Source organism: Caretta caretta, chromosome 9 (assembly GCF_965140235.1).
Source record: "Caretta caretta isolate rCarCar2 chromosome 9, rCarCar1.hap1, whole genome shotgun sequence".
Taxonomy (NCBI): Eukaryota; Metazoa; Chordata; order Testudines; family Cheloniidae; genus Caretta; species Caretta caretta.
This window is the reverse complement of record NC_134214.1, coordinates 89,991,427-90,052,374: the sequence shown is the minus strand read 5'-3', so window position 1 is coordinate 90,052,374 and position 60,948 is coordinate 89,991,427. Positions and strand designations below refer to the sequence as shown.

Genomic DNA, 60,948 nt, shown 5'->3' with positions numbered 1-60,948 from the left:
ATGCCAACATTTTTATGGCTGACTTAGAACAACGCTTCCTCAGCTCTCGTCCCCTAATGCCTGTACTCTATTTGCGCTACATTAATTACATCTTCATCATCTGTATCCATGGAAAAGAAGCCCTTGAGGAATTCCACCATGATTTCAACAATTTCCATCCCACCATCAACCTTAGCCTGGACCAGTCCACACAAGAGATCCACTTCCTGGACACTGTGGTGCTAATAAGCGATGGTCACATAAACACCACCCTATACCGGAAACCTACTGACCGCTATTCCTACCTACATGCCTCCAGCTTTCATCCAGACCACACCACACGATCCATTGTCTATAGCCAAGCTCTACGATACAACTGCATTTGCTCCAACCTCTCAGACAGAGACAAACATCTACAGGATCTCTATCAAGCATTCTTACAGCTACAATACCCACCTGCTGAAGTGAAGAAACAGATTGACAGAGCCAGAAGAGTACCCAGAAGTCACCTACTACAGGACAGGCCCAACAAAGAAAATAACAGAACGCCACTAGCCATCACCTTCAGCCCCCAACTAAAACCTCTCCAATGCATCATCAAGGATCTACAACCTACCCTGAAGGAAACCCATCACTCTCACAGATCTTGGGAGACAGGCCAGTCCTTGCTGACAGTCAGCCCCCCAACCTGAAGCAAATACTCACCAGCCACCACACAACAGAACCACTAACCCAGGAACCTATCCTTGCAACAAAGCCCATTGCCAACTGTGTCCACATATCTATTCAGGGGACACCATCATAGGGCCTAATCACATCAGCCACACTATCAGAGGCTCGTTCACCTGCACATCTACCAATGTGATATATGCCAGCATGTGCCAGCAATGCCCCTCTGCCATGTACATTGGTCAAACTGGACAGTCTCTAAGTAAAAAAATAAATGGACACAAATCAGACGTCAAGAATTATAACATTCAAAAACCAGTCGGAGAACACTTCAATCTCTTTCGTCACTCGATTACAGACCTAAAAGTGGCAATTCTTCAACAAAAAAACTTCAAAAACAGACTCCAAGGAGAGACTGCTGAATTAGAATTAATTTGCAAAATGGATACAGTTAACTTAGGCTTGAATAGAGACTGGGAGTGGATGGGTCATTAAAGTAAACAAAGTAAAACTATTTCCCCATGTTTATTCCCACCCTCACCCCCCACTGTTCCTCAGACGTTCTTGTCAACTGGTGGAAATGGCCCACTTTGATTATCACTACAAAAGGTCCCCGTCCCTCCCCCCTGCCTCTCTGCTGCTGGTAATAGCTCACCTTAAGTGATCACTCTCCTTACAGTAAAAAGAAAAGGTGTACTTGTGACACCTTCTGAAACCTCTTGTTACAGTGTGTATGGTAACACCCATTGTTTCATGTTCTCTGTGTATATAAATCTCCCCACTGTATTTTCCACTGCATGCATCCGATGAAGTGAGCTGTAGCTCACAAAAGCTTATGCTCAAATAAATTTGTTTCTCTCTAAGGTGCCACAAGTCCTCCTTTTCTTTTTGCGAACAATTACAGTACTATGCTAGCCTCTGAGAGACAGAATGTCAAAATGGATATGAACTGAACATGAAATGGATCAGTGTCGCTTTATTGTTCAAACTGAAATGCAGAATGATTAAAATTTAATTTAATTTTTAAAATTCGCTCAGGTTGAATAACCTCAGATATTGTTGGTGATATCCACGTATGGTCATTTAAAAAATATTACTTTTATTTCTACAGTCCCTTTATATGCATATAAGAGAAAAAAGACCAGACACATTCTCTTTAACCATATCTTCCCTACAGGGGTAGACTGAGCTGATTTGCAGTAGCTCCTTTTCTTTCTTGGTGAGAGATTCCACTGGATTGTATGAATAACTGCTCACCCACTGTTGTCACACCTGGGGCCACGCAAAGCTCTGATCAGCATTTCTCTATATCAGTGTGTATGTCCTCATTCTAATGATACTCCACTCTACATTTTCCTCACATCAGATCCAGATTTCATAATTCCTCTAATTACCCAGAGAATGAGTTTTATTGAGTTTTAGCTATATGCTTTCAGACAATCTAGACAAGACCGAATTAATGCTGGTTGGGTTAGGATTACATTTGTATGGATGGATGGGGCTGCATCTGCCCTCTCCATATTCCCCTTTCCAACTACCTTCCTCTCTGATGTGGTCTTTGACACAGTTATTCATACCTTTGGCTGAATGATTGCAGATCACATGTAACAGATTGGCAGGTGCTAGCAAGCTGCATAAAAAGGCAGAGGTTTTCTGCCAACTCTCCCTTGCAGCCAGAAGGCCTCAAGACAAAAGGGTTTCAGTTCTCTCCCTGGCAGAAGGAACTTCGGATGGGGGACAGAATGGTTGGGGGGTTTTTTTGGTTGGTTCATTGGGGTTTTTTTTGTTTTTTCATAGAAAATACCTAGGTTTTCAGGAAAGCCCCCTATTTTCAGGAAAAATCTTACGCTGAAGTTTATGTTTCTTGGTGGACAAGTTAACAAGGCAAAACCCAGGAAAGGACATATTTGAACCAGATCCAACATGTGACTATATCACAGAAATGCCTCTTGGAAGTTCAGATTCTTACAGAATGTTGCTGTCTGATTCTTACGCATTTGCAAGGAATTTACATCTGTGCTCAGAACTCTGCATGGCGTAGCCATTGCCTTCTGAGTAACATCCAGGGTTCTGGTTATGATATATAAAAAACATTATTGGAACCCAATTATTCAAGAAATAGCTTCTACTCCTATATTCTTTTTCTGTCAATTTCCAGATAATAGTCTCTAGGCCCAGCACCTAAGTTTCTTTCTGAGGAGACCCTCACATGTCGAGCTTGCATTTTCCCACAGTTCACCCAGAGTCAGTGATTGGCAGGCTTCAGCATGCTCTGTAAGGTGCCTTTTCTTATGCAGGCTAATTGAACCTTTTAAAAGGTCTTTGAAGAGAGATCATTTGGGCTAACAGTGTAGCCACTGGGCATTTGCCTACTGTATGTAGAAGGTATTGTTTAATTGTAGAGCTATGTTTGAATAAGGTAAGATGTCCAGATGCCATGGAGATGAGTGCTAAACACAGCTATGTAAGTGAATAAACCAATTTAATAACAACTTGGAGACATTGTGAGGCTTAATTAACAAATCTTTGTAAAGTGTTATATAAATGCAAATACATTAACATTACATAACATTAAATATAAGCAATAGCAGACTATGGGCAGAGTGAGTGGATAGGCAGACCCAGCCCAGTGTTCCAACCCCACTTCCCAAAGTACATGGGTAAATCTGGGGCCGTGTTGTCTGGAGCAATCCAGTCCTCAGCCTGAATCTGTCCCTAAATACAATTGTCCACAGCTTTTACAAATGATTGTTATACAGTGGCAGATTTTCTAGATTCAGAATAATCTGATTTATATAACAAACTCCTGTGTCCCTGACACATCAGATAAAGGACAAGGACGTTTTGTTTTAAAAAGGACTAATCCAGGGATTAAATAGTGATGGAAACCCAGTTTCATCTGTGCTTCCTATCACAGTCATAGCAATGGCCATGCCTGCTTCTATACTCCCTGCTATCCCATGCAAAATAAACGCAATGACAAGAAATAAGCCTAAAGAGACAGCATGAAGCAACAGCAGGAAATCATTATGCTAAGGCATAGGAGACATCCAAAGTAGTGATCTTTTGATCAGATAGAGGCAAACCTCTTAAAGCTGCAGGTTTCAGAGTAACAGCCGTGTTAGTCTGTATTCACAAAAAGAAAAGGAGTACTTGTGGCACCTTAGAGACTAACCAATTTATTTGAGCATGAGCTTTCATGAGCTACAGCTCACTTCATCGGATGCTGCAGGATAAGGCAAACCCCAGAGCCAAAACCAGAGCAGGAGAGGGGACATCTCAACTAGGCTGAGAAGAAATTGTATATACATAGCAAAGGTCACAGAAGTGGATGCCCCCTGGCTTTGCCCTACAGAGAACGCGGAGCGGAAGGAGGGATGTTTCTGCTAAAAGTAAAGGCAACGGGGCAGAGCTAAGAATAACTTCGCTACAACTACCCTCTTCCTTCATCAGTCCGGGTACCACTGCATCCTCCCCCTCCATCCGGCCTGGCCAGCATCGCCTCCTCCCCTGGCTGCAAACGAGATCCGTATCCGAGGGAGGCGGTATCTGACAGGCTGGATACATCACAAAATACAGGCCCCGCACAGAGTCCCATGAATAATGGGGACAATAAAAGGCTGGATTTGAGCAGATGGTTGGGTGAGTTCAGACGCCAGCTAACTCTCCCCTAGACTTTAAGGCCTGCCCTCAAACTCGGAGTCTCCATGGGCTTGTCTCTTCCTGGAGCTGCGTTACCCGGGCCCGCCAGGGGCCTTCCGGCCGCAGCTCCAGCCCAATGGGGAAGGTGGTTCCTGCCCACGGCGGGCTGGGACTCCCTGCGCGGGGCGGGCAGGAGCCTTGGCGCCCCTCGGTACCAATCAAGGGCAAGTGGAAGCCCCGCCCGGCAGCGGGGCGCCGCCCTCCAAGCCCGGCTGCAGCCCGGCGGCGCCGCCTCCCGGGGCGCGCACAGAGCCCGGGCCGCTCCGGCTCCCAGTCCCTGCAGGAGGCGGAGGGAGCCCGCAGCTGCCCGGCCCGGGCGCCATGCAGCCGGGGAGGCGGTAGGGGCAGCCCGGGGGCATGGCCACCTGGAAGCGGGACGGCCGGGTGACCGGCTGCCAGCGGCTGGGCTGCGCCGGGCTGGCCGGGGCGCTGAGCCTCAGCCTGACCGCCCCGCTGGAGCTGCTCACCGTGCTGGCCCAGGTGGGCACCTCCCCGCCCTGGCGGGGGCTCTGGCAGGCGGGCCGCAGCGTCTGCCAGGCCGAGGGCATCGGGGCCCTGTGGAAGGGGAACCTCACCGCCTGCCTGCGCCTCTTCCCCTACAGCGCCCTGCAGCTCGCCTCCTACCGCAGGTAAGCGCCGGGCGCTGCCAGGCTCGGCCCGCCTGCTCCTGCAAAGGCGGCTCGGGGCAATTGGGATGGGCAGTGCCAGGCTGCCCTAGCGGGGTGGGGGGTTACGGGTGCTGCCAGGATCTGCTGCCCTCCTGCAAAGGGGTTTCCCAGTTCCCAGGGTACAGGCAGCAGAAGTTGCCCTATTACGTCTCAGATTAACCATTCCGGAGTCTGAGGGCTGGAGCCTCATGCCATGTTTATTACTCGGCTGACCGAGCTGAGATCCAGATTTAAATCATCTGGAAATGCACCCATCCAGACTGGCCCGCCCTTTAGGATGCGTTTGATCATGACTATTTGTCAAAAGACACCTCATCTCTCCCAGGTCAGCAAGTAGAATGTTTCCAGTTTGACTTTAATGTGAAACCTGTTTCCTTGCGTTTTCCTACAATTTAGCATGTGCCGACCTGCCAGATCTCCTTGGGAAAGGAAATTTTCTGGTTTTAGGTTAACATCAGAGACTCATCATATTAAATCTCTCACTTCTGCTTGAAAATATGTCATCTCTCTTGTCTAAGTGCACTCAGTAACACCTAAATTTCCTGTAATTGAAAGAGATTAGGAAAAAAGACGTTACTCCACTTTATTTTATTTTTATTTATTTATTTATTTCAGTTTACTTGGTTGGACAGTGCTTGGTGTGTTGTCAGTTTCCCTGTTCCCTCTATACTCCCTCTCTGGGCCTCAATGTGGTAGTCAGTTTCCCCTGTTGGTGATTTATACATTTTTTAAAAAGGGGAAATTGTGACTGTAAAACTCAACCGAACCATAGGGCTGCTGTTTTTAACTTTTGTTTTTAATTGGCCAGAGTTCAAATTGACTGTGTCCCTTTAAGGAAGTTCAAAGTTCCTCTTTCTCCTGATAATTCTGTTCTTTCAATTATTATGTTTCAATTATTGCAGTAGCTTTAAGTGGTCTCATACAAACATGTACAAAGTCATATATCTTTCAAATTTATCACAGTTTGACAATCCTATAAATGTTCCATTCAGTATGTGATTTACTGCGATTTTTTTTAATTAAGGTCACAGTAGGTTGCAGTTAGCATCTGTTCCTTAAGTACTGTTAGTTGTATTTCTTTTTAGTTTTTCACAAATCTATTTTAAATGAGCCTATGTACAAATATGAATAAGAACATTAATTTTAATTTTACCAAACTCATAACTGAGAGCCTTCATTTTTTATTGCTGTAATGCTATCCTAATGGTGATCTCTAGTCTTTATGCTCAGATTCTTTAAAACTACTGTACCACATTACATGTTAAAACTCCCTTTTTTAAAAAGAAACAGCCACTAGAGGAAATAATGCTGCAGAGAGAGAGAGAGAGGAGTGTTTTGTCAATAGGAAGTAGTTCTGTCAACATTACTTAGCAGAAATGCATGATTTATTTGGATTTCCTTTTCTGTCAGGTAGTTTGCAGTCAGTTGTTTGTTGCAAAGCCTCCAGTGGACTCTGAAGCAGTGGGCGGGTTTGCCTGAAGGTTGTTGGGTTTTTTTTTTTGTTTGTTTGTTTTTGCCAGTTGGTTTATTGAGGTCAGCTGGGTGCAGGATGTATGCTGGATACTTCAGTATGGTTGGGAGGATGGGGTTATTCCAGTTCATTGGCTTCCCAGACTGAATGGGAGGGGAAGGAAAAGGAGTGGGCTCACCTTCCTGCTGTCCAATCAGGCGCGCCACAGGGGCCTCACGCTGATGCCATCCACTGTTTGTAATGGGCTTGTCCTTTACCTGGCAGTGAGTGAATCATCATTGCTCTCGGTGTGCAGTTCATGATGAAGTTGGGTTAGTGGAGCACCAAGATTTAGACTCAAGCAGCTTTATGTGGGCCTCCTGCTTTGTAACAATTCTATGAAGCTTAGATGGACTGACTGTTACTTTAAACTTGAAACAATGTACCCACTATTTGCTGGGTCAGCAAGCTACTCAGAGGAGAGGATGGACAGTTTTCTTTCTCTTCTCATTTGCCCGGCAGATCCCTGTCAGTTACTACAAGTGGAGAGGAACTGTTAGGCAAAAACAAGTACAAATACTCATGCACTCCCACTCTTTAATGCATTGAGCTGCTTGTGGTTTATTTGTGAGATTCCTAGGAGGGGAATACCATACACAGACACGAAACAGCAGACAGAGATCAACACTAATAATATTTAGTTAATGATAATGCAAACCTCCGAAAAGGACATGTTCTGGCTAGAAAGTTATTGACTGTTTCGAGCCAGGGACTGGTGGCTTGATGGGAAAGGATGGAATTTAATTACACGCACACCCCTACCTCCCTGCCCTTCTGAGCTGCTCCCTGGGCTCTGACTCCCCTCTGACTTCTCCTTTGCTCACTTCCTGCTGCTTGCATGATATCCATCATGCTCATTTCTAATTTGACTTGACTGTGTGCACTGGAGTAAGTCCTTAGTCTGTCCTCTGAATCACAAATGCCAGAATCACAGACTACCCTTGAAGACTCGAGGACACTATCAGTGAGTTGGGAAAAATACAAAACATGCCAATGTTGATGTTTTAATAGCAAACTCAAACCTAGACTTAATTCTTGGCGCAACGTAGTGCCTGAGCATGAGTCTTCTACCTGAGCAAGAGAAGCCCTTCTAACCCCGAGACAATGAAACAAGGAATGTTTTGCTGCTCTCAGGATTGTAATGAAGATTTCTGCATATTTTTTCTATAACTTCTACTGGAGTATCCAGTATATTGGAAACACTGGTAGAGAGCAGTAGTCACATTGCAGATCTCCTGTTGATAACTGAAACAGTGAGTCGACTCCTTTAGCATATTAAGTCTGTGCAGTAGTGTTTTGAGTTATGGTAACTTTCGTCTTGGTCAGGGGTGGGCAAACCTTTTGGCCCGAGGGCCACAGCGGTGTTGCGAAACTGTATGGAGGGCCAGGTAGGGAAGGCTGTGCCTCTCCAACCAGCCTGGCCCCCGCTCCCTATCCACCCCCTCCCACTTCCTGCCCCCTGACTGCCCCCCTCAGAACCCCTGACCCATCCAACGCTCCTCGTCCCCTAACCGCCCCTTCCCGGGACCTCCCCCCATCCAACCGTCCCTGCTCCCTGTCCCCTGACTGCTCTGACCCTTATCCACACCCCCGCTCCTAACTACCCTCCCCCCGGGACCACAGCACCCCTGGGATTCCCACACCTATCCAACGCCCCCTGTTCCCCATCCCCTGACTGGCCCCCCCCCAGAATCTCTGCCCCATCCAACCACCCCCTGACCCCCGACTGCCCCCCAGGACCCCCTGCCCTTTATCTACTTCCCCCCCACCCCCTTACCATGCTGTTCAGAGCAGCAGGAGCTCACCGCCCTGCCGGAGCCGCCTGCACTGCCCAGCAGGAGGGGCAGGCCAGAGCGCTGGCAGCGTGGCACACAGAGGCTGCGGGGGAGGGGCCAGGGGCTAGCCTCCCCGGCTGGGAACTCAGGGGCCAGGCAGGATGGTCCCGCGGGTCGGAGTTTGCCCACCTCTGGTCTTGGTAGATGTAAATGCAGAGTCCTAGGATTTAAGGCCAGAAGGGATCACCAGATTATCTAGTCCGACCTCCAGGATATCACAGGCCACTAAACACCACCCAGCACCCGCACACTAAACCCAGCCACCAAAATGAAACCACAGTATTACAGCCCACAGGAGACTAGAGTGTTACGTACCACAGGCAGAGAATAGGGAGGAGTGAGGTGCTGCTTCTCATTAGGGCTCTCATTTACTCATCTGTGTTTAAACCAAAATTCTTTTGAAAAGCAAACCGGTGGTCCTTTGAACTACTACAGTGTGGCATCCCTTAACAGTTTTCATAGTTTTTCTTGAGCTGGTGCTTCATATCCAAGAAAATGGAGAGAGTATTGGTTAGTGGTTCTATCCAGGGACTGGGAGTCAGTCACTGAATTGCTTTGTGACCAAAGGGCAAGTCATTCTGACCTCTGTGCCCATGTTTACCCCCTGTTTACAATTACTATTACCTGCTTCATGGAGGTTTTGAGGCTTGCTCAGGATTTGTAATGTGCTTGGAGATCCTGGGATGAAATGCATCCTTGAAATTCTACGTATTCTCAAATAAGCTGATGGGCAGAAGAACAATTACAACAAGAGCTATCTTTATTTTTATGCCTGATTTTTATTGAGTAATAATTAATAGTTCCTCTTTTGTCTGTCTCTTCTAGGTTCGTCATGCTCTTTATGGATGACTTGGGCCACATTTCCCAGTGGAGTGCCATCATGGCCGGAAGCCTGGCTGGCACGGTTGCAACCGTAGTGACTTACCCTACCGATGTGGTAAAAACACGACTCATAGTGCAGAACCGGTTGGAGCCATCTTATAAAGGGATTCTTCATGCTTTTTACACAATTTATCATCAAGAAGGATTCCTTGCACTTTATCGCGGTGTTTCGCTGACTGTATTAGGTAAGCTAATAATGGGAAAGAGTGGGGTGTTTTAGCTTTACTGTACGTTATATATTGAAACATCAATATGATGCCCCTGCAAGTTTTCCCAGTTCATTTTAAATGTGCAAGCAGTAAAATGACTCTCTGTAGAGGACATCTAGAGGTACAAAGCACTGTCGGTCACAACTTGTTTCACAATTTTGTTATTTCTGCGGTAGCAGAGTTGTCTCTAAATGATGAGCAAGTGCTGCCAGTTTTATCTTTAATGGGTGTGGCTAAAAGAATTTGAGAAGATACACTTGCCTAGCTTTTCTGGATTACCTGGTTGCATTTAGAGGCAGCCTATTTCTCCTTCACTTAACTTAAGAAAAATTATGCATACCCAGAGTGCACTGTGGCTGTAATACAGTCCTCCTGAAAGGTGAATCAAAGCAGTGGCGTTCCTCTTTACTTGAGGCAGGTGTGGCATTTTTATTTATTTTGTAAAATGTTTATTGACTCTCTACTCTATAGCTTGCAGAATACCACATTTTAACATACCGTAAATCTTTGCATAAATTGATTCGGACAAAAAAAATGAGCACTAACAGCTTACAAGCAAAACTTAAAATTGGTGACAGCAGAAAACAGAAATCGTATGCCAGGCAAGAGAGAAGAACGTGACTCATCAACTTGGGCTGTAGGGCAGCCCAGTTGTGTGAGGAATGGAACAAAAGATTGACCTTTCGTGAGACCAAAACAGTAAGGCACCAACACGATATACAAGCCCTTTTGTAAACGTAAATGCCTAATGACCTATTTGGACCCTGAAACCTGAGGTTTAAATAAGCAAGACATCCCCTTGATAAACTAATATCTAACAAGTAAAGGTTTTTAGATATTTAAGTCTGATCCAAGTGAGCAAAGCAGAGTTTAAACTGGCTTACAGTCCCTGGCATTTAGACAAGGCTAGGAGGAAGCATTATACTTTGTGCTCACGTGAATCTTTTCTGTCTGGTTTGCTTTATAGGTGCTATCCCATTTTCTGCTGGCTCATTCTTTGTTTACATCAATCTGAATAAAATATGGCAAGAGCCCAGCTTTCGCTTCTCTCCTCTTCAGAACTTCATAAATGGCTGCCTAGCAGCTGGGGTAGCCCAGACACTCTCCTTCCCCTTTGAGACCGTAAAGAGGAAAATGCAGGTACGGAGCATCGTTATTGTTACCATTTTGGTGGTAGTCATATTGTCAGTGTTAGTTTCAAGAGTTTGGGGCCAGGCATTAGCCAGTTGATTGTGATTCCTTTTTACCAAGAGTGAATCCTTAGAGAGGTTGAATTATTCCTGGCAGTAATGGCCGAGACTTTTTTGGCTTAGGTTTTGTTAAGACCAGTTTAAGTGGTATCATGCGATCAACAATACTTCTTGATGTTACCTTATTTTCATTAAAATGTCATCACCATCATCAGAGTACCAAAGAGTTGTCATCATTTGGTGGCTGCTTGACCTAAGTCAAATGAGCTGATATCCTGCTCTTGGTGTGCAGGTATCCACATCATAAATGCTCCCATCATAATTGGCAGCCTTGTTGACAATCTCAGCTTGGAAGTCAAACAAAAGGGATGGAGACTACTTGGGGAGGCCCCTTTGAGTCAGGGTTCAGGCCTATTGAAGTGGAAGTGTTCACTGCTTCTCTATTCAACAAGTAAACATGGGACTTCATTTCTAAGGCTCTCTAAGGGTACTTGTACATTGCAAAAAAGACCCATGGTGCTGAGGCTCGGAGCCCATGTCAGCTGAATCGGGCTCATGCTATGGGGCTAAAAATAGCACTGTAGACATTCCTGGTCGGGCTGGAGCCCAGCTTGAGACCCTATTTTTAGCCCCATAGCCCAAGCCCCATAAGCCAAGTCAGTTAACCTGCACTCTGAGACTTGCTGTGGTGCAGTTTTTTTGTAGTGTAGATGCACTCTGTGTCTGATGCCCTACCTGAGCACAAACTTTGGGACTAGGACGATGAGTAGTGGGAATATCCCTTCCTTTTAGTTCTCTCCTCAGATCTACTAAACTCATGCTTCTGCCCGATAGTGTAATAAGGAAAACTAGTTCCCCCTCAGTTCAAACTGGGATTTAAATTCCCTTATTGTTTTTAGGACAGTTATAACACAGTTCCCCAAAATAGTGTGAAATCTGATTTTCCCCCTCCGCCCGCCTACCATTCTGTCCTGAATCCAGAGCTTTGCCTTCTCCCCCCGCTCTTCATACTCATATGAAACGGTTCACTTGTTTCACCACTTGAGTTGCTTGTATTGTTCCCTGTGTTGGAGTTCCTACACACATTCCACGTAAGTTCATAGCTAGCACAGTCTATAGAGAATTAGGCAGGGACCAGGTCATAGTCTCATGCTTTTCTCGTTAGCCTTAACTACCTACATTTCAGTGCACCACTAATTTGTGCACTAAGTTTTCATAGCTAGTGAGAAGGAAAATTCACAGGCTTCCAGTCTTATGTTAAAAAGATCCATTTATAGTTTGCTCCTCTGGAGCAGTACAGTTGGGGAAGCAAAAACATCATTTCTTTTCAGCCACTAGGGTGTGCTGTTTCACCTTTTCTTTTTTTTTTTATAGATAAGTGCCAGCTGCTCTCTGTTGGGTACTTCTGTATAGAATGAAGTGAGCTGTAGCTCACGAAAGCTCATGCTCAAATAAATTGGTTAGTCTCTAAGGTGCCACAAGTCCTCCTTTTCTTTTTGTGAATACAGACTAACACAGCTGCTACTCTGAAACCTGTATAGAATGAGAAACTCTGGGTTTATTGCCCTATCTCTGTAAAGAACTGTCCTACACTTCCAGCAAATAAATGTCTTTAAAAAAAAAAAGACCAGAAAGAAGAAATTGAACAAAAATATAAATATTTTCTCTGTTCTACAGTGATTTGTTTTCACCTTTTCTGCAATTTGTATACTTGTTAAGTGCCTTACAGTCTTAACGTGATTTTTTGAGGTTAAAGACCCCCCCAACTCCCCATAATGCTTTACTAACAAGCTGTGGGGAAGGCAGGAGGATACATATAAATTCAATCAATCCTGATTTGTTATTTTTAAGTAGGAGTGGTTGAACTTGCTCAAACTGCCAAGTAAAAAGCCATTGAAAATCATAGCCTGGCTGACCCTGGGGGCTGGCTAAAGCTGGGTTGAATCGATCTACAAAGTTGTTTCTAAAAGTTAGCATAAGCATGTAGCTCAGCCTTGTGGGGGATCAGTTCCACACTGATCTCGCCTGCTGAGGGCCTGAATCTCCTCTCGCTGAAGCAAATGGAAAGGCTCCCATTGCCTTCAATAGGACGTGGACTGGACCCTGAAAGTGCTCTGAAGGAGGAATGCTCTGTCCCCAGTACAGAGGGGAGTCAGTGCGTGAGGGAGTGCAGAGTAGCCATGATGATGTCAGCACCAGAAGGGCAGTGACAACGTGGGACCTGGGAAGGAGTGGGGAAATGGAACATCCCAGAGGTACAGTGGGGAAAACAATAGGAGGAAGAAAAGAAAGGAGCTAATACCTTTTGTAACCATGAATCTGTCCCAACTGTCTCTTCTGATCCGTTTCCATCTGGTGAGCCTAATCACTGGGAAATAAAAACATGTGATGTACTGAAATGTTTAGCTACCCCAGTAGGCTAGCATGAGCACTCTGCAGTGGCACATGGGGAAACTCTGGTTCATTTCACAGACCTGGACTCTTGCTTGCTGGGTGAGGAGGAGCTGAGAGCTCTGGGGCAGACTTGTGGCCACAAGGAGTCCCTCTGATGGACTTCAGAAATAAAACTAGCAGGCTGCCAAAGGAGCGTCACCAATCTTCCTGCCCAAGGAGATCCAGTGGCTCAATATTGGTGTTGGGCAGGGGAAATTGGGGAGTCTCAAGGCTCTGTCAGATCCCCCTGTGAGAGAGGGAACTGGACAACCATCAGGAAGAAAACCTAGACCCCACTAATATAGCAGTGGTCTGGAACTGCAGCACTGATCCAAGGAGGTGAGAGTAGGACTGGATTCTAGGAACACTTGAGTTCTAATCCCAGCTCTGTAACTGACTTGGTAGACAGCCTTGGGCAAATCACTTGAACTCCATCTATTTCCATGTCTGAATAACACTTAATTCCTCAGTTATGAGTTGTATGGACAGTTCTTTGAAGATACATACCACTATTTAAGGACTAAGTACTACTAACATTTATCATAGTCACCTTCATCCATCCTTTCCAGTGTTACATATCTACAACCAGATCCTGCCCCACTGAGGTCAGCAGGAGTTTTGTCACTGACTTCAATGGAACAGGCTCAGACTCTCCATTGTTTTATATTTTGGTGGTGATTTAGTCTGTCAAACTTGTTCCTGTAACCATGGCTCTCCCCTTCCCCTCTTCACCCGCAGGGTTATAGTTAACATGTTTAGCTTTTTTTTAAAAAAAAAAGTTGCTATATTTGACGTGAAATATAGTCGAATGCTTTTTTATTTTTTTAATTAAAAACAAATTCTAATCAGTCATTTTGAATGTGTGAGCCCTCTCTCTCTATCGTGATTATCCTAATTTTATTCCTTTGTCTTCCTTTTTTCATTTTGCTCCTGTTTGGCATGTTAGAGAATTGAGAGGTACAGTATGCATGTTTTGGCATGGAACCTATGGCTTATATTGTGAATCTAGAGGATGGGGTTAGTCAGAGGGAAATTTCTCAGTAACACTTTCTGTGTTACCAACTTTTAGAAGAAATAAGTAAATTATTGCTTAGGTGAAAGAGAACCTAAGACTAGATCCTTCCCTCCAGTATGAGATGGCCTTTATCTTAGCCCATCATAGTGCACAAGGTATTCGAAGGCAGGATACAAACCTAATGATTGAAAAAGGAAATAGCTGGATAACTTTTATTCAAAGTTTAGAAGAAAAACTTAGGGGGTGTTGAGTTGACATTTTTATAATCTTTGTTTGAATCCAAGTACGTGCTGAAAACCTCACTAAAATTTTCACATTAAAATTTAATTAAATTTTGCATAGCTAATTTGTGTTCCATTGGCATTATAGGGGTCACTTTAGGTTAAAAATTGTATATGTTAAATAAATTTGTATGTTACATATAACACCATAGATATTAAACCTCCACATTATTTCTTACTTTTTCACTCACTCTTTGCATTTTGTTCAGTTTGAACAATGAAAATAGTCTAATCAGTTTCATTTTTATTTTTAGTCAATTTCTAATTAATGTCTTTATTAGGCTGTCATGCACTAGCAGGATGCAATGTTTGTTTGCAAATATTAAAAGGAAATGTAGGGGAGGAGAAGGGGTGTTGAGGTTTATTTAATTGCTTTCTTAAGACTCTCTTAATATTTCTAAGGTAATTCAATCCAAATAAAAACTGCCAGTTATAAATACTCTCATCTTCCATCCGTAGCATGAAAAATATTGAGGAGTTGTTTAAACCAACATCCAGTTTCCCAGATGAATATGTAATACTGTATCAATGGACCTTGCACCTTTATTAAAGTGAATTCAAGATTCTCTCTCTCTCTCTCTCTCTCTGCTGTTACCTTTAGCCAGTCTGTAGTAGGGGAAACCTTTCTTTATGGGGGATCCCAGGGACAAGGGAGGCACTGGTAGCACGGTTCCACTTTCTCCACCCTATTCCCATGGTTTGGGTGATTTCCATCAGATCTTTGTACACTGCACTGGCCCTCTTCCTCTGCAGGTGTTTCCACAGGAGGGGATGCTCTGAGCCTTGGATTTCACTATAGCTGTTATGTGCCATATATGGGATTATAATTAGAAGAGTACTGAACCCGTGCTATACACAATGGGACTAAAGTTGTATCAAAAGGGTTTCGTTGGGGTTTTTTTGTTTGTTTTTTGCACCATAACAAAAGTGACTTGGGTAGAGAAGAATCTCACTTTATTCCCCTCCCTCCCAAAGTTTCAAATCAGGCCACCCCATCTTTCTGGATATCCAGAGACTCCTACATCAGGTCTTCCCTTCCTCCAGCCCATGGGAGTTGAGCACGCTGAGTCGGTAGTATTTCTGGCCTCTATGGACCCAGAGACCTAAACATGGATCACACATGTGGCCAACAAAGTCAATGGGCTGGTCCAACAAAGATATTTTTAAGCTAGAATCCGTCTTGAAGTAAAGCTCAGGGACTGAGCTCCAGTAGGTAGGCTTACAGAAACAAGCAAGTTTGGGGTCCAGGCTGAAATTCCAGGCTGGCACACCGCTTTGCACAGGTGACCTGTAGCATTAAGCTTGGTTCTAAGACTCTTACAATATGAAGACACAAGTGTGTCAGCCTTCACAGCCTTAATTCTGAATTGTTTGTGTTAGTATGATAGATTCTTAGGGCAGAACTTTCACAAATGGCCCTGAAACTGGCAGACCTTTCAGTCTGTGTACATTTTTATAACCACAGAACCTTATTTGCATGCACAAACTGCAGCTGTACTTGCCAATTGGTTAGCTGGCCTCATTCAACCTTAATGTGGCACTGGTGTTTTCATTGTCCCTGAAACTATCCATCCTTGGCCTGAAACTCCCTGACAGTCCGTTGCTAAAGGAGCAACAGAGTCCAGGGCTAGGGTTGCACTAGAAGCTTTTGCCAATATAGCAATGTTGGTTTGGGGTGCATTTTTTATTTATTTATTTTGGGGGTGGGGGCATGACATTTCTATACCAGCAAAAGTCCTAGTGTAGAAGGAGCTACAGTAGCAAAAGCACTTTTAGCCAACATAAGCTGCATCTACACTAGCAGGGTTCGCCAATATAGCTAGACCAGCAAACCTTCTGTAGTGTAGACTAAGCCGAACAGAGTTCAGCTCCTTACAGCTATTGCAGGATTCAGTGTCTATATATATTTGGCATTGATTGCACACCATTCCATGTGTTATGAAGAAACCTCTCACAGGAATGTATCTGCTGGAGTGCATCATGGGAAGATGCTTCCATACCATTTTAACACCAGGTTATGCATTCAGTGGACTGTAACTGTCCTTTTTGGAGCAATCAAAAACAAATGGATATGATGTTCTTCACTTCCTGTCCTAAACAGTTGTGCAGGGTTGCTCTGGGCTGTTGTCACACCTCACCCTGGAAGTGGCTGCTTTTCAGTGGGGAATTGCATTAATATTGGGTGTAGTTTATATATCCATTCATAGGTGCTGGAACTAGGGGTGATGGGGGTGTGACAGCACCCCCTGGTTTGAAGTGGTTTCCATCATATACAGGGTTTACAGTTTGGCTCAATGGCTCTCAATGCCCCGACTATAAAAATTGTTCCAGCACCCCGTATCAGTTTGTAATGTGTTTTGGGATCCTTTGGGATAAAAGGTGCTATGCAAATGTAATTTTTTTTTATTAATAAAAAGTGATTAACTACTACGAATTTGCAGTAGTAGATTCTGAAACCTTTAGTAAGGGACATACTGCATTATAGGATTGCCTGACCATTCATTAAACCCAGTTTGGAGCCCCTGGAGCACACAGTCAATCTGAAGTCAATAAAGAGCTTGTATATAATTGTTTTTTGGTTAAAATAGCTCCATAGTTAGGGCCTTGTGTGGTAAATGTCAGCCTAACACAACTGTTAGAGGTGGGTTATAAGCAAAGCCTGGACAAGGAAATGGGATCCAATAGTCTTTTATTATAAAAAGCATTCTCCATGTGAGCCATTGAAATGAGGGTTTGTCAGATCGTTACATTCCAACACTGCCTAAGTGTGAGTAACTGTTGTACAGAGAGAGCTTAGGCAGTGGGATGTTTCCCGGTGCTTTAAGGCCAGTCTCTGAGTGCACTTGTATTATAGCATTCCTGCGATTTACAAGATTTGGTTTTCCTGCCAGCTGGGAATATGAAAGTTATTCGAGTCATGAGCCAATTTATTTAAAAAAACACCCGGGTCATGTGGTTCACATGACATCTAAAAAGCATACATGCTTTAGGACCTTTTGTACAAAAGCTGTTTGTTTAACTCCTTACATGCTGGTGCCTTGGAACCTTTTAAAGATGAAGCTATTTGAATGAGTAGAGTGGTATATTACACAGTGTAGATAATAAGGAGCAATACTGTTTTTTAAAAATCATAGATACTTTGTATAATGGGCATCCATTGTTTAAATACTCTGGGTTTTATTGTTGAAGGGACCATGTCTCTATTTGTCCTGTTAATTCAACCCCAACACTATTTGTCTAATCCACCCGCATCTGCATAGTTTAATCTGTTTACATATTTTTAATTGACATCAAAGTGTGGTTTCTGCTTCTGCATAGATGAAGAGAGAGATTCAAAAGTGCCCTGAGATCTTCCATCATCCCCTGTCACTTCCAGACAGGCAGAAAGGATCTGTGCTTAAAAGACCAAACTCACCCTGAGTGTAGATCAGATGATTTCAGTGCATCGGGAACATATTTGTCCTCTTATTTCATGAGAAAGACAATACCTCCATGCAGCATTTCTCTTCTTCCCTAGACTTGTATGTTTGCAAAGCAATGGGACTAATCAACTAATTTGCATTTTCTAACTTGTGATTCCTATCACCATCCCAAACTCCCTCTCTCCTCACGGTACTGTAGTGTTAGCATTAGGCATGAGCCCAAGTCCTGGAGTGGGACCTGAACTCATGACTAGCCTGACTAGGAGGGGAGTGTTGCCAGATGGATCGCATCAGAGTCCATTTATTTTCTATGGGCTTTTTCTTTACAATCACTTCCAGCTACTGGCCATGTCAACATTTTATTTATTTGGCAATTAACGTACTTAATACAGCTCAGTCACTGAGGTTATTAAAGAGCAAGATACGTGAGCTTTAGGAACTACAGTCCCTGGAGCACCACTGGCCAGTTGGGGCGCAATTCTTGCCTCAGTGAAATGTGAGACTTTCCTTCTGCCAAAGCTCGAGTTGGCTTTTCTCTGGCCCAACCACTTAGAGGCATTTCTCTCAGAAACCCCAAAGCAGGGGAGAGACGCCTGGAGACGGACTATCCATATGGTTGTCGTCATAAAACTGTGGTGTTAAAATTTTGTAGTAGAGTAGGTTTTGTTGTTGATGTGAGGGGGTTTTTCCTTACGTGAAAAGGCAGTACAAATAATTAGCAGTAGGACTGGTCATAGCTGACCCTTCCTCAGCCCTGTGATGCCTCCCCTGGAACTGAACAGATTTAATAGTCCTGATCTGGTTGGCAATAACTACTAGTACTTCGCTCTTCTGTCTCCTCTTTTCTCCAAGGAGGTAGGAAGCTAGGAGTAATAAATAAGGATCTCAAACTGCTTAGCGAATTAAGCTAAATAAACATCTCTCTGTGGAAGGTGAGGCATCGATAGGCCTCACCCACCAGTGAAACGCAGCCACCTCTGAGGTGTTCTGAGGCAGTTGTTTGTTGTCATTCAGCAGCACTGCTCAACGTTTTTTGGGGAAAGGAAGTGAAACTTGTTGTATCTGATTGAAACTGCAGGAGGCAGACTGAATGGAATGTATTTCCCTGTGCTGGAATTTAACCAAGAGAGAAGGTTAAGAGAGGGACTGTTTGGAAACTGAAGTAATGAAATCAGTGTTGTCCCCGTGTGTGTGGACACTGTTAAATCAATTAAGAGAGCCTTGTATCAATCATGGGTTTATCTATATACAGAGTTTCACTGCTATAACTTAATGTGTAATTTTAAACTGATAATTGTGCAAAAGGCTGTGTGGACACTCCCGGCTATTGGTTTAAACTTTCCCTTTCAGTTTAGCTCCAATCTGTTGCTAATCACCATAAACTAAACTGCAATAGGCCCCTGCCCCTCTTAAACCAAAATAATGCCCCAGTCCTGTCAAGACCTATGCAAATACTTAATTTTGCATGCAGAGAGTAGCCCAACTGAAATCAATGAAACAAGTCCCCATACGTGAAGTTAACCATGCATATTTGCAGGACTTGGGCCCAAGACTGTCTGCACAGGGGTTTGCACCAGTTTAAATAAACCAGTGCAAATTTGCATGCAGACAATGCTTTAGCTTGTGTCAATTTCTTACCACTTTGAGCTAAATCAATATAAGGCAGTCCAAAACCAAAATGAGGATTGCACTGACTCTCTAGAAAAGGCCTCCGTCCTCATTTCAAGGGTATCTTCATCATCATGAGCATAGAAGCAAAAGCAAACTTTTTTTTTTTTTTTTTTTTTGTGAAAGCTTAGGCTCAGCAGCAAGGGATGTATTCCATGGCAAAGGCAGAAGCCACAGAATACAAAAGCCCTGATCCTAACCTATTTAATGCTGTGCCAGAGGCCAAATTCTGCTTGCTTTGCTCACTGGAGCTGCCCCATTGATTTCAGCAAGAGAGGCAGGGTTTGACCTCAGATCAGGGGGGTTTTCTCTCCTCTTACCGAGAAGAGGACAAAGTGTTCCTAGAGTGCAGGCAGCTGTTCTCATCTATTGCTCTGGAGACAATTGACTGCTGGTACCTCACAGCAGATTACCTTTCCACGTGTCTGAATGGCCTGTGTGAGCCTTACTGTATGTTCTGATCCACGGTTAATCTGGCCGCAATGTTGTAGGTTGTAATTTGGTCCGTGCTGTGTAAAATTGCTCACACGTTCTTAAAACTGGTTCTTTATTTGCATTTTGAAATTGTTTGCCATCTATGGGTAGCAAAATATTCTTTGAGGCCCAAATCCTTTCATCCTCATTCAATGAAAATTTCCATTGACTTTGGTGGGAGTATTTCCTGAGTGGGGACTGCAGGATTTGGCCGTCCATTTCCTTTCAACTATGATTACACTTTGCTGCTGCAAGTGTCCCTATTAACCCAGCCTTAAAAGACTTCACCGTTCTTATTTTAGATTCTGGATTAAGTGAAATGAACTGTTGAGCTTTATGATAAATTGGTTTCCTTCACGGCTGAGTTGTTTTTTAGCTGTGATCTTTTGAATGTGTATAGAATTTGTATCCATAAAAGAGATTTACTATATTTAGTGATCAAAATCCTAAATCCCCATTACAGTACTACAAGAATATATTGTTAACTCCTCTTTCACCCTCCCTGGGTCATTTGTACCACACACCTAGAAGGTAAAAGTACCTCCAAGACAATTTCATACTTAGATAAATTTTATCCCATAGGAAAGGAAGAAGAGTCTGAACTTAGGACCAGATTTTCAAGATGGCCTCCATTTTTGTGCCTGTAGTTTGTGGGTACAAAAAATCATAGCTGCAGTGTAGGTCACTTAAATATCTAATAACACCAGCAGATCAGATACTTGGAAATCTACGTGTCCTAAATTGCTGGTTCAAAATCGTATGCCGTTATGTATGCCTGCAAAACTCTGTGTGTGTGTGTTATGCTACCCATAAAAACTATACTCAGTAGGTGTGTTCTTTTTAATAAGCAATTAACCACTCCTCCCCATTATATAAACCAGGTTAGGTTTCTGCAGAACTTGGATAATGAAACTAGTCTGAGCTGTTCAGTTAGTTTCACTTTTAGCTGTCCTGCTCTAGTGCAGTTGTAGGGATTAGTGTTGTAGGGATGTGTGAATCCTCCAGCATCAACTGATAACCAAACCAAAGTTTTAATTTAGGTTCATAGACTTTAAGGCAGGGGTAGGCCAGATCGGCCCTTCAAACGTTTTAGTCTGGCCCTCGAGCTTCCGACAGGGAGCAGGGTCAGGGGCTTGCCATGGCTCCGCGCGGCTCCTGGAGACAGCGACGTCTCACCTCCAGCTCCTACACGTAGGGGCAGCCAGGGGGCTCCACACACTGTCCCTGCCCTCCCCCTCCAGAGCCCTCACCCCCTCCTGCACCCCAGTCCCCAATTTCATGAGCATTCATGGCCTGCCATACAATTTCCATACCCAGATGTGGCCCTCAGGCCAAAAAGTTTGCCCACCCCTGCTTTAAGGCCAGAAGGACTATCATAGTCATCTAGTCTGACCTCCTTCACATCGCAGTCCACAGAACCTCATCCACCCACTCCTGTAATAGACCCATAACCTCTGGCTGAGTTACTGAAATCCTCAAACCTTAATTTAAAGACTTCAAGTTACAGAGAATCCACCATTTACACTAGTTCAAACCAGCAAGTGACCCATGCCCCATGCTGGAGAGGAACCCCCAAGGTCTCTGCCAACCTGATCTGGGAGAAAATTCCTTCTCAACCCCAAATATGCCAATCAGTTAGACCCTAAGCATCTGGGTGAGACCTATCAGCCAGACATCTGGGAAAGAATTCTGTATAGTAACTGAGCCCTCCCCATATAGTGTCCCTTCTCCATTGGAGATATTTGCTAATAGCAGTTGTGGATGGGCCATATGCCATTGTTGCCAATATCACCATATCATCACCTCCATAAACTTATCATGTTCAGGCTTGAACCAGGTTAGGTTTTTTTGCCCCCACTGCTCCCTTTGGAAGGCTGTTCCAGAACTTCACCCCTCTGATGGTTAGAAACTTTTGTCTAATTTCAAACCTAACCTTATTGTTGGCCAGTTTATATCCATTTGTTCTTGTGCCACCATTGGCCTTTAACTTAAATAACTTCTTCTCCCTGTTGTTTATCCCTCTGATGGAGGGAGGGAGAGGAGTGATCATATTTCCCCTCATCCTTCATTGCATTAGGCTAAACAAGCCAAGCTCCTTAAGTCTCCTCTTGTAAGGTAAGAGGTTCTCCATTCCTGTGATTATCCTCATAGCCCTTCTCTGCACCTGTTCCAGTTTGAATTAATCTTTTCTTAAACATGGGAGACAGAATTGCACACAATATTCCAGATGAGGTCTCGCCAGTGCCTTGTATAATTGTAGTAACACTTCCCTATCTCTCCTGGAAATACCTTGCCTAATGCATCCTAGGATTGAATTAGCCTTTTTTATGGCCGCATCACACTGATGGCTCAGAGTCATCCTGTGATCAACTAATACACCCAAGTCTGTCTTCTCCTCCTGTTACTTCTAACTGATATGTCCCCAGCTTATAGCAAAAATTCTTGTTAGTCCCTAAATGCATGACCTTGCACTTTGAACTATTAAATTTCATCCCATTTCTATTACTCCAGTTTTCAATGTCCTCCAAATCTTCTTGTATGATATTCCAGTCCTTCTGTATGTCGGCAATACCTCCCAGCTTTCTGTCATTTGCAGATTTTATTAGCATACCCCCACTTTTTATGCCGAGGATACTAATGAAAAACTTAAATAAGATTGGTCCTAAGACGGGTCACTGAGGAACTCTTTACCTTTACCTCTGTCCTTAATTACTTTCTCTTTCAAAATATGTTCTAAGACCTTGCATACAGTGAGGTCAAACTAACGGGCCAGTAGTTGCCCGGATCACTTTCTTTTCCTTTCTTAAAAACAGGTAATATATTTGCAATTCTCCAGTCATAGACTACAACCCCTGAGTTCACAGATTCTTTAAAAATAGTGTTAAATGAAATGTTTACATGTTTTTTAATAATATTTTCTAGCTTTATAAAGCTTTCTTTCCTTTTTCAAAACCTAAAATTTTAACTTGAACTACTGGATAAAATAATTTTGATTTAAATTGTGCCATTGTTTTCAGGCTGACACTTCCTTTGAGAGTCTTTTGGTTCTCAAGTACTGTGTCTACGGGCTTGTTTTTATGGCTCCAGTAAGCCAGAAAGGTGGGGGGGTATGGACCTCACGTCACAGATAAAAATCTTGATAATGGCTTTTACAATGGTGAATGTTACTATAAATAATCTCTCAATAAATCACTTTAGAGATTAGAGTCTGTAGGCAAATTAGAAATCTGGTTCTTTGAGACCTACCATTCTTTTTTAACATTCTCCAGAGTAGTTTTACTGCTGACAAAATCTTATTTAAATCTGCCATACAGCGTACCCTACATTTGTATTGTACACAAAAGTGCCACCCTTTGATATGTGCCTTTGCAGTGTACAAAATGGCTAAAGTGATTAAGCTAAACTAATGCACTTAATTCTTGCAAGTCCTCCCCTGCACATTGGAAAGGAAAGGATGCATATGCTTAGCAGCATTGTCATCTTCCTCAGGTATTTTTGCTACTTGTCCCTTTTTCACTACTTAATTGTCCACAGTTTCCTGGGCTTTTGGATCTGTTTCAAAATATCCCTGTCACTTTGGAAAGCAGAAGCATGTGTCAAATCCATCCTGGGTTTTTAGTGACCAGGGTGGGATTTTCAAAAGTGTGTGAATTGCTTGTGCTCCTAAATCTCTTGGGTGCTTTCAAAAATCCCACCCACTTACCATGCATTGATTGCACTTTGACCTAAGGAATCTTGACCCATATCCACAAAAGGGTTTAGGCATTGCAATGCTGAGTGGTCACAGTGCCTAATTTTTTAGGTGCCCAGAAAATCATAGGATCACCACCGTGATTCCCCAAAGCCAAGTTAGGTGCCCACGCTCCTGTGCAATGAATGGGGAGAGACTGGAGCCTTAGAATGGGACCCACAAAATCCAGTGCACTAGGCAGGGAGCCACCTAAGCTAGCCAAGGAAGATATCAACGACGAGGAGAGGGAGGTGCTAAACCCTGTCCCTCTCATGGAGACAGATGCCTCCCTGCATCCCAGATTTAGGCACCTATCTTGGTTAGCAAGCCACAAATGGGAATCAGCTGCCTGCCCCTAAGGCATTTCCTGTGGGAATGAGTTAGGCACCTGCCTCGCTCCACACAAAACATCTGGAGGAGGAGCTGCTGCTGCTGCCCCCACCCACCTTATAACTTTTAGCCTAATGGTTAGAACACTCGCGTGAGTTCTAGGAGACCAGAGTTTAATCCCCCTCCCTCCACCACCACCATCTGGTGGGAAGAGGGGGGGCATATTAAGGATAAAAATATGATGTTAGTCTTCAGTATGTTTCCATTTTTTACCAGCTAGACCAGGGCTGCCAAACTATTGAAATTCTAGAGCAGACACATCTAGCAAACATCAACAGGTGTCAGTTTGACAGAGAAATTTGTTATAGGCTTATCACCTTGAGGAAGCTGTGGGTTTTTCAGCCAAACTAAGAAGGAATATTACACCACTTGCTGTTATAGATCACTGGGGAAATGTAAGATAATTATATCAATATTCACCAGTAAATGAACAGTTAAACTCCCGCTAATATAAGATCACTGATGAAGTGAGCTGTAGCTCACGAAAGCTCATGCTCAAATAAATTGGTTAGTCTCTAAGGTGCCACAAGTACTCCTTTTCTTTTTGTCAGTAATATAAAATTACTGATCTTCAGTGATCAGACCTACATGTGCAATCACATGCCTGAATCTCTTGTCTGGAAGAGTCTGTCTTGCCATATATATGAACAAATCCCTGATTTGCACATGCAAAGTGGACTTACATCTGTGTCCATACAGATGGATGAGGATCAGATTATTGAAGATCAGGCCATCCTAACTGTTCTAACACAGTGAGAGATTAATGGTGAAAGGATTTTGCTACTCAGATTGACCCATTGCACTTTTGTTCCATGTGAACCAAGTGCACACTGGTCTGGTAGATTATGACATAATATCATGTATTCATGTGACTTTGCATTTTGGTAGTTTAAATCTTACTGTGTTTGGGGGTGGCTTGGATATGTTATTCAAGTTACACCATGTACAGTGCAACACAGAATTAGTAGTAGACTTCTCCTATACTCTAGATTTAAAATATCTTCCCACCCCAACTGGTTACCTTTCAATAAGACCCCAGGCAGAATTGTTAAGTCTTTGAAATATAATTGACTAAAGCATGGTAAATAGACGAAGGCCACCTGTTTCAGCATTTAAGTGTTGAACACCTATAGAAATGAAGGAATTAAACAAATCAACTCAATTAAAAATAATTAACACCTGTTGTGGTTTTCGTTTGAACAGGCTCAGAGTCTTTGCCTTCCCCATTATGGAGGGGTTGATGTCCGTTTTACTGGCATGGTTGACTGTTTTAGGCAAACTGTGAAGACCAAGAGCGTGCTCGGACTCTGGTGTGGACTCACAGCCAATCTGCTCAAGGTGCGGATTTCCTCCATTCTGATCAGTCTGTATTTAAATGCAATCTGAGACACATGACCAACTAATTGGTAGTTGGAATTGTAACACACATGATGTCCCTCTTCTCCTCTCCTTCTGAACAGTGTATTGATTAGACACTTTGTGACAGCAATGGTAGAGGTTTGCCCTTCCTCGGGTTACAATGTAGCTGTTTGAGCTTTATTGGTTTGGTGTTAATGGCCATCTGCAAGTTGCTGGCTTTCATATGACACCATCCTCATCAAAAGCGTTCGAGGAAGTGGCAGAGCCTTTTGGTGGAAGTTTATTCAAACACACCTGGGAAATAACAGAGAAACAGCAGGGAAAATGGCTAAACATAAAGAGCCAGAATTTCAGCTACTGTAAGTCAGGATAGCTTCATTGACTCTGCTTGGGACAAAAGAAAGGACGCATTTCTGCCACATACAAAATGCATCCCAAATGTTCTGTTAAAACAAATCGTAACTGTTTTAAACATTATGTTGTTTAAGTTCAGCACAAGCCCACTTCCTCACAATAATTTGCTAAATCGGGTTGTGCCTATAATAAACCAAGTCTTAACTCAGTCTGGTACCTGTAGAATGGCACAACTCATTTAGGGTCAGATTCTCAATTGGTGTAAATCCACATTGCTGATGAGGCCAAATCAACAATGAAGTGCTATAAATCCTAGCTTTGTAACTGAGTAGAGAATATTGATAGTGACTCTAAATTAATAACTGGTTTCAATCTTCTTTTTTTCCCCCACAGATTGTCCCATACTATGGTGTTATGTTTAGCACCTTTGAGTTCTGCAAGCGGGTCTGTCTCTACAGAAATGGTTATATTGAATCTCCCTTAAGCTACAAGCTAATTCCTGGAGTGGACCAGAGTTTACAACCACAAGAGTTGCAAGAATTAAAGTTCCTCCGAAGAGGAAATTTTGAGCCACCGAAGCCAACTCTTGAAAATTGACATTGGAAAGTCCATTGAACAAATGTATGTTGCAGTCATTCTCGGCCAAGTCCACAATCTGAAGAAAGCGTAGCAAAAAGGAAGACACATTGCACTCAAGGTAGCAGCACCTCCGTTTACTGTATGGCCTTCCCTGGGATTGAAACGCCCATGTCAAACATGACTAAACCTTGTAACTCATGTAGTGAATTGATACAATCAATTCAAGCTTATCTGAAGGATACAAACATTTTGAAACTACAACAATATTTGAACTTGAAATCTACTCAGTTTGGGGGTTTTCAGTGCTGAATAGCTTTTTAATGCTAAAACCACTTGCAGAAAATAAGTGATGAGAGCCATGATCAGGAATTATAATTCATTCAAAAATATTAGGGAAGTTTAAGTACATTTGTAACACTTGAGAGCACTGAACACATAGTTTCAGAATAGATATATGGTTAAAAGTAGAATAAAATATATAATGTGTACAGTACACATTTCTACTGAAATCTGTCTGTTACTGATTCAATATAGACTTGGCATTCTGGATATGCAGTATTTGTCCCCACATAATTCACATTGTTGTCCTCCTAATTCTGGTTTTAATTTCATCCTCCTAATTCTGGTTTTCAGCTTTTGTAAAACTTATTTAAGAACTGAATAATTTTCTGAGTCCCCAGTTGCAAAGAAAAATGAAAACATGCTGCAGAGGTACTCTTGCAAAGAAAGAACAGTAATATGTGAAACAGCACTGAAATGATCATCGAACAGTCCGAAATGCAAACTGAGATGTCTCTCCCCACCCTGACCTATTTCTGCAAGTACCTGAATTATTTCAGCTTTGGGGGGAAAACAAGACTGTTGATATGCTGTGGTCATTTTTGTTATGACTAACTCTATCTCCTACTGTGTGAAAAATGCACATACCAAACGCATTAGATATTTCAGTGTTAACCCCCTTATATGTTTGTCAATATTTTTAAAGGTGTATTTTATATTAAAATAATTTTCAGAGATGACACTTTTATGGTCAGAGCTTAGAACGCTACGATGCAATACTTAACCTCACCATCTCCTTACAGACACAAACAGGGGTGGTCCTCTTTAACTGCTGTGACCTATAAGTCGATGTATTTTCATGCTTTTCTGAGGAGGGGACCTCACAGACATAAAACGCTAAGGAATGCTATAGCATGAGGACTAGTTTATTCACAGCTTAGATAAGTGTCCTTCAGGGGCCAGCCCTCAGATCACTAAGAAATGGGTGCTGGGATCCTGATTCTTCCAGAAAAAGTATAAAATTTCTCTATGCGGCATTGTGCCACCCAATCGCATCTGGCACAGCATCCCTGATTCCAGGTGCCCTCATTGCAGCAGTGTATATCACTCAGGCTCTGTGAGGCAAAGGGTAGTCAGTGGCACTGAGCTATCCTCCCTGACAGAGAAATAAACCTTTGCTCACGCGGGGAAATGTAAAGAAGCAGTGGGTAGAAGACGGTGTTTAAATTCAATCTTAGATGTAAGGAATAAAGCCCTTGAGAGCCAGTATGAAAGCGCCCTTATAGAACACTTTTACAACAATGAGTAAAGTCTTACAGCAGCCCTGTGACAGCTGAGTATTAATGACCCCATTTAACAAATGGCTCTCCTTGTCTTCTTTGCCCGAGTTCAGCCCTGCTCTAAGCTGGTGCTTTCAACTGTAGTTGCTTCCAATTATACCAGAGCTGAATTTGATCCAGAAAGGTTCAGGGCTTTACCAAAGACCATACACCAAGACACTGGAAGAGCTGGGTCTGGAATTTGGCCTTTCTTGCTTCCCAATACTCTGATGAATCCAGCACACTGTATTCCCTTAGCTTAGAATGGTAATATTTTTAATATTGATACTTTTATGCATGTGGTTTCTAATAAAGAGATGTCGATCAGAAGAAGCAGAGTAGACCATCAGACTGTGTTAAGAGCTGAGCCTAGAAAGGCTGCCCAAAGTTAACTAAGATAGATTAGTTTCAGAGTAGCAGCCGTGCTAGTCTGTATTCGCAAAAAGAAAAGGATGAAGTGAGCTGTAGCTCACGAAAGCTTATGCTCAAATAGATTTGTTAGTCTCTAAGGTGCCACAAGTACTCTTTTTCTTTTTGAAAGATAGACTAATCTATCTCATATTTTTTTATGAAAAGCTGGTTGACATGCTTGGCAGACTTGACTGGGCCATAGGACTGTTCCATCCTAACTGGTTTTGGTGGGTTCTGCTACCTTAGCACTTTCTACCAATTTGATTTTCCTAGAATAATCTTGATCTGATTCCTCTGACCTGAAGGGAAATACTTTCATAAACAATTATATTAATTTCAGAAAAACTCAAAGCTGTACACTGTGTGACAGTTACTGATTATTACTCATTTGTAGGTGACAGGAGGAGCAACCAGATGCTTAATATCCTTACATAGGTCACCAATAGGCTTGTCCTTTATATTAATGTTCCATTTATAAACAAAATGTAGAGGGTTAATAAATGAATAATTGTTTTAATAAATGATCAATTGATAGTCTAGCAAGTCCATCAGTTATTTATAAATATCTTTAACACCTTCTCCTGGTGTGCTTATAACCATCTATATTGTAACATCGTTATATTTGTTAATCATTTATAAAGTGTGACCACAAACCCTAAGCCATACAACACCCCTAAAGACTATGCCGGGAGTATTTCACGCAGTACTGAAATGAAGCACTGCTTGTATAAAATGCAAGACCTGTATAAGAGTTTCCAAAAGCATATAAGAAGTGAAGAATATCATGAAAGTGGAGAGGAAACAGCTAGGCAGAATGTAACTGAGGTGAAATTTGGATTGATGTCCAGGCTTAGCGCCCTTCACTAACAAAGATATTAGGGAACATTTAAAACTGAGATCTCGATCCTTGTATTAACGTCCAGGCTGATGACTACTCACTTCCCCCATGCTGACTGCTCCCTCCACTAACTGCATATTACAGTCACGCCCCCACAGGCACAGTTATCTTTGTTCTTTATCCCATCAGTTGTTCAGTTGAATGATAGTCCTAAGGTTGATACTTATTTTATTTTATAGTCACTGGCAGGCTTTTGGCCTTGGACACCTTGTCTGAATAGTTAAACTGGCACTCTAACCTGAGCCTCTGTGACTGGGTGAAATCAGTTTTCCGAAACTTTCTCTGTCAAGAAATGGTTTTATGAAAGGCATGAAAGCTCACCTCATATATTCCCCTAATGAGTATGAGTGGAGTGAAGCCTTAAAAGTTTCTCCTGATCAGCTCTGAATGGAAGAACTGATTTTATTATTTGCTAGTCTTATTCATTCATATCTTTGTATTCTTTCCTGTTTATGAGGTGGGTTTGTTTGTTTTTTTTTACTATTTTTTAGGCATTCTTAACCCTGGAGATTAAATTCATGTAGCACATTTGATGGCTTGAGTTGATGTAACAAAAAATAGACTGGACAAAGACACTGAAAAAAAATATGCAGGGAACAGTCCTTCACTGGAAGGCACATGGACTAGATTAAGGTTTAAAGTGGGCTGTTATACCTCTGCCCTCCCCCCAAAGTTGGAGAACTCTGAGGTGGGATTGAATCAGGTAGCCAGGTGCAGAGGAAGGTCTATAAAAGTAGTTAAACACACTGAGAGAGAAATTTTTTGTTGGGCAATGACCGACCTGGCAGGGGCCATGACAGGCTTTTTTGTGAGCCACCTTTGAGCTCTGCTCTCCAGTATCCCATAGATCTGGTCCAGCCCCAGTGACCATGACTCTGGGAAGCATCCCTCACAGTATGTGCACCTCGGGGCCCACCCACCTTCTCCGCCCCCCAGGCGCCTGTGATCAGTGACTCAGGCCTGAGGTTTTGTGGGGGTGCTCCCGGTCCCAACCCTGTTTCCACGGCGACGGTGCCACAGGCCGATGCAGGCGGTCGCTCTCCCCTCCGTATTTCCCCGGGGGTTGCCTAGCAGCAGCCTCTCGCTCGGCGTCACGGCCGGAAACCCAGAGCAGCCCCTTGCCGGCCGCAAAGCCTGCCCCAGGGCACAGAGCCCGGCCTTGCCCTGCCAGTCCCCCCACGCCCTCCGACCCACAGGCCGTCCCCACCGCGCCACGTGGGGGGAGGCGACAGCCAGGGTCCCCCCCCGCCCCCCATTCCCAGCCGGCCCCTCCCCGGCCCAGCCCCCCAGCTCCAAGCCAATCAGCGGGGTGGGAAGCTGCCCGTGCGTAGCTCCGTGCGCCTCCCGCCCCGCTCGCTGGAGCCCGGGCGGGGGTTGTATATAAACCGGCCATTGCCGCAGCTCGGCCTCAGAGCCCGCGGGCCCCCCACCAGCCGCCTCTCGCTCCCCGGGTCTAATTTATTCACCTTCCCGCCCCCGCCATGGCCGACGCCGCCCTGTCCTTCGCCAAGGATTTCCTGGCCGGGGGAGTGGCCGCTGCCATCTCCAAGACCGCCGTCGCCCCCATCGAGAGAGTGAAGCTGCTGCTGCAGGTGGGTTTGGCGGCGGGGGGGGCGGCGGTGCAGAGCGCGGGGCAGGCCTGGCCTGCGCCGGGGGCCCGCCCGCCGGCGGGGAGGGATGGAGGGATGAATGAATGGATGGATGAATGGGCTCCGGCCGGGGTTGGGGCGGGCGGGCCCCGAGTGCTCGGGGAAATCCCGGGGACCGGCCGCCGGCCGCGGCTTTGTCTGGAGCTGGGACGTGGCCGCGTGGCGCATCCGCGAGCCGGGGAGATGCCGGGGCCCTGAGCCGCCTCCCAAGGTCGCGGCAAGGAGAGGGCAGGCCCGGGCATCCCGGCTTGGGAGAGGGAGCTGGGCCGCCGCAGCCAGCGCGGTCTGTGCCCGGGGCGAGGCTCCGCTGCCCCCCGCCCGGCCCAAGGAGCCGGTCTCCTTGGCCCTGTGCCGGCGGCTGGGCGCCCCCCCACCCGGCTCCCCGGGCGGTCCCCGGGCGCGGAGAAGCCGGAAACCACCCGCCTGCCTCGACCGGCTGCCGGAGCCAGCTAGTTCCGCTTATGCAAAGCGGTGCCGGGCCCGGCTCCGGGGGGGGGGAGCGGAGCAGCCTCCGCCCCGGCTCCTTCCCCTCCGGGCTGGAGGCTGCGTCGCCCTCGTGCTCTGGGCCCAGCGGCGCCCCCGGGCCCAGCCGTGGGGTCTCGGCCCCCCGAGTGAGCCTCCATCGACTCTCCGCTTCCGAGCATCGTGCGGTAAAACCAGCGCGCAGAGCCACGCAGGCACAACACGCAGCCTGAGGAAAGCAAAGAAGCCCGGTGACCTTCCAGGCCAAACGACCCCACTCTCCTCTCCCCCCCCCTCCCCCCAAAAAAACCCTCCAAAAAGATAAAGGCAGGCTACTAACTAAGCTTTGCTCTCCAAAGTAGACAGCACATGCAACTCTGATCTGGGGTGGATCACGGTAAATTGCTGCCTTTTGGGCACTATGGAAAAAATCCAGGGTAGCAAAGCATATTTTGCTTTTGAAAAGAAATTCACGTGCAGTTTTGCGCTAAAGATGTTCTTTCTGGCTGCCCACAGTAGGTAATCTGCCTTATTGTCAAACTGTCATCAGAATGATGTGACAAGTGTAGGGAGGAGGGTTGCTCTAGAAAATCCTAGCAATTCTAAATGGAGACAGGAAGATCTTTATTACTACCCCACCCTAAGAGAACAGCACTTCCTGTTTCTGGGTCAAATGAATGGCAGGTGATCACCTTGGAATTCAGCACTTTACCCTCTCTCTGTATTCCAGGAGTCTATTGCACTGACATCTGCTTAGAGGACAGTGAAACTTCTCACTGAAGCAGCCTAAGACTTTCATGACACTGATATAATTAGGCCTGGCAAACTTAATTTTTATTTTTTTATATATTTTTTTTAACTTGCATGCTTTTCACAGTTGCAGGGAAATTATGGGAGATCAGACAATTTAATGAGAGTAGTCACTGAGATTCAAAAAGCTAAAGCCTTATAACCATGAACACAAAATGGTAAAATATCCTTGAGTATAATATCCTTAACTCAAACCGTGAGGTCTCAAGTAGCATTTTTCTTATGTTGCCTTATCTGTAAATTGTGATTATGAATTGTGTGTGCAGTGAAATCAAAATTTACCGGTACAAATATAATCCTTCCACGCCTGGTTATAATGAGCGAAGTTCAACAATAACTCACTCTAGCTTGTCTTGTCACCAAATTTAAGAGATCTACACTTAATCTTATCCTCATTCTTGTTTACTAGTAATTCATGTTTTCAATACCAAATCTGTCATTTCATTTATAATTCCTCTAGCTTCATAGGACCAAGCTTATTTTATTTCATAACAAGCTTTCAACATTTCTGGCCTAAATGGATTTTCTTCAAACGTACTTAATCTCCGTAGAGGAAGACTGTCTATCCAGACCCCGGAATCAGACGTTAATTATCAAATGCAAATTAAAGCAAACATTTCTACCAAGTGACAACCATGAAACTTCATCAGTCCAGATCTTCAGCCTTGTAATTTTATCAGCACAATGATATTAATCCATCTTCTTCTACTGTTTTACAGGTGCAGCATGCAAGCAAGCAGATTGCAGCAGACCAGCAATACAAGGGCATCATTGACTGTGTTGTCCGTATCCCCAAAGAGCAGGGTGTCCTGTCCTTCTGGCGCGGCAACCTGGCTAATGTGATCAGATACTTCCCTACTCAGGCCCTCAACTTTGCTTTCAAAGACAAATACAAGCAGATCTTCCTGGGTGGCGTGGATCAAAGAACCCAGTTCTGGCGTTACTTTGCTGGTAACCTGGCATCTGGTGGTGCTGCTGGTGCTACATCTCTGTGTTTTGTCTACCCTCTTGACTTTGCCCGTACCCGTCTGGCAGCTGATGTGGGTAAAGCTGGAGCCGACAGAGAATTCAAGGGTCTTGGTGACTGCCTGGTCAAGATCTTCAAGTCTGATGGTCTTAAGGGCCTGTACCAAGGCTTCAATGTATCCGTTCAGGGTATCATTATCTACAGAGCTGCCTATTTTGGCATCTATGACACTGCAAAGGGTAGGTCCTTTGAACTAACTTCTTAAAATGCAGAAGAAGCTAAACAACATTAAGGCTGTTAGAAGAAACTCTAGACTCTAATGCAGAAAAATGATTTACTTTGGTATTATAATATACAGTGATTTGGTGGTGTTAATCTGATCTCCTCCCTCCCATAGGAATGCTTCCTGACCCAAAGAACACCCACATCGTTATCAGCTGGATGATTGCTCAGACAGTTACTGCTGTTGCTGGTTTGACCTCCTATCCATTTGATACTGTCCGCCGTCGTATGATGATGCAGTCAGGGCGTAAAGCAAGTATGTATCTAATTCCCATGTAGAACATAATGTGGGTGGGCATTCCCAAAAAAACCTCTCTGTCCAGAGATGCAAGATGGGTGCAGAGAACTCTATCTCTGTTTCAAGGCCCGTGGGATCAGAAGGGTTTGGGCAGGCAAGACTTCATGGTTCAGAAGTGGACTCTTGTAAATGGATGTTGGTTTTCTTTGATGCCCTGACTAGCCAGATTGTCTATTGCTTTAGCAGTTATACCACTCTGAGTAAAAGTCCTCTCAATGCTCTGGTGAGACATATGATATCCATTTATAGGCAGAACAGTCCATCTTTCCCAGCATGTGCAGTAAGTCACTGGCTGGACCAGGATTAGAGCTTGAGTTCCTTGCTCCATGAGACCATGCAGCCCTTTGTCTAGAATACATCCCGACACTCTGTTGCATATAAACAATCTGTGGAAGAACTCCCAGCAGATGGTGGTGCTTCTGGTTTAAGCCATGACAATGGTAGAGCAGCATATCTCCTGCGATGACTTGCAGTGAAGACTTGCCTTTATGCAGTTGCTAAACCCAAGCCCTTGAGATGTTAGTGCAGTTGCTATAGACAGTAAAACTCAAATTCTTGCCTATTACATCTCAGTATAGACATGAGATGCCATTATTGGTGCAAGTGTAGTAAAAGATAAACAATTAAATGCCTAATAACACTAGAGCACAAGCTCAGAAATGTAATTCATTCAAAGCAGACAGCCTTGCTGAGCCACTACTGACCTGGGCAAAATCCTAGTCCATGTGACTCCTCTCATTAACAATCTCTGTACTTTCCACAGCTGACATCATGTACTCTGGTACAATTGACTGCTGGCGAAAGATTGCCCGTGATGAAGGGTCCAAGGCGTTCTTCAAGGGTGCATGGTCCAATGTACTCAGAGGAATGGGTGGTGCTTTTGTCTTAGTATTGTACGATGAAATCAAGAAGTACACTTAAGTTACTTCCTCATGTGAACTGGCATGTTGTATTATGTAACTTACTCTATCATGGACTGTCAAAACTGTATCAATTACAACTGGTAACCGTACTGTTTAGCAAAGGGCAGCTGTCATGCTCACCTGACCTCTGTCTTTATCAAGTCATTCCCCTGATGATGGGACTCAAATGTTTTTATTTCAGGCACTCCTGTTTAAATAACAAGTCTGAGGAAATAATAATAAAAAAAAAAAACCATCCAGAACCGACTCTACTAGTGTTGTACTTGCTTTACCTCTTTTCGGTAAACTCTGCCTCACTCCACCAGCAGCTGCAGTGGGGAAAATGCTGGAAGAAGTAGAGAAACTCCTAGTAGCACTCGAGGGGAGGGAGGGGCGGTCTAAGGAGATGTCATAGTCCAGGTAAACCTAAGTTTCTAATGCTTGTGCTAATAGGAAAGTGTTTGAATAACTGGCTAATCCACAAACAGGGTGTATTTCTTGTCATGTACCCTCTTGATGGGGAGAAGAAAGGGATACTACCTGACTGTTTTCCTTTAAAGTCCCAATCTCAAACAATTCCCAGTATGTACAGGCCTTGTCTGCACTGGTATCGTAATGCAAATCTCCATGGCGCTCTGGTACCTGTATAGATAAGGTAGCTGTTAAGTGATAAGAGGCCAGCAGTGCCCCCCTGCCTACGGGTGCTAGCGAAAGCTTGAGATTAAAACTAGCCACGCTCTAGGCAGATAAGGAGCCAGAAATGGTTTAACCCATGTCTGATGTAGCCAGAACTCCCAGTGAAAGGTATGCAAGGGGGTGATGGATTAACTCACTTGGAAAACTAGTTTCTCAGCGTAAGAATTTCAAGGAAGTGGCTGAAATTACTGACTCCATAGTTAAGAGCAAAAACAGTCAGGTATGGGTATGTCCTGCCTGCAGAGTTAGCTTGAGTGATTCACGCTTGATTGTGAGCACCCAGGATGGTCTTGTCCAGCTGTGAGCAGCTGCTCAGCAAGGCCTTACCCAAGCATGTCCACTGAAGTGTATCCAGGCTCAGGTGAGGCACTAGGACTTGTGGGGGGACTATCCTCTGCTTAGTGCTGCAGTAAATTGAGCCACTCTTATTCCCTGTGAATGGGGGAGAACGTAAGCAACCAGGCGGAGTTATGGGAAGGCAACAGGGAGCAATGCCCACAGAAGGGGGTTGGGCGGGGGGGAATCACTAGCCCAAGTGTGAGCGATGTGCTTGGGTAGAAAACACTACCCCATATGGGGTAGTGGTGGTTGTGCATGGAGGGGAGCTGGATCAGAGTCTGGGTTAACTGCAATGAAGACCAGCCCTATTAAACATGAGCTTGCTTTCTTTGGGTTACATAGCCTACCTAAAAATCAACAGCCACTGGACCTTGCTTGGTACTACATAACCTCTACCTTATCCCTTCAACCCCCGAAGGAAATGCAGCTATGGTATTGCCCCACTTAGATGTGCATTAATATAGGGCAATGGGATACTTGGTGCATCTATCCTGTTCAAATGCATCCCTCCCATCCCTAAATCTGACTTCAAGGAGGGAAGGTCACTCCAGGCCCTTTCCTAAACCACCTTTCTTAGCCTCAGTCTCTAACTCAAACAGTTAGAGCCATTTTTCCAATAAGATCAAAATGGAGTGGTGTGACTCAGACAAACAGCCCTACAGCTGCCTTACACAGTGCTAAGAGTCATTTTTACTGTTGAAAATTAATTCTGAATTAGAGGGCACAACCTCATTAATTACAGCAGTAATCTAAGGGCAGGCACTATTTGGCTATGCATGATTGGCACTCTGAATTCATACTTGGAATATTGTCTCCTACCAGCCTGCTATTGCTTGCCAGGGCTTCCAGCCTCAGGTAATGCTTCTGTGAGTGGCAGTGTGAAGGTGCAGAGCATTTTGCTTCTAATCCAACAAGATCAGTTGGATGTCCAAGAATGTGATAGGTTTCAGAGTAGCAGCCGTGTTAGTCTATATCCGCAAAAAGAAAAGGAGGACTTGTGGCACCTTAGAGACTAACAAATTTATTTGAGCATAAACTTTTGTGAGCTATTGAATGCATCCGATGAAGTGAGCTGTAGCTCACGAAAGCTTATGCTCAAATAAATGTTAGTCTCTAAGGTGCCACAAGTACTCCTTTTCTTTTTTCAAGAATGTGATGGAGCATGAACTTTAGGTAATTGACTATACAATGGCACCAGGGAACTAAGTGGAGCAGGCATCTCTGCATTCCCCAGATTACCTACCCAAGAGCCTTTGCTATGTGACTTGTTTGTTTTTTTTCCACACATGGCCTTTCTATTCTTTCACTATGACCCTCTCCCTCCCAACCTGTATATAACAGATGAAGGTCATTTACAAACCAGTCCACACACAGGAGCAGAGTAACTCAGCAACTTGTGCTTATTGTGGCCTGGTATTTAAAAGTCAAGCAGCTGCTAGGGGTATGAGTTACACTGAGAGAGAGCACTTCCCTTTCCCTCAACATACGTTAATGCTTCATCCCAATCAGGCAGCTCTAGGTCAGCTATTTGGGTGGAGAACCCTTGTGTGCCACACACATGGATTCAGTAATTAGAGGCTGGTTGCTAGATGATACTGAATTGCAAGGGGTTTCCTGAAATGCTGCTGTTTGGGGGCTTCCTGTTGGCACGTGGCTTACGTGGTCCATGCCACTGGAACTTCTCTCCTCCCACTAGCCCCCTGTAGTGTGAAGTGGAAACGTGAGGCTGTGAAATCACAGCTGCGTAGACTTAGGATGAGGGTGAGTGCTGAATCTACTTTTGCAAGTGCTGGTGCTGCGGGAGACCTGCTGGTGGGCCTGGTTCGAGTACAGCAGGATGGTGCTTAGACTCTGACTTGTACTAGGCTCCACCATACAGGCTAGGCTCAAGAGGAGTTGAGTCCTAAGAAATGCGGTCTGTAAAAATCAGAATGTTGGTACATTTGCCATGGAGTCTTCATCTAGTGGCAGTGAATGGGCCATTATCTGGTAGGGTTGAACCAGTGTAATGGAGAAGAGAATTTGATCCTTTTATTTTTTTGCTCTCACATTCCACTTTCACAAACCATTCCAGTGTGGAGCAATCCATTCCACGCAATGGGTTCTGTCGGGGAGGGGGGAGAGATTTAATCAAGCTAAGAAAACTCAAGAACACCAGTTAAAAGCATTTGGTACATGATAGACATCGTTGTGAGTACTTCATGGCATTTCTGTAACATGCCTTTTTCCAAGTGTTGGCACCCAGTGGAACATGGCCCATATTAACAATAAGAAAAGGAGGACTTGTGGCACCTTAGAGACTAACAAATTTATTTGAGCATAAGCTTTCGTGAGCTACAGCTCACTTCATCGGATGCATCCAATGCATCCGATGAAGTGAGCTGTAGCTCACGAAAGCTTATGCTCAAATAAATTTGTTAGTCTCTAAGGTGCCACAAGTCCTCCTTTTCTTTTTGCGAATATGACTAACACGGCTGCTATTCTGAAACCTGTCATATTAACAATGTAAATGTTCTCTTTACTCACCAATAGAAAGCAAAGGCAGTCATATGGCAAGTTTCCTTACATCATTCTCCCCATATACTTCAACCTGAGCGGGGAGGGAGAATCCTTTCTGAGAGGGAATTCAGTCTCCAGTCATTGACCTCTTTGCTGAAATGAATTAGGTGTTAGTAATACTTAGCTCTTGGCAAGCACTTTCAGCAAGAGATCTCAAGCATGCTACGGAGGAGGTCAGTGTCATTATTGGGAAAACAGACCCCTGGGGAAGGGAAAAGACTTGCCCAAGGTGACCCAGCAACCTAGTGGAGGAGTCAGGATTTGAACCAGGTTTCCTGGGTCCCAGGCTGATGCCCTAAAGCACGCTACCTAAAGGGTGTCTGTTATGATGGTGGTTTTTACATAAAACCTCCTCCGGCATATTGACAATCTCATGTCTGTGGGGGCTCTGTCTGGTCCAGGCTCAGCTGCTGATTGACATTAATGATTCCCTGAGCACATTGCCACTCAAACAGTTACTGTACAAATAAGATCTTAGGCAGAGCTAGGGTGACCAGATGTCCTGATTTTATAGGGACAGTCCTGTTTTTTGTATGTTTTTCTTATATAGTCTCCTATTACCCCCACACCCCCTGTCCCGATTTTTTACACTTACTGTCTGGTCACCCTAGGCAGAGCTAAGGCTCCCAACATCCTCCTCACTGGCACGGTGACAACCTCCTGGCAGCCCAGCCGCTGTAAATCCTCTGCTAAAGACCTGTTGACGCAGAAAGGCTACACACAGGCTCATATTCAATATTTGCCCGTGACTCTGGGAGGCTGATAGTGGTGCTAAATGCTTGGAATAGCTGTGAGCTAAAGGAGAGCCAGCCCTTCCTAAGACTTCAGTCAGCTCTCGTCTTCCTCCCGTAAGAGCCAAGCTAGCACAGGCATCATCACCTCCAGTGCTAGGTCAGCGTGGCTGGACTTTACTTTCTCATTCAACCACGTGTTGCCCGCCCCACACCTGTGTCATGTCAGGCATGCTAGTCTGAAGTCCATCTAGCAGAAGGGTGTAGGAATGCAAGGGGCAGTGCATTGCCAGCATGATCACAGGAGATGGGCCTTAGTCACAAAGTTCAGAGTCAGAGCCAAAGTCCCCCAGATGCCAGGGGATGGGCTGGATCTAGTGCTCTGGTTGGGGACCACAGCCAGTGCTAGGCATAAACAGACTAAGCAACTGCTTAGGGCCCTGAGCAGCTCAAGGGAAGGGGCGAGGAGATATTTGCTTTTTTAGTGTGTGTTGGAGGCAGAGCAAAAATATTCCTGTTTAGGGCCCTCAGTGGGCTAGCACTGCCTGCTTGGGACCTTTCTAAGCACTTTACAAATAGTAACCAAAAGAGAGAAATGATTCAAGACCAAAACTGCACCTGACCTCTGTGCAACTGGCCCCTCTTTCTATAAGAGCCCGAACCATGACTCTGGATCCAAACGTTCCCTGAAGAATGGGAATGGACTGATCCAAACTTTGCACTTGGCCTTGACTTTAGCACACTGGATTTGGGGAAGTTTGAAAAACAATTCCAGCTTTGCAGCTCCATTCAGTGGTACACATACCATCTCTGTGCACTAGTTGGGGGGTATTATTCCCTCTACTAATGAGGGGAACTGAGTTGCCCAAAGTCTCATTCCTAGCAACAGGCATGAATTAGACTGATGAGGCCAGGTGCCACAGTAACTACAGAGAGTCTCTTTTCAGATTCCACAAGCAGGCCTCAGCTGTAATTAAATGAATGTCATGGTCACAGTCTGGATCCCTGTGGATACTCTGGAAATTAGAGCGATCGGCAGTGTCTGCTTAGGGGCTCAGGAATACAAGGCAGCTTGCGTAGTGCAATGTATCTAGTACATTCTGCCAGCTCCTCACTTTCCTGAGGGCTAGAACGCTCCATCTCCATGAAAGCCAGTTCTAGTCCCTTTGTAAAGACTGAACGAAGTGTAATTGTGAGTGCGCTTAGGCCACTAATTAAAGACACTAATTGGCAAAGGGAATCCAGCCCCATGTAACTGAACTGACAATGCCGTAACATGGAATGAATTGTGTGGTAGCAGGCCCCTAATCTCAGTGCCGCAACCCCCTCTCTGCATTTGGGGTGAGCCGCCACATTTCATAAGAGCCCAGCCCACAGACTGAGGTCAGTCTCTACATTCCCCCCCTCAGAGTCACTGGCAGGTGCTGCTACATATGAGGAGACATCGTCTGAGAAGCAAATAGGACTGAACTTTCCAGTTCCGGGAGTTCACTGCCTTATTCTGAAAGCTGGAGAGTAGCCAACACGTGCGTGTGCATAGCAGGCTGCTCTTTAATAGTCCCTTACAAGGTCTTTACTTTTGCAGGTGGCAGGAAGGTTATTTAGCCTGGGATACAATCCCATTGGCAGCAAAGATAAGCAGCCTCCTATCACAGGCAGCTTTGTAGTAGGGATGAGGCCCAATCATAATGTTTCAATTGGTGATTGTCTTTGGAAGGCTGCAGACCATTTCTCCAGGTTGCTAATGCTGGAGTGATTAACTAGTATTCTAGCCATGCCTAAATGTAACACCCAAGATCATTGCCCCATTGTGCTAGGGGCTGTACAAAAGCACGGCCCCTAAACTGAAGAGTTTCCTGCCTAAACAGACAAATCAGAAAAAGAGTGGGAGAAAGGAAGGATTATTATGCTTGTTTTACAGAAGGGGAACTGAGGCACAGAGATTGTGTCTTGACCAAGGTCACACAGGGAGTCTGTGGCAGAGCTGGGAATTGAACCAACGTCTCCTAAATCCCAATCCACAAGAGCATTCATCCTCTGGAAATAATCTACTGATCTGATTTCAGCTAAAATTGCTTGACCTTTACACTGCCCCTAGGATCCCAAAGTGTTTCACTTTTATACTAGCAATATGCTTGTATTGTGAAGTTCAAATCCAAACTTTTCCAAAATGCAGGGTGTTTGGGCTCTGGGTTTTGGTTTGGCCCATTATAGAGATTTGGGCCAGTTGCAAAGTGCCAGTCCAACTCTGAACTTTCCCAATATTCAAGAGTGTTCAGTCCAGGTCTAAGTGATGGGTACACTATACAGTGTACATCTTTATCACCGAAACACAGCCTCTGGAGGAGATACTAGTAGGAAGCGCACTGCACAACAGTGCCATGGAAAGGGAAATTTCTTTAACAAAGACACAGGGTATGTTTGCACTGCAATAAAAGACCTGCGGCATGGCTGTGGCTGACCCAGGTCAGCTGACTGGGGCCTGCAGGGGCTCGGGGGCTCGGGCTGTGGGGCTATAAAATTGCAGTGCAGACCTTTGGGCTCAGGCTGGAGCCCGGGCTCTGTCTGAGACCCCCTGGGAAGGGGAGGTTATCACAGTGTAGATGTACCCTGGGAAAATCTTAACTCTTATAAGAAGAGTCCAAAGATCTTTAAAGTCCGTGCTGACAGGACTTTGGATTTAAAAGTCTTTTCGAAACGAGCCCTTCCACACAGCACACCTCCTGGCACTCCATGTTCCTACCCTGGGAGGATGAAGTGCTGATTCAGCCTTCTTGGACTTTGAACCAGGGAGCTTATCTATGCCACACCTGCAGCGTAGCCCACTGAGGGCCTGATCCAAAGCCCACTGAACCCAATGGAAAGACTCCCACTGACTTCCTTGGGCTTTGGATCAGGCCTCAAACCATCTGTCTCTCCTGAGTTAAAGCTGTTGCCAGCGAATGTGTTAGGAATCCTTCTTCGCATTCATACAGCTCTCCTCACTTTAGTATCTGACCCGGGCCCCCAGCTGCTGCCCTTATTTGTACAGTATTCACACAACTGATTTTATCAATTCAGCAAATTTGTATTTGAAACGGTCAGCATTTCGATATATCTTCAGTAAACTAGATTTCAAACCATCTTGTTTAAAAAAGGGCTTTGAAGCAGAGGACTTAAGATTTCATGTCAGATTTTCACACCTTTTCTTTTTTCGTCTTTCTACTTTGCTCTTGCTGTTAGACTAGGGATCAGCAATGGCCAGGAACAAATGCAACTGAGCAAATGAATGGAAAAAAGTTACAAACCACAAGCAATCAAAAATGGTATTGATCTGGATGTTTAAAAATGTTCTTTCACCGTTGCTGCTCTATGTTATTGTGACTGTCAAAGCAAGACGAGGCGCGCCTGGCAAAGTAAAACCCAGTTGGACAGACTAAAAGAGCCAAGGACTCCCTAGAAGTGGTGAAAGAGCAGCCTAAACCCTCAGCTTTGGGGAAGTTTGGATGTAGGATCACGCTTTGCAGTTTGGACCCATCTCAGTAATTTAGTCACTCACATCCTGACTGGGAATTGCTGGGAGGTCAAACCAGTGACTTGTCTGAGCCAAGCCCCCTGGTTCAGGGAAGAGAAGGGGGAGAAGTGAAAAGCAAACCTTTGTTTCATCACCCTGAAACCCACCCCATGATTGCTCATAAGTTTGTGTAGCTACGTAGACACGCCCCAGGCCCCCAGCAGTAGAGGAGTTGTTCTGGGTGTTTGGCACCATGTTACTTCCCAGCTGTAATTGTTTGCACTGATGCAGAGCATAGAAACAACAGGCAAGCACGATACTCATAAACTCACGCAGCTCACTCAGCAAATTGGGTATGTCAAAACCACCTGCATATTGCTGTTATGTTTACACTCTCATTCCACAACTGCCGGGCTTCGTTAGGCAACATTCTTGTTCATGTCAAACAGTTAAGGTCAGATTGTTTGACATGAACAAGAATGTTGCGTAATGACGCTCACAGCGCTCAGAGCTTTCTCTTGTGAGTAATCTCACTGACATCACGAGGGCTGCACTATGCCTCCCTTACTGTGGCTGAGTACTACCTTACTCTGCAAGTCATCCCATTGAATGCCCTTGGATCATCCCTGCACAGGGAGAGGGGAGCCTATCTTGAAGTGACCTGGGGCTAGTTCAGACACACTGCAGATCTGGTCACCCCTTCTCAAAGAAGATATATTAGAATTAGAAAAGGTACAAAGAAGGGCAACAAAAATTATTAGGGGTATGGAACAACTTCCATGTGAGAGAGATTAAAAAGATGGACTTTTCACCTTGGAGAAGAGATGACTAAGAGGGAATATAATAGAGGTCTATAAAATCTTGACTGTGATGCAGAAAGTGAATAAGGAAATGTCATTTACTCCTGCACATAACACACAAACTAGAGGTCACCCAATGAAATGAATAGGCAGCAGGTTTAAAACACACAAAAGGAAGTACTTTTTCACAGTCACCCCATGGAACTCATTGCCAGGGGATGTCGTGAAGGCCAAAACAGGATTCAAAAAAAGAACTAGATAAGTTCATGGAGGATAGGTCCATCAATGGCTATTAGCCAGGATGGTCAGGGACACAACCCCATGCTCTAAGTGTCCCTAGCCTCTGGTTGCCAGAAGCTGGGAGAGGACTACAGAGGATGGATCACTATTATTGACTGTTCTGTTCATTCCCTCTGAAGCACTGGCCCTTGGCGGAATACAGGATATTGGGCTGGATGGACCATTGGTCTGACCGTTCTTATGGCACACCTGGGGGCTTTCCTAACCTGTGCTCCAACTGCCATGGCCCTTTTGGACCTTGCAGCAGCTGGGAAATAGTTGAGCATAAGAATACTCGAACCACAGTTCCTTCTGCCCCTTGCTTACTATGCCCTAGGGGCAGGGCAAGTTTTCTGTGCCAGGGGTATTCCTTGTCATTGCCACTGGTACTGCTCATGGAATAAGGTACGACCTGACATGAGTAAAGATGGCAAAGTTGAACCCTCAGCTAGCCCTGGAGTTCTGGGTTGAAAATAAAACCCCATTGAACTGGGTTGCAGTGAAACACGGTTTGAGTGAATGTGTTTCATACACCATCTCAAGGGAGACTGTCACTCAGATTTGGCTCAACATTTATTTTTGTAAACACCCTGTTTTCACAAGGCCTAAACCCAGTACAAATGTGGTGCTTGCATCCCAAACATGGCCCCCCTTGAGAGCCTGAAAGTGCCACTTATGCTAAATAACTGAAACTGACTTAAATTGATTTCTGAGTCCAAGCTGGTCTGAGATTTGTCCATCTGGAATCCTTTCAAAGGAACCATGGGCCTGATCCAAAGCCTGCTGAAGTTGATGAAAAGTCTCCCTCTGAGTTTACTGGCCTCGGGATCAGGCCACATCTTTTCTAGGAAGGATAGAATGGCTCTGGGATGGAGCTTCAGTCTCTAAGGCCTTGTCTACACACACAAGTTGTACTGCTTTAACTAGAGCCCTATGGTAAAAGGGGTACAGTCCCACCAGTATGAATGCAGTTATACTGGTATAAAGGCATCTGATACCAGACTAGCTATAGCTGTAGGGAAGGACAGTGAAGTTCTGGGGATCCTGGCTGCTGGAGGCAGACCTTTGAAAGCGTTATGGTTTTCCTTTATTACATATTCACATTGTATCCATATAAAGGGCTGAACATGAGAAGATGTTTTGAAAACACGTAGCTGAATATGCATTTCTCCTTTCATGCACTTGCCAAGGCCTGAGCTCATTCTGTGCTTCACCTGCTACAGGTAGAGGTCTCCTTAAGGGCTCTACACGGTGTTAAACGTCCTCAGCTCCCATGCTCAGCACCTCACAGTGGCAGACCTATTTCTGCACGAAACTTCTATTCATCAAGCAATGCAAACACTGCAGCTCCCTGCTCTGCTTTAGGTGGTGAGCTCAGCTTGTACTAGAGATATGCTAACCTAGAACATATTCGCTGGCAGGTAGCTAGAGACACAGAACAATGTTTGCTAGTTTGCGGCAAGTCCACACACTCCTAGGAAAGACAGGAACTTGATAGACAAAAAAGGAAAATAAGTTTTAAAAATGTGTGACTGTGCCAGATATTCCACTGACAAAGAAAGAGAGTGATTGAGTCCCTCTGCGAAACAAAAGCCATCAGAGCTAATTAACGTGAAGTGCTTTGTGCATGAACTGTCACAAGAGAATCAACAATCAAATCAAACAACCCACAATCAAACGTTGCCCTTTCAGACACACTTGTAGTGTGCACCAAAGTGCACCAGAGCTGAGATATATGATAGCAGGGTTCTGTGGTTCCTCTATTAAATCGAAGCCATTCTGTTTCAGCCTGCAAGGGAGTCAGAGAAATAAGGGAGATGTTTGCATCCAGCTTCAGCAATGCTTGTTATTATTATTATAGTAGCACTGAGAAACCCTCACTGTGATCAAAGAGCCTTTGTGTTAGACGCTAGACAAGGAGAAACAGTCCTTGCCCAGAAAAGTTTACCGTCTAAACAGACCAGACAAATGGTGGGGAGAAGGAAGTATGATCATCCCTGTTTTACCAGTGGGGAACTGGGGTACAGAGAGATGAAGGCCCAGATCTTCATCGCTATTTAGATTCCTAATTTCCGTTGAAACCAATGGAAGTTAGGAGTGTAAATATCACTGAGGGTCTGGGCCGAAGGGAATGTCTAACGGCAGCTGTGAATGAGCCTCCCAGCCCACACAGACAGACTCATGCTAGCAGGGCTCGCACTAGTGCACTAAAAAGAGTGGTGTGGACACTGAGGCACTGGCAGAGGCTTGGGCTAGACCGCTGAGCTCAAGCCCAGCCTACCCCCTGTGTCTGAGCTCAGGTGGCTAGCCTGAGCCTCTGTCTGTACTGTAACATCCCTGCAGCTATTCTGAGCGTGCTAGCAGGAGCCCCACTACCGACAGTCTGTCGACCCAGGCAGGGAGCAATGTTGACGTACCTTAAGGGCCTTCACTGTGTTCACACAGGGAGTGTGTGGTACAGCCCAGGCCTGACCAGAGATCAGTCCCGGTCCAGTGCCTCAGCTGCAAGACTCTCCTCACTGTGGACAATGTAAGATAAATATGGACAGCTGTAAGCTGTCTAGTGCGCTATCTAAGCACCCAGAGTAGGATCTGTCCTGTGAATAACCTACCCTTTGATTAATAGATAATTACATTCTTAAAGTTCTAAGTAAACACATAAGTACTTAAATCAGAGCTTCATTAACTCTCAACGAGCTATTCCACAAACCCAGTCATGCCCACCAAAACACAAACAAAAAACCCAGCAACCTCCCCCTTACTTCTCAGTAAAGGTGAATACCCAAGTGCTGCAATGAGGCCTCATGGTACAAAAAGGAAATGACACTTTCCCCAAGTAGAAAAGGAGTACTTGTGGCACCTTAGAGACTAACCAATTTATTTGAGCATGAGCTTTCGTGAGCTACAGCTCACTCACGAAAGCTCATGCTCAAATAAATTGGTTAGTCTCTAAGGTGCCACAAGTACTCCTTTTCTTTTTGCGAATACAGACTAACACGGCTGTTCCTCTGAAACCTTTCCCCAAGTAGTTAATGAGCCACAGCGTGTGCGGCTGGATCACTGAATTCCTGATCACGTTTTCTCTAATTCAGAAATCCACAGTGCGTCTCCTGGACTTTAGTGTGAGTGCGTGAATGAGTGAGGGCTTACTGTATTTAGAAGAAGAGAGAATTTTTAAAAACCAACCGAAGTCTGTCCTAACCAGGATTATTAAACCAAATCCACCATGTTGGTTTTATTTAGGGTGCCTGAGTGACGTGGCTGGCCTCATTCCGTTTAGACCAATCCAGGCACGGAGACACCTGTACTTGCTGGAGCAATCTGCCTTGTAAAGCACCTAGTTTACAGGTTGCACAGCTGGTTTAGACCAGAAAAAGCAGGTGTGTCACGTCCTTGAGCAGCCCTGAGTCCTGTGCCCTGTCCCTGCTGCCTGTACGTACTTGGCATATTTGCATAACATTGAGGATTCCTGTTGAAGTTTAAAGGGCTCATCAGGGCCTTGTGTTTGTAATTAGGTTCCCTTTGGGGGCAGAGGGGGTTGATTAGTATATTAACAGTGGTGCTTTTTCCCCCTTAGGTATCCAATCTAAAATATGACACTATTAAGTCTAAAAGGTAGTGGTTACAGCACCCACTGTGGTCAGACTCTTTTAGATGCATTTTCTATGCTGCTGGGCAAAGCTAGATCAGTCGACATCATGTTTCTCTGAAATTAACACACACACAAACATAGTGTGACCCACTCCTCTCTTTGTGTTGGAATCAGATCCCCTCTCTTATCAAACAGCTACAGTTTTTCCACATGCTACTCACACATAGGCCCTGACCATGCAAACACTGAAGCATATGTGGAGCCTTACTTTTTCTTTGTTACAAATGTAAACAAGCGCTGCAAGCTAAGGGTTAGGTCAGTTAGTGCACAGTAAGCCGGGGTGCAAATCTACAGCCCAGTCGCCTGTTGTGCCCTAACTGGCCGTGGGGACTCTGCTACTGCCCTCGAACAGTTCTGTGGTTTGTTTTGATCAACGCCTGTTTCAAAGCAGAGTTGATCACAGGGCACTATGGAACTTTTAGTGCATGGTAGCAGTGTCCACACGGCCAGACAGTGCACGGCAGGCTACCCTGCTATAGATTTACACACCAGTTTACCAGGGTGTTTGTATAGACCAGCCCTAACTGTTTGTATAGACCAGCCCTAAGACTCCAGGATTGTCCACCTTAGGAAATTGACTAGAATAGCAACAGAATGATCTATTCCAGAATAGCTCCCTGTTCAGCCATTCCATTTTGCAATAAAAGCCACTTTTATTCCAGAATAATTAGTGCACTTCCAAATTGGAGTAATTACTCTGGAATAGTATTCACACTGGCTATTTCGGTCAATCTTCCTGTGTAGATAAGCTCTAAGACTGTGAAACTCATTGCCACAGGAAATTCATGGCCAAGAATTCTGCAAGATTCAGAAAGAGATTGGACATTTATAAGGATAACAAGAGTCACTGGAGTTATGGTTAATGATGATAGAAATGTTGACAGGGATATAAAACCTCATGCTTCAGTCTTATGCCAAATCAGACTATTAGAGATCAGGATGCGACCAAATGTGAAGGGCAGATTACCCCCATCTGCTATTGTGGTTTCTTACACTTTCTTCCGAAGCATCTGGTGCTGGTCACTGCCAGAAGCCATATATTGGACTGGGTGCACCTAGATAGATCCAGCCAGGCAATTCCTGTAGTCCTAAACTGGACACCAGGCTCAGCTTTATGATTTCCAGTGGTCGAGGCAGTGCATGGATGAAAGTGTGGGTGTTTGGAGTTGGGGGTGGATTCTGGAGATGTCTATATTGTTAGAAAGGATTAATCCATAGGGCTTTTGTTTAGGATCAGAGCTTTCCCCCAAATGACTGTGTGAGTTGGAGCAGAATATGAACTTCCCAAAGATTTAGCAAACATTGCAAATTTGTGCTATAGACAATGAAGAGTCCTTCCTCTGCAGGAGGACACTGGTGTATGTTTAAACATCCCAGTGGGTGAGAACAGCCTGCCATGAAAAAGCTGGAGCTGTTTTGTACAGAAACACACTGTTCAAATCAAATATATTAAAACAATCTAAAGCCTTTCCTGATCTTATGTGATTGGTAGAAAGCTTCTGAGCCTTACATTCAAATGTTATTGTAACCAAACCATAGCGATCAGTTTTATCCCTATGTTGCACATCACAGCCAGGGTGGATAAAAATCTTAGTTTTTTTTTTTTTAATTAAAATGGATTTTTAAAATTTAATTTAAATACAGGTTTATTTTTTAAAATAAATTTATTTAGAATTAAAATTTTAAATTATGAAAAGCCTAAGGAAGGCCTACATTTACTATAATCAATTTAAAATAATTAAATTAATTAAAAATAATAATAAGCAGTACATGGTCACTGCCACATTTTAAAGAAACTCAAACCACTGAATTGGTCGAAGTCACTAGCTAAGCAACTGGAACCAGAGTTTGATGTCTAAACTAGATTTTGACAGCAGTAGCTGCTCAGCCAGGTGCAGAGAGAATATTTTCTTCTTTTCAGTTTATTCAACTAGTTCAGTGCAAAGGCTAGTTCATTCAGAGTTTTTAAAAAAAATTGGGTGTTAAAAAAGCAGGAAAGCTTGTTTTCCTCTTCCAGTCTATAAACAGAAATGGGGTGTAAGAGGATGAGATCTACTAGTTCTGAAATCATGACAGACACGGCGACCAGAAACAGTCACACGTCACTAACTACAGATAATACTTCCTCTATTTAATAAATCAGTTTTAAATGCAAAACATGTTTTGATAAACTTGTTGATATTTTTCCTTATGTATCCAGCACATTCAAGGTAATTCTATGCAAATAAAACAAAATTTACAATGCTCTTTTTAAATTTAATTTTCATCCAGGTAGAATTTGACACATATCACTAGTAAATTAAAAATATAAAAATTACAAATCTGAATAAATGTAAGGTCAATTATATAATAACTTTAACATGTATAGATGTGGTGTATTCTCTTGATTAGCAAAAGAAGTACCAAATTAAATGTAGGAGGTATATTTAGTTTAAAGGCCATGTTTTAATAGTTACAAACTAATGAAAATCAACCTTTCTTTAGGAAAATAACTAAACTGTACAAAGGCAAAACCAGATTAAATTGATTTAAAATCAAGGTTTCCTGCTTGCTGATTTAAATCATGATAAAATTGGTGATTTAATTGGCTTTGATTTAAATAAATTCACTGTGCATGGAACTTCACAACAAAACCAGGAAGGAACACTGACTCTTCTGTTCCTAACACACAAGGCCCTAAGGAGAGTTCTTATAATCTGTTAACAGAGCAGTGCCTATGACACATGACAAAGTGGTTCTGATTCCATCCAGTTGATGGCAGTGGAATACATGCATCACCAGTTATTACAATACATTATTTTGTTTAAGCCATGTGAATAGCCTATTATTACCTTGGAACAAACCTCAGAGCTTTGGTAGCCAATTGCATAGTACCTTTTGTCCAAGCAATTTTGATTTACAAGCACTAATGTGCTGTCTATGGTGCATTAACTCTTACTTCAGTTAATGAGGCCACATAGTTGTAAACAGTATATTACCCGAAGTGCACTCCAGCTTCCCAGCAGAGAAGAAAGTGATCTCTGCCCAAATGCCTTGGTCCAGATATAATATTGAGAAAGCTAGACAGTCTTTCTAAATAAATATTGCCTTCTGTTAGCAGTGATGCTCAGAAATACAAGATAAAATAAGTAACATCACCAGTTTATCCTCAATCCAACCCTGTTTGATTTAGAGAAAGAAGTGATACTCTGTGTAACTACAAATGGATACAATTAAAATAAATGATCAGGCAAGCACATGGTCTCCTGGACTGTAATAAGCTGGAATTTGGCTGACACACACATTCCTTTTTTGCATTCTGAGAAAAATTTAGGACCTCAGACATTTGTCAGAAGACAGATTTTTGGTTGCATCTCAAGTAAAAGTATTAGTCTTCTTCATAGCAGCTAGAGATTCAAAAGATCTATTCAATTATGTAATGTATTCCTTTTCCAGGGTAGGATGTAACAATATCCAGACATTAAACAGAGGCTACACTTACATTCTTAATAGTGAATAATAGCTATTATCTATCATTTACAAAGTGAAAGTAGAGGGATGATGGGAAATTCCTAGTATAGCGACCTTAATATTTATTATTAAAGAGCTTTAAAATCATATACAATTAATTAAAATTAATATTTTGGGGAAAGTACTCTTTGAAATGTATACATTTTTAAAATAACTCTACATTTTTTATCTCGGACTGATTTAACTTACCAGGAACAAGCTAATCGCTAAAGCCCACCTGGCCATTGCAGTGGGATTTTCAAGAGCTCAACCTTGGCCTAACTGTGCTTCCATTGAAGTTAGGGTACAATTTGTGTTGGTTTCAGGGAGAGCTGAGCCCTTTTGAAAATCTCCTACGCTGAGCCCTTTTGAAAATCTCACACTACCTTTCAATGGGCATGTCGGCCTTTCTTTAAGAACTACAGATGGATAGGTAGGTCAAATAACAATCCAAACTCTCTAGCTTCAGGAGTTAAATCAAACTGGAACTGGTGTCAGGGGGAGGGGGCATAGAAGAAATTTGCACTATGGCAAATTAGTCATTAACTGACAATTTTGAGGTTTCTTGCACCTTTGTGTGGGGCATCTGCTACTGACCACTGTATTGGACTAAATGGACCACTGGTCTGATTTGATATGGCACTTCCCATGGACAAGTTAAAACAGGGGTCCAGATGCTAGGGTGACCAGATGTTCTGATTTTATAGGGATAGTCCCGATTTTTGGGTCTTTTTCTTATATAGGCTCCTATTACCCCCCCCAACTCCCGTCCCAATTTTTCACACTTGCTGTCTGTCGCACAAAGCCACATCATGACACAGCAAGCTGGTGTCTCTCTAGAGAAAAAGTATTAAGTAACTTCTGATATGCTGATGGCTCAAGTTTGGTTTCAAAGCCTTTCACACTAGCATACACCAAGAGTTACAGTGCATTTATGATGTTGTGGAGTATTATGTTACCCTGAAGATTTAAATAAAAGTAAAAATAAATGATGGCCTATTGCATTTAGATACTTAGGGCCCTACCAATTCACAGCCATGAAAAACATATCATGGACTGTGAAATCTGGTCTCCCCCATGAAATCTGGTCTTTTGTGTGCTTTTACCCTATTCTATATAGATTTCATGGAGGAGATCAGCATTTCTCAAACTGGGGGTCCTGACCCAAAAGGGAATTGCACAAGGTTATTTTAGGGGGGTCACGGTATTGCCACCCTTACTTCTGCGCTGCCTTCAGAGCTGGGTGGCCGGAAAGCAGCACCCTGCCAGCAGCAGCGCAGAAGTAAGGGTATCAGTACCACACCCCCACCCCCTACAATAACGCTGCAACCCCGCGACCACTCCTTTTTGGGTCAGGACCCCTACAATTACAACACTGTGAAAATTCAGGTTTAAGTAGCTGAAATCATGACATTTATGATTTTTAAAATCCTATGACCGTGAAATTGACCAAAATGGAATGTGAATTTGGTAGGGCCCTAAATATACTTTATCGACAGAAGGAGCTGATTATGTATCAAAGGTGCAGAGCAAGGATACTGTAATAGCTGAATGGCGATATTTGGCTTGTATATGCTGCGAATGACCTTCAGGAAAGGCAAAGCACAATCTTTATTAAGTCACCTGCCAGAAGGTCACAGCTAGGAGCTAGCAGAGCTGGATTTCCTTTTAGGGATATATGTGAAGTCAGGAAGTGTTCACTATATTAGCTAGGGCTCCACCTTCTGCTGTGTGTCATTCCAGCCACGCCTTTCAGTAGCAGTGTTTGTAAGGCTTGTTGACCGCTTGTGGGAGTTGTAACATGTCACACACCTGGGGGCTCCCGAACATGCACAAAGAGACTAACAAGCATGAGGAGCATTTGTTCCCTCAGCCGCAGTTTTCTCAGACACCTGCAGCTGTACTGGTAGAGATCAGGGCTCCCTGTCGCTGCCCTGTGTCGGAGCTGAGGTTTATTGGCAGGCTTGTCAGCCGGAGACAACCAGGGAAGTTTCAAATGTCTCATTGAAACACCCATTGCAAAAATCCTTCCTGAGGATTTAACAGAGCTGCATACGCAAGAGGAGGGAGTGGCCCCCTTCCTTCCGCCCAGCTGTGAATGCTGACTCCCCAGTGGGGAGTGGCTTCCCAATCCCACCAGCATTACAACCTTAACTGTAGCTCACGAAAGCTTATGCTCAAATAAATTGGTTAGTCTCTAAGGTGCCACAAGTACTCCTTTTCTTTTTGCAAATACAGACTAACATGGCTGTTACTTTGAAACCCTCCACTGAAAGTCACTCACTGGATCAGCCAGGCAGGAGGAGGAGTTACATTGACATTGCCTAGCGCATGCCTGACCTGAAATGTCCCCTGCGGCTCTGCTCATTGAGAGGGATTGTGCAGTTGTTTGGTGACGTGGGGAATGTCACATGTCAGCACAACCCCTAGTGGGGACACAGTTATGCTGATACAACTTCGCTGTAGAGGTTAGGCTATTCGCTATACCAGACAAATCCTAATGTAGACAAGGTCTTATTCCCCTTCCTGTGTAGGAATAGCTATACCGGTGTAAAGCACCTTCCTACCAATATAACTGTCTCTATGATATGGGGTATATGCTATACCGGGATAGGTAAAACAGGACAACTTGTGTGTGCAGACACCCCCTAAGGAAGAATGTAACACTAATAATTATACTCAGGAAATATATAGCACTAAAGCACTTTACAAAGGTGGGTAAGCGTTTTACAGATGAGGACAGTGCAGCATGAAGAAGTGTAGAAAATTCCCCAGGATCTCACATCCAGTCAGCAGTGGAATTGGGAACAGAATCTGCTTTTCCTGCCTTCCAGTTCACTTCTTAATCAATGGACGCTGATTTCCAAGAGTAAAAGGTCAATGTACTATCCCCACTGCATAAGCTCATTCCCAAGTCAGTTTTTTACAGCACCCTCCAGAGAGCTTTACAGAGCTTTGTGTGTAAAATATACAAAAATTGGCCTTTACAAGCGCTCTGAAAGAAAATACATTCTTGTTTGTTTGACTATCTTGGGACTGATGAGCATTAGAAAATTGTTACTGGAACTTGAGAATTTCCATGGAAACAGTCAGTAACTTTTTATTTCAGTGCTAGATCTGGGATTGGAACACAAGATTTCCTGCCCCTAGCACAGGGATCGCATCACCATGATGTCCTATTGCATTTAGATTTGGGAAAAAAAGTAATTTAAATCCTTCTGGGGTGAGTAGACCTAATTAGATATGGGATTTGACCCAACAATGTGTAATGGTGTATTATAACAGAGAGCCTGTTGCCTGTCTCCTTCATCCATACAACATATTAGTGAACTGTACTGCTGCAAGGCCTAGAATTTGTGATGCAAACCCTCCTCCCCTTTCTAGTGGCTGGCTGTGTCAAGGGTTAGAGCCCTGCGAATCTGCAGATATCCATGGACCATGTTTGCAGATTGAATGCAGATACAAATTTTGTATCCAGGCAGAGCTCTACTGACGTTGCAGAGCACGAGCAGAGATTTGTTTTAAATTATAGATATAATGGTCCATCACTGAACTATTAGACAGATCTTTATTCACAAGAGGAAATCAGACCTGCTGCTGTACAGAGGATGGTCCTCGAATGCCAAACCTAGGAGAAAATGACATTTTCCCGTACTGCCCTGCTAATACTGCTGCAGATTCTGAGAATGAAGAAGTTAATCACTGGGAAAAAATGTCACAAGTGACTGTTAAGAGCAGCTGAGATTTAACTCCGCTATCTTTGCTCAAAGCTTCATTTATTCTAGCTGATTTAATGCAATTAATGAAAACTTGTGCATACAACAGTGCATGCATACACACACACACACACACAGAAGTAACAAGTGGTAATTTTATGTCCTGCCAGAGAAAGGTCCTGAACTGAGCTCTGTCTTTGTATTCATTCAACAGGACTTTGGCTATAGCTGACTTTAGTGGGAGCAGGTTCACGCCAACCCTAGGCTAAATTAAATTTAGTGGGAGCAGGTTTAGTGCCAACCATAGGCTAAATTAAATTCAGCATCCCAGCTGACATCACTGACCACGCTGTAATCGTATTGAATAAGAATGATTTTTAGTTTTAAAAGCAATTTCCTATCCCTGGCACCTAGTCAGAAGAAAAGTTCTCTGGTTTTCAGCAGCCTAAGTCCAAATATGGAGTGGGGCAGGCCTGCAGTTGAGAAATATGACAAGATCTTCAAAGGACAAAGACATTGAACTGTATGTTTCCTTATCTCAGTAGAACTCTTTTGAGTTAGTGACATTCTGATTCTGCACTGTTCTATCTTGCTGAGATCAGGAAAGGACACTGACACCAAAGCCAAAAGTCTAGGACAGTGGCTCTCAATCTTTCCAGACTACCGTACCCCTTTAAGGAGTCTAATTTGTCTTGCGTACCCCAAGTTTCACCTCACTTTAAAACAACTTGCTTACAAAATCAGACATAAAAATACAAAAGTGTCATGCCACACTGTTATTGAAAAATTGCTATTTTCACCCTATAATTATAAAATAAATCAACAGGAATATATATATTGTACTTACGTTTCACTGTATAGTCCATACAGCAGTATAAATAAGTCATTGACAGTCTGAAATTTTAGTTTGTACTGACTTTGCTAGAGCATTTTATGTAGCGTGTTGTAAAACTAGGCAAATAGCTAGATGAGTTGATGTACCCCCAAAAGACCTCTGCGTACGCCCAGGGGTATGCATATCTCTGGGTGAGAATCACTAGTCTAAGACACCCTTCTTTCAGTTTTATTGACTCTATCCAGTGAGGCCCTCTGCTGGTTGGACTGTGGTACCACAATCAGACAAAAAGAAAAGGAGGACTTGTGGCACCTTAGAGACTAACCAATTTATTTGAGCATAAGCTTTCGTGAGCTACAGCTCACTTCATCTACAGCTCACTTCATCGGATGCATACTGTGGAAACTGCAGAAGACATTATATACACAGAGACCATGAAACAATACCTCCTCCCACCCCACTCTCCTGCTGGTAATAGCTTATCTAAAGTGATCACTCTCCTTACAATGTGTATGATAATCAAGGTGGGCCATTTCCAGCACAAATCCAGGTTTTAAGAGAGTGGTCACTTTGGATGGGCTATTACCAGCAGGAGAGTGAGTTTGTGGGGTGGGGGGCGGAGGGTGAGAAAACCTGGATTTGTGCTGGAAATGGCCCAACTTGATTATCATACACATTGTAAGGAGAGGTTTCAGAGGAACAGCCGTGTTAGTCTGTATTCGCAAAAAGAAAAGGAGTACTTGTGGCACCTTAGAGACTAACCAATTTATTTGAGCATGAGCTTTCATGAGCTACAGCAAGTGAGCTGTAGCTCACGAAAGCTCATGCTCAAATAAATTGGTTAGTCTCTAAGGTGCCACAAGTACTCCTTTTCTTATTGTAAGGAGAGTGATCACTTTAGATAAGCTATTACCAGCAGGAGAGTGGGGTGGGAGGAGGTATAGTTTCATGGTCTCTGTGTATATAATGTCTTCTGCAGTTTCCACAGTATGCATCCGATGAAGTGAGCTGTAGCTCACGAAAGCTTATGCTCAAATAAATTGGTTAGTCTCTAAGGTGCCACAAGTACTCCTTTTCTTTTTGTGAATACAGACTAACACGGCTGTTACTGTGAAACCTGTCACAATCAGACAAGTTCTCTGACTCCTTTGTAAAGCCAATGCCCTTTGGTACAGCTCCACCTAGTCACTATTTCTCTTGCCCTCTCCATCTGTTACACACAACCCTGGTGTTTTCTAACTAATGAGCCTCTGAAACAGGCTTCAGACCAGGGAAATGCACAGGATTAAAAATTTGACTCCTTTTGCAAGGGCATGTTTTGTGCCCCTGCTGCAGCCCCGGGGCCAGAGGAGCTGTCAGTTCCTGCAGCCAGGGCCGGAGGAGCTCGCTCTCCCCACTGCAGCCCCTGGCCAGATGAGTTCTGTGTCCCTGAAAATTATTGGGGGGACAGGTCCCTAATTGCCCCCCCTTGTGCATGCCCCTGGGGCTAATGCAAATTTCTGCTACAAGCTGGGGGTTTAATCAGTGGGATGCAATGAAGGGGGAGAGAGGTCTGGGAGTGTAGGTTGATCATAGGCTGGCTGAGCCCCAATGTGGTACAGCTGTGGAAAAAAAAACAATGCGATTCTTGGACGTATCAGGCAAAGCATTTCCAGAAGAGATAGAGAAGTATTAATACCATTGTTCAAGGAACTGGTAAAACCTCATCTGGGACAGTGCTTACAATTCTAGTCACCCATGTTCAGCAAGAGGAATTCAAATTGGAACAGTGGAAGAGAGGAGCTACTGGGATGTTGCAGAGAATGGAGAGCCTATCTAATGAGAGGAGATAGGAAGTGCTTGGCTTGTCTAGCCTAGCAGAAAGAAGACCGAGAAGGGATATGCTTGCTTTCTATAACTACATTGGAGATAAACAAGAGGTAGGCTGAAGAGCTATTTAAGCTAAAGGACAATTTGGCACAAAATTGGCCATGAACAAATTCAGGCTGAAAATTAGAAGAACGTTTCTAACGAGCAGAGGGTTTTTGTTGGTCTCCTTCCTTTTAGCATCAGAGGGGGCCGTGGCTGGAGCTGACACATTGGATTGGGTGGCCAGGGCTCTGAGGCAGCATTGAGCAGCCAGGGCTCTGAGGCAGCATTGAGCATGCTCTCTCTGTTGCTTGGCTGGTTCTTGTTCAAATGCTCAGGGTCTAACTGATCACCCTATTTGAGGTCAGGTGGGAATTCTTCCCCCCTGAGGTCAGACTGGCAATGAGCTTGGGGAGTTTTCATCTTCCTCTGCAGCATATGGGTGCAGGTCACTTGCCAGGATTTTTGTGGCTCTCTCTCACCTAATCAATTCCCAGACATTGCAGGGGCCTTGGCATTGGTGCATCTTGGTTCCTCCTATTCTCTCCCTGTGGCACATAATAGTTTAGTCTCCTGTGGGCTGTGATATGTGGGTCTAATTCCAGTAGTTGGGTTTAGTGTGTAGGTGCTGGGTGGCTTAGGGGGCCTTTGGTATACAGGTGGTTCCGGGGTAGATCAGGCGTTCTCAAACTGGGGGTCAGGACCCCTCAGGGGGTCACGAGGTTATTACATGGGGGGTTATGAGCTGTCAACCTCCACCCCAAACCCGCTTTGCCTCCAGGATTAATAATGGTGTTAACTATATAAAAAAGTGTTTTTAATTTATAAGCAGGGGTTGCACTCAGAGACTTGCTATGTGAAAGGGGTCACCAGTAAAATAAGAGCGACTGGACTAGCTCCTCCAGTGGTCCCTTCTAGCCTGAAACTCTCATTATATATGAATTTTTATTGTTTTTTCAGTGCATAGTTAATAGTAATTACATTCTAAATTTCCTTCCTATCCATTTACTCATTATAAGTCTAAACACTAACAACATTTTGGGTAACAGATTGCTTAGACTTTAGAGACAGAAGTACTAGTCAAGTTAGAAGTGGTAGTCAATGGATTTTATTAAAGTCCTAGGATATTTATATTTGCATTCTTTAGTTTAAAGAAGGCAGCGGTAGAGCCACTTTTTGTTTTCAGTCATTTAAGGTAGGGTTGGACTTCACCCTGCCACATCTGTACCAATTCGTTGTTAAAACTGAATTTAAAAACTTTTTGATCACCACTGTTTTCCGATTTTCAAAAGAGGGGACTCTTAAGTACCTTTAGTTAGGCACCCAAATGGCCTTGTTTTCAAAAGTGCTGGGAACCCAGCAATTCCTATGATTTTGGAAGAATTCACCTGGGCGTTTCAAAGACACACTGCTTACCAATCGTGTTGCACCACTGGACCTTGTTTCAAGTCCGTTCAGTGAAGATTTTCAGTTAAGTAAACATGTTGAAGATTTGTATAGATTATTACCATTCCAGTTTGTGCTAGGGCGAGAATTCCCTTTGTATAATATACTGCATGATTTGAAGACTTGTTTTTAAATAAGAACATGGACAACTTACTTTATAAGGATTTATTTGCTGTGCATAGATTATTGCTTTACCTACACATCTAAGAGTCCAGTAAATACCTTATGTACATCTGAAAATAGCACACACTGATCTTTTGTACCAGTGTCTTAATCCCATGCACACACCTGGCAGAGGGTTTCCCCTGGAACAGATGTTACCCCAAGAGTCAGGCAAAACACTCGAGAGTGCACAGAAGTGTAATTTAAAAAAAGTCCTGGAAGTCCCTCAGTGTATTAAAATACCGGAGATCAAAGTACAGCCTCTAGCAAGACAGTGGCACCTTCCAAGCTGGTTTCAATGCATGGCTCTTAAAAGTTGTACTTAAGATCTGCAGGGCTGACTGAATTCTCTGTTGGGAGTCTCAGGAGTTGCTCTTGGTTATCCTCCCTCTCCAAATAGTCAGCTGCCTGAGCACGATCTGATGCGGGTTCCTTTTATTTGAACTGATTATCTATCAGGGTTCCTTTCATCTTGGCTTTCTTGGCTTCCAGCTCAGCCTGATTAGAAAAATTGGAACAGAATGAAAACTCTACATAAGAACACCATCACGAGTAACTTTCTCTCCAGCACTCTGAGGTACGATCTTCTGGTCTGAGCACTACTAATGCAGCATGCAGCCACCTAAGAGCTAAGTGCAGAACAAAACGCTTCATGTCTCTTCATTCACTACCCTCTTTGTTTCTGGGTGCAAATCAGAAGGTGGATTTCAATCTTTGAAGCACCAAATGGTCTGGTATTAGATACGTAAGAGGCCATTTCACACTTTATATCCTGCACTGGCAGGAAGGTGAGCTAGATAATCTAGTAAATCTTTCCCATCTCCAACTTCTATAAGCCTGTTGCCATAGTTAAGATCACTGAGCATGTTCTTAATGTTGGTTGTCCTTTGCAGGACTGCAGCAGAGCTACTGCACTGGCAGGCCCTCCTTTCTGTAACTTACTCCCTGTTGTAGCCTACGCTAAAGCCTGAGTGTGGCAGGCTTGAGGACACAATGTAAGGCACTGGATAATCTCCCCCAGCTCTGATCTGACCATTCAATGGCTATCTGGCCTCAGAGGCTGCCCTGGTTGCACTGTGTCTTATAAATTACCCTTTTTGAGTAGGTCTATGTATAATTTTCTATGATCTTCAATTTTAGAGGACGAGAGAAAACCTCTACAGTACAGTCTTCTCCTCATAGGATGGGTAGGAGAGGTAAGATATGGTGATGTCTAACAACAGGAGCTTACACAACTGGGGGAAAACCTACAATACTTGCGTGGATTTTCTTAATATTATTATTTAATAACTTTTTCAATTCAAGTTAAAAATGCAAAGGATAAATAATTTGGACTGTTACGCTTAACAACTGCCCACCCCCAAGGCTGCATATGAACTCTGTACACCCACTGTAGGGTATTAAGATATGCTGCTTATGTATACTGCCAACAGACCCAAGGGAATTGGACACCCCACAAAGATAAAGTTTCACCAACAATGCACTGAAAACAAAACAGACTTACCAGTTCCTGCAGCCTCCTTTTGCTCATGCCTTTGCGTTCCAGCTGCTTCTCAATCACTTTAGCATTCTGTGCATAGGAATCTGCAATCTCTCGCTGAAAAATATACAGTGCCACTGCGTTATACTGTGGGCCAGAACTGCACTGCCTCACTGATCTGACAAGTGAGATGGGTAGGATCAATTTCCAGCTGAGTATAAAGTTAGTGACAATGTGAGCACTACCCAACTTTAGCGTGGGGCCTGCATCTGTCAAAAGATCCCCATTGTGCTATAATGCTTGCTGCTGTATATCTTTTGTCCTCCCAAAAGATCTCAAAATGCCTCAGATTGACAGGCAAACTATAAAGTGATAAATTATCCTGCCACTGAAATGCAGTCACCTCTAGGGCACAGCACGCCTGCTGTTTAAAATGCATGGTAACAGCAGCTTAGAACAGGAAGTAAAGAATCAGGACAACAAGCCACTGGCCAACTGTAGTCATCACCACCATGTTCTGGCTGGTACGCGCAAAATGCAAGCAAGAAAGGTTGATATGTAATGTGTGTTCTGGACCAGGTCTCTTCATTAGCATGGCAGAGGCGGTTCAGGGGAGATCATAAGGGCAAAAGGATTCTGTGTTACCAGATGGGAGACTATTATAACTACCATATGAGGAGACTGTCATCTGCATGTTAAATATATTAATTACTTGCTTATCTATATGCAGTCTTAACCAATCTGAACCCACCTGACTTGAGATCACCCATTCATTTCAATCAAGAGCATTGCAGAAT

At 44.0% G+C, this 60,948-nt stretch overlaps 3 protein-coding genes across 3 annotated transcripts in view; 2 read left to right on the top strand and 1 right to left on the bottom strand.

Annotated features, from left to right (window-relative positions):
- The first annotated feature begins 4,547 nt into the window (after window positions 1–4,547).
- On the top strand, window positions 4,548–28,897 carry SLC25A43 (solute carrier family 25 member 43). Its single transcript, XM_048864716.2, has 5 exons — window positions 4,548–4,979; window positions 9,189–9,430; window positions 10,422–10,594; window positions 25,261–25,395; window positions 26,164–28,897. The coding sequence occupies exons 1-5, from the start codon at window positions 4,708–4,710 to the stop codon at window positions 26,365–26,367; spliced, it is 1,026 nt and encodes a 341-aa protein (XP_048720673.1). The 5' UTR covers window positions 4,548–4,707; the 3' UTR covers window positions 26,368–28,897.
- A 1,751-nt stretch (window positions 28,898–30,648) lies between these two features.
- On the top strand, window positions 30,649–34,893 carry SLC25A5 (solute carrier family 25 member 5). The gene is made up of 4 exons (XM_048864789.2): window positions 30,649–30,848; window positions 32,897–33,383; window positions 33,542–33,682; window positions 34,488–34,893. The coding sequence occupies exons 1-4, from the start codon at window positions 30,738–30,740 to the stop codon at window positions 34,643–34,645; spliced, it is 897 nt and encodes a 298-aa protein (XP_048720746.1). The 5' UTR covers window positions 30,649–30,737; the 3' UTR covers window positions 34,646–34,893.
- A 23,766-nt stretch (window positions 34,894–58,659) lies between these two features.
- STEEP1 (STING1 ER exit protein 1) overlaps window positions 58,660–60,948 on the bottom strand; it is a 7,455-nt gene continuing 5,166 nt past the window's right edge. The window contains exons 6-7 of the mRNA XM_048865047.2: window positions 60,176–60,268; window positions 58,660–59,169 (exon numbers count right to left, since the gene is read on the bottom strand). Coding sequence (XP_048721004.1) covers window positions 59,107–59,169; window positions 60,176–60,268 — 156 coding nt within the window. The 3' untranslated portion in view covers window positions 58,660–59,106. The remainder of the gene's footprint in view (window positions 59,170–60,175; window positions 60,269–60,948) is intronic.

What these genes read in the sequence shown, in the direction of transcription:
- SLC25A5 (XM_048864789.2), top strand. Translation starts at nt 30,738, where the DNA reads ATGGCCGACGCCGCCCTGTCCTTCGCCAAGGATTTCCTGGCCGGGGGA. An exon ending in CATCTATGACACTGCAAAGG is followed by an intron (nt 33,384 to 33,541) that starts GTAGGTCCTTTG and finishes TCCCTCCCATAG; the next exon opens with GAATGCTTCCTGACCCAAAG. An exon ending in GCAGTCAGGGCGTAAAGCAA is followed by an intron (nt 33,683 to 34,487) that starts GTATGTATCTAA and finishes TACTTTCCACAG; the next exon opens with CTGACATCATGTACTCTGGT.
- SLC25A43 (XM_048864716.2), top strand. Translation starts at nt 4,708, where the DNA reads ATGGCCACCTGGAAGCGGGACGGCCGGGTGACCGGCTGCCAGCGGCTG. An exon ending in TGTTTCGCTGACTGTATTAG is followed by an intron (nt 9,431 to 10,421) that starts GTAAGCTAATAA and finishes TTTGCTTTATAG; the next exon opens with GTGCTATCCCATTTTCTGCT. An exon ending in TCACAGCCAATCTGCTCAAG is followed by an intron (nt 25,396 to 26,163) that starts GTGCGGATTTCC and finishes TTTCCCCCACAG; the next exon opens with ATTGTCCCATACTATGGTGT.